Raw genomic sequence first — 70800 nt, 5'->3', positions numbered from 1 at the left:
TACAGCATCATTATCTTTGTTTTTTGTGTAGCTTGTTTCATACCCGGATAGTCCAGATATTATCTCCGGAAACTCCGGACCCGATATCCGGAGTATCCGGACATCTGTGTTACTAACCGTGTTCAAAGTGTTTTAAGCTTCAGATTAGTCTATTCACCCCCCCTCCAGGCATCTTGAGATCCTTTCAATTGGTATTAGAGTAAGGTTCTCCATTTTTGAAGCTTAACCGCTTGGAGAATCAAGATGTCAAGTGACACTTCATTCAAAAGGCTCCAGTCGATCCAATCGTTGAAGTTGAGAAGGAGAAGTCATTTGAAAAACCTGAGGACAAGAAAAAGAATAGCAACAAGAAGAAGAAGAAGATTTGGAAACAACTGATAACGAGATGTCATTTCAAAAATGGAAGGCATGGAAGAAGAAGAAGAAATTGCAAAGAAAGAAAGAGAAAATCCAGCATCAAAATTATAATCAAGTCAAGTGATGACTCGGACACCGATTACAAGAGAAGATCCTCAAGCTCTTCAAAAGTGAAGAAAAGAGCCGACTAAAACCAAGTGGTTCATGACTACATATTTCAAATCCCAAGTGATCATAATGCTTCAATTCATATGGGAAAGCCCCCCTATTTTGATGGAACGGGGTATAATCAATGGAAGACCAAAATATTTGGTTATTTGAGTGCAATTCATAAGGATCTTTGGAAGATCATTGAAGTAGGTTGTGAAATCCCAGAAGATGGAGAAGCCACAACGCCGGTGCAAGCATATGTCTTACAAAGAAATTATCAAGCATTGAACATTCTTCGTTCTTCCGTGAGTCCAGAAGAGTTTGACAAGATCGAAGATTCTCCTACCGCCAAGGATGTTTGGGACACACTCCAAATAAATCATCAAGGGTCAAGAAAAGTCCGAGAGTCAAGAATCAAGACTTTGAAAGATAAACTAAGTCTATTCTCCATGAAGAAAGATGAAACCGTCAAGGAGATGTATAACCGCATGAAAAAGATCACCAATCAAATCAAGTCTCTTGGTGGATATAAATGGGGTGATCGAGAGAAAGTGGATAAGCTCTTGACTGTCTACATAGCTAGGGATGTCACATTATCTAGTTTGATAAGAGCGGAGAGGGGTTTCAAACATTTCACCGCCGAGAATGTTCGTGGAAGAATAGAAGCTCACCATGATCAATTAAAAAGGGTCAAGATCAATCAAGATTTGGCCAACCTTCAAGGGCAAGCAGCAAAGAACAATGGGTTTACTCTTCAAGCAAAGTTAAAGGGTAAAGAAAAGGCTACCCAATCTTCAAAGAATGATGACTCCAGTGATAGTGAAGATGATGAGCTTGATGATGAGCAAATGGCCTTTTTCATCAAGAACTTTAGAAGAGTTATAAAGAAGAGCAACTTCCGAAACTTTGGCAAGAACAAGCATGAATCAAGAAGAAGATCAAGCAAGCCATGTTTTCGTTGCAAGAAAATTGGGCATTTTATTGCGGATTGTCCGGAAGAAAAGAAGAAGAACAAGGACACGAAGAAGAACTCATTCAAGAGGGATAAGCCAAGTTACAAAAAGCATGCCAGTGAAGCTCATTTTGGTCAAGAATGGGATTCAAATGAAGAAAGCAACTCCGACAATGAAGATGTTGCAACCATGGCATTCAAGACCTTATCCTCACATGAACCAAGCTTGTTTGAAGATCTCACCGATGATGAAGATCAAGGTCCAATCATGTGCTTGATGGCAAAGAACTCAAAGGTAACATCCCCAAACTTATCAGATGATGAAATAGATGAGGAAGATAAAATTGCTAGTCTCATTAAACAATATGGTAAGTGTGCGGCAACAAGGATAATGAAACTAATAATGAAACTAGATGACCTAGATGAGACTCTTGAATCACAAGAAGAATTGTTTAGGCTTGAGAGAGAAAAATCCGAAGCTCTTGAAAAGCACCTTACCAATGAAAGGAAGGAAAATAAGAGACTTGAGGAGTCTTTAAAAGCCAAGGATAGCATACTTCTTGAGGTAGAAGAGTCATTTACTAGTGAAAAGAGGAAAGTGAATGACTTAACTAAAGAACTCTTCTTAGTTAAAGACACTCATGCTAACTTGAAGAGAGACAATGAGAAACTTCAAGAAAGCTTAACAAGCTTGCAAGCTATTCACACGGCACTTGAAGTTAAAGTTAATACTCTCTTGGAAAGCTCCTCCAACACTTGTAAGTCATCAAAGTCATCTAGTCCTTCAACTAGTAATGGTTGTGCACGATGCTTTAATGTTGATATTCAAACTTGTGCTACTAACCATGCCGAAATGCAAGCCATGAAGAAAGAGATTAGTAGACTCACTCAATTAGTGCAAGAAAAAGCACCATCTCACAAGCAAGTACTAAAGATAAATCCCTCACCAAGGGTAGGTGAGTTTGAGAAGCATACCAAGGGATTTGGATCGAAGTACTTAAGCAAATATGGATTTAAGAAAGGTAAGAGACTAGAAAAGAATGAAGATGGTGCATCTCAAACCATCTCTTATGTCAAGAATAACAAGAAGGCCGCCTTAGGGGCAAAAAGAGGTCTAGTGAACTTGACTACTCCCATGCACAAGAGAATTAGTGAAAAACTAGGGACAAGTCATATCAAGTTTATCAAGAGAGGCACAACATGTGATGAAGGTGACAAAATTATTGCATCCTCATTAAAGCAAGACAAGTTCCAAGCACTTAAGACACAAAAATCATTATCTCAAATATCCTTTTATGCGGATTATGTTTTAACTAGGAACCATCGTGGTAAAGTGGTTGCTATATTTGTGGGGTCACCGCTCATGGAACACTAAGGTGAAAAGCCATGTGTGGGTACCCAAGATGATTTTAACTAACACTCAAGGACCCAAATATTGTTGGGTACCTAAAAGGAAGGAATAATCTTGTTTTGTAGGAATACTTCTCCGGTGGATCAACATGGGTGATTGATAGCGGATGTACAAATCATATGACCGGAGAAGGAAGTATGTTTGAAACCTTGAAGGAATCCGATGGTGATCATTACATTACTTTTGCCGGAAATCAAAAAGGAAAAGTGCTTGGCACCGGTAACATTGATCGAAACTCAAAATTTTCTCTTTTAAGGGTTCTCTTAGTTGAATCACTTGGGTATAACTTGTTGTCCATATCACAACTTTGTGCGTCCGGTTTCAATTGTTTATTTACTAACAAAGGTGTGACCGTCATTAGGAGAAGCGATGTCTCCGTTGCATTCAAGGGTGTACTCAAGGGAAAGCTTTATCTAGCGAATTTTTCACAAGAAAAGGATCAACTTGATACATGCTTGGTGGCAAAGTCTAGCTTGGGTTGGTTGTGGCATCGCCGACTATCCCATATTGGGATGAGAAATCTCAACAAGCTCCTAAAGGGGATCACATTCTAGGACTAACCAATATTTCTTTTGAGAAAGATCGTATTTAAAGTGCTTGTCAAGCAGAAAAATAAGTTGGTGTTCCTCATCCATCAAAGAGCATCATCACCACCGTCAAGCCATTTGAACTACTACACATGGATCTCTTTGGCCCAGTGGCCTTCATAAGCATTGGTGGTAACAAATATGGCCTTGTCATTGTTAATGATTATCCTCGCTTCACGTGGTTATTCTTTTTGCATGACAAAAGTGTAGTGCAAGATACATTCAAGAAATTTGCAAAAAGGGCTCAAAATAAATTCGAGACCAAGATCAAGAAAGTGAGAAGTGACAATGGCACCGAATTCAAGAACACCAACATTGAATAATTCCTAGAAGAAGAGGGCATTGGTCATGAGTTCTCCATTCCATATACTCCACAATAAAACGGAATAGTTGAAAGGAAAAATAGAACTCTCATTGAAGCCGCAAGGACAATGCTTGATGAATACAAGGTCTCGGATCAATTTTGAGCGAAAGCAATCAACACGGTGTGCCATGCCATCAACCGTCTTTATCTACACAAGATCTTAAACAAGACGGCCTACGAGCTTCTACTTGGTAAAAAGCCTAACATGTCTTACTTTACAGTTTTTGGAAGTAAGTGTTTCATTCTTAACAAGAAGACCAAGAACTCTAAATTTGCACCTAAAGTTGATGAAGGTTTTCTTCTTGGTTATGCCTCAAATGCTTATGGCTATCGTGTCTTCAACAAAATCCGGTTTTGTTAAAGTTGCGTGTGACGTGACATTTGATGAATCTAATGGCTCTCAAGGGGAGCAAGTTGATGATGTTGTAGGCATGGAAGAATCACCAAGCAAGGCGATTAAGAAGCTAGCCACTGGTGAAATTAAGGTACAAGAACAAGAGGATCAAGATGATGATGATGTGTTGATGTTCAAAGGGTCATCTACATCCTCATCCGCCGCGCAAACCGGATACTCCGGTAATATGTCCGGAGACTCCGGATCTCCTTTCTGGAGTATCCGGATAGAGGACTGGACTATCCGGGTAACTGAAGATGAACCTTCAACTCCACATCAAGATCAATCTCAGGCTGAACAAGAAGTTGAGCCAATACAACATGAAACTCAAGTTCCTCATCCAAGAATCCATCAAATTATCCAAAAGGATCATTCCGTATATAACATCCTTAGAAGCATAAGCAAAGGGGTAACTACTCGTTCTCGTTTGGCAACCTTTTGTGAACATTACTTGTTTGTTTCTTCCTTGGAACCACTTAGGGTAGAAGAAGCTCTGGATGATCCGGATTGGGTGATGGCTATGCAAGAAGAATTGAACAACTTCACACGGAATGAAGTCTGGTCCTTAGTAGAAAGATCCAAGCAAAATGTTATTGGAACAAAGTGGGTTTTTCGGAACAAACAAGATGAACATGGCATGGTGACAAGAAACAAAGCAAGATTGGTTGCTCAAAGCTTCACACAAATCGAAGGTTTGGATTTTGGTGAGACTTATGCACCCGTAGCTAGGCTTGAGTCAATTCGTATATTGCTTGCCTTTGCAACTCACCATGATTTCAAGCTATACCAAATGGATGTGAAGAGTGCTTTTCTTAATGGACCAATCTCCGAATTGGTATATGTTGAGCAACCACCAGGTTTTGAAGATTCTAAGTTTTCTAATCACATCTACAAGCTCCATAAGGTGCTCTATGGGCTTAAGCAAGCTTCTAGAGCATGGTATGAATGACTAAAGAATTTTCTCTTAAGGAAAGGCTTTGAGATAGGCAAAGCCGATCCTACTCTCTTCACTCGTAAAATTGATAAAGATATTTTTGTATGCCAAATATATGTCGACGACATTATATTTGGTTCTACTAATCAATCTTGGTGCGAGGATTTTAGTAGGATCATGACGAAGAGATTTGAGATGTCCATGATGGGAGATTTGACTTTCTTTGTTGGCTTTCAAATCAAGCAACTCAAAGAAGTAACTTTTATTTGTCAAACCAAGTATACTAAAGATATGTTGAAGAAGTTTGACATGGAGAATGCCAAGCCTATCAAGACACCAATGCCGACTAATGGACATCTCGATCTAAATGAAGATGGCAAGGCTGTAGATCAAAAGGTATATTGCTCCATGATTGGATCCCTTCTTTACCTTTCTGTATCTAGGCCCGATATCATGCTTAGTGTGTGCATGTGTGCAAGATTTCAAGCTAATCCTAAGAAATGTCATCTTATGGCTGTTAAGAGAATTCTAAGATATTTGGTTTACACTCCGTACCTTGGCTTGTGGTATCCCAAGGGCTCCGCTTTCAAACTACTTGGCTACTCCGATTTGGACTATGCCAGTTGCAAAGTAGATAGGAAGAGTACATCGGGGACTTGTCAATTCTTTGGCCGGTCCCTTGTGTCTTGGAGTTCTAAGAAACAAAATTCTGTTGCCTTATCCACTGCCGAAGCCAAGTATGTTGCTGCAGGTGCTTGTTGTGCGCAACTACTTTGGATGAAATCCACCTTGAGCGATTTTGGTTGTAAGTTTAGTAAGATTCCACTCTTGTGTGACAACGAGAGTGCAATCAAGCTAGCTAACAACCCAGTAAAGCACTCAAGAACCAAACACATTGATATAAGGCACCATTTCTTGAGAGACCATGAGACCAAAGGAGATATCGTTTTGAGTCATGTAAGCACCGATAAACAGCTAGCCGATATCTTTACTAAACCACTTGATGAGCAAAGGTTTTGTACCTTGAGGAGTGAGCTAAATATTTTGGATTCTCGTAACTTAGTTTGAGATCATGCACATGTTTGATTGCTATAGAGAAATCTCTTTTGAAAAACCTACTAGAATTGCTAGGAGTGTGATTTTCAAAATAATTTGAATCTTTTCTTACTTACTGGAGACTATTGTTCCCATTTGTTGATTGTTGGATAGTCTCAAGTTAAGTGAGCTTCTCACATCACTAGATTTCTCACATCAAAATTCAATCCTATCCTTCATTGAAATTCTTCTCTGATTAAGGGGGAGCCGGATATTCCGGACATTCGTCCGGATACTCCGGACATCCGGATATTTCGGACATATGTCCGGATACTCCGGATGGTAAAACCATCCCATATATACCGTGAGGGGGTCGGGTAAAACGTTTCATCCTTTCTTTTTCACCGCCACCGCCACCGCCTCCTCCTTCCTCTCCTCTGCCTCCCTCACGCCCAAGGGGCGATTTCCTCCTTCCAAGCCCATAAGAATTGCAAATCGTTTGAGGAGGAGCACTCTCCCGTCCGAAATCTCCGGAGAACGCATTGGATTTGAAGTTTCCCATGTTTTCAACTCCATTAAGGTATTCAAACTTCAAATCACCCGATCTCTCAATGTAGTTGATAAAATTGGATATCCTTTAGGGAATTAACTTCACTCATGTCCAGCAGCTTGTACCCCAAATTTCACTCAAATCCCATGGTCGAATCTTTAGATTTCTTTAAAGTAGGGTTTGAAATTCGATGCCTGGAGACTCCGGATACTCCGGACAGTGTGGCCGGAGTATCTGGACATATACCCGGACTCTTCGGATTCTCAGAATTCCAGCCAGCACATTTCTTCTCTATTATTTTTATATTGCTCCTAATCACTCAATCCTATATCTAGGCTATGGGAAGAGACCGTGCACATGCTTCTACTGGGCAGAGATGGCAAAAAGGTTGCCACGATCCTCAACATCAAGTGGAAGAGGACTCTCCCCTCCGAGTCCTCCTCCAAGGGAACTGCGACCACGTCATCGTCCTGGCAAAGAGCCCGCAGGCAGCAGCTCACAAGCCCGACCATCCCGTCAAGCCCCATACATGATGGCAAGCATGCCAAATCCTCCGGCCAGGGCTAACCCTTCCAGACGAGGCATCGCAGCGGACATTTCCCGCGGACTCCTCCCCGCCTAGAGGTTTCTTTCTCTGCTGATCAGACTCGGTATCCCGTCTGTCCCAAGCTTACCCGACCTCAGATTTTGCTCGAGTTTACTATTTCCTTGGGGAGAAATTATTTCAAGCAAGCCGTGGCCCTTACAAGTGCTCGAACCGAAGACGTATATAGATATGAGAAGGCTGAAAACCTGGAAAGAAGATTTTGGTGTCAGTTGCATCAAGATTTCTATTCCTCTGTGGTTTTGCGCAAGGGCAAGGCACCAATTGTCCCCTGCAAATTTGTGGATTGGGCTTACTTTGAGAGACTCGATGACCCATTCTTCAATGAAGCAATTGCAAAATGCCGAGAATTTGGTATTTATGATATCATGGGTTTTCAGTATGACTGGAATGAAGAGATTCTTGCTCAATTTCATTCTTCTCTCTACTATGATGCAAGCAAGGTTGCCTTCTTTTGGACCACAGAAGGAGTTAAGTATGGGGTAGATTACATGATCTTCTCTAGGATTCTTGGATTTGGCTCACAGGATGAGAAGAGGAATCCAATTCATTTTGAGCATCAATTGAAGCCAAGTCAATTACCGGCTCTTTTCTACAATCCTATCCTGGCCGAAGCCGGTAATCCAAGCACCCTCCAACCCTTCTACTACACGATGAATCAATTCTTTCGTGCCACCATTGATGCTAAGGATGGTGATGCTACTGCACTTAGATATTTTGCTTGCAATCTCCTTGCTCGTACTATGCCCGGAGGACAACCATTTTGCATCATGGACTTATTTGGAATGAGTTGCGGAGAACCATGAATGATCCCAAGAAGTTTCTGCCCTCCGCTCCTTATATTATGTATATGATTGAGAGGGTCACCAAGATCACCTTTCCTAAGGACTGCAACCATGAGCCTCTTCGCATTCGTCCGCGCTCCGGCGATGCACCACGGGCACCTCCTCTTCATGCCGGCGCCACAAGAAACCCGAGGTTTGACCCAGCCCCATCTTATTCGGGTCCATCATCTTCTCGCCGTGGTCACCATGACTCATTCATCAAGAGGGCACTGAAGAGCATTTTTTGCATGTGCAAAACAGCCACTCAAGAAATCAATGAAAACCGCCGTGACATTATTGAGATCAAGGGTCACTTGGGGCTTCCGGCGGATCCCTACCATGAGTTGCTCGAGTTTGATGACCCATTTGCCGAGTGGGATGCTGCGGATGAGGCCGCCATTGCTGCTGCTCATGCTCCACTTCCTCGCCCACGTCGACGCACCCGTGCTCCTACTCGCTCTCGTCGGTCTCCTCCTCGTGGTCAAGAGATTTTTGATGAAGAGGAAGAGACCGAGGAAGAAGAACCCCCCAACTACCACGAGATCCCCGACTCGGATGAGGATGAGGATACCTCCGATGAGGATGCCCAAGATGATGATGAGTAGAAGACTTCCTCGCTCTTTTTCATTCCCTTTTTGGCACTTGATGACAAAGGGGGAGTGAAAATGATCATTTATGTACTCATTTGGGCTTTGTATCAAACTTAATGTTGTCTTATCGTTTCGCTTAAACAATCTTCATGTAAGGACTATGTGGTGTGAGAAAACTTGTAATGTGTGCTACTCTGTGTTGATTGTCAGTTTGAAGTTTGTTTTTAAGGCTGAAGTGACAGTGTGACTCTTATTTAGATTGTGATGCAATGTTATTTTTCTGGGTTCTGTGCTGATGGTCCGGATACTCCGGAAATTCTTCCGGATACTCCGAACACGTGGTCCGGAGTCTCCGGACATATACCCGGAGTCTCCAGGTTTTGTTGTCAAGTTTTTCTTGATTGAATAACATGACATTTGCATTACACACTATCTCAGCACACACTTGCTCACTCCACTATAGAGTGTATAAAGAGCTTTCATATCTTTTTCTAATATGGCAACCTTGACTTTAGAGAAGTCAATTTCAAATTCAAATTCATGGCATACATAAAGGGGGAGCTCTTTACATGCTTAAGATTACATCTTTATGGTTATCAAATGAGATACATGTGGGTTGTCATCAATCACCAAAAAGGAGGAGATTGAAAGATATTTAGGCCACTTAGTGGGTTTTGGTGATAGATGACAAAGAACATGTATATTTAATCATGTTATTAAGTATGTGTGCAGGTACTAAGGGTGACTGAGCAAAGCATATAATGAAGCATGAACCCTCAAAAAGGATATGAAAAGCGGTATTCTCAAGAGTACTAAAAGACTAGATTTTATTTTTGAAATTGAGTATAGGAACTCCGTTCTATCAAGAGAAACTTTGATCGACAAGCGTGGACGTGGTAGTTGTGCTCAAGAGAACCTTCAAAAACTATGAGAAACAATCCTATCACTTAAAAAGGGACTTCCTGTGAAATTCACTGTCTAACCCGGAGTGTCCGGGTTCCAGTCCGGAATATCCGGACAGAGTGTCCGGAGTATCCGGACGTGTACCCGGAGTCTCCGAGTTACTGTTACTTGTCCGCAAAACTCTCTGGTCCGGAGTGTCCAGACCCAAGTGTCCGGAGTATCCGGACATATACCCAGAGTATCCGGGTACCCTTCTCCCAACGGCTAGTTTCTGTGAGAGGGGGTATAAATACCCCCATACCCCTTCATTTACTTCTCTCTTGCTCATTTTCGACCAGAACTGCCTACTAGCAAAAGAGAGCCCTCTCACTTCCCATTTGCTCAATTCTTGAGTGATTTTCTTAGGGGATTGAAGTGAGATTGTTGCAAGAGCTAAGATTTGTGCAAGTAAGTCTCGATTCCATCTCTTGAGCACATCATCCAAGTCTAGCCGGTGGATTCTAGTTTGTTACTCTTGGAGCTTCAAGCTCCTAGATGGCTAGGCGTCGCTTGTGATTGCGTGATTGAGTTGTGAGCATCACAGCAAGTTTATAATCATCATTCCTCTCCGAGGAATTCATAGTAAGTGACCTTGGATTTGAGCGTTGGTCTCACCCTTGGGAGAGGAGCATAGGGGTTCTTGAGCACCGTCTCTTGAATCCTTCCTCAACGGAGACGTAGCTCTTTTGGGAGTGAACTTCGGGAAACAAATTCTGTCTCATTCTCGCAATTCTAGCTTGTCTTTGTGGTTGTTTGCTTGTGAGACTAACTTTCTAGGGTTTGAGGACGATCTACTATTACACAAGTCTCTAGTGTAAGACAACTGGTGAGAAACACTCAAAAGGTACCACTAGTCTCTCTAAATTTACTAGATCTAATTTACAGCATCATTATCTTTGTTTTTTGTGTAGCTTGTTTCATACCCGGATAGTCCGGATATTATCTCCGGAAACTCCGAACCTGATATCCGGAGTATCCGGACATCTGTGTTACTAACCGTATTCAAAGTGTTTTAAGCTTCAGATTAGTCTATTCACCCCCCCTCTAGGCTTCTTGAGGTCCTTTCAAAATCAAATGCAGAAGGTGGCACTAGCACCGAGGGCAAGCACCAATGTCCAATTTGTCATGATTATGGCCATCACTGGTACACTTGCAAAGAAGGAGATTCTGTTGATATTGCAGCCATGCTTGCTGAAAGGCTTGTTCAGCAACTTATGAATGTTTTACAACTCTATACCATACGTACTAACACAATCTGTTACAATGTAGGGGACCCCCAAAGAAGAGGAAGAAGACAACCAGCATCAACTGAAAGAAGTCTTGTGCCAGTCTGTGACCCTATGCCAAACTAGGATGGTTTTCCTAGCATTGCCCAGTACAACATCTACTGGGAACCAAATGAACAGCACAAGCACATCATCAGCAAATGCCAAGAAGAAAAAGAGCAGCACAAGCACATCACCAGTAGCTGCAAAGAAGGGAAAGAGCACAAGCACACATCTACAGCTTCTGACTCTGTCAGGTTAGCTACCTATTGATGCTCATCATCAATAACTACATAAACAACATGTGTTCTAACTAGTTCTAGTTCTGGTTCTAACATGTCTGCAGTAAAAGATCTGCTACTGGTTCTAACCAGTTGGATCATGTCACTCTCAGCACTATAGTTCCCAGCTGGAGAATTACAGCAAGATCAGTCCATTTCTGGTGAAAAGAGTTCCAAGCTACCTATCAGAAAGAAAAAGCAAGCAAAGGTGGTGGTGGAAGCACAAGGCTTTGGGTCTCTAGCAATGAATACAAGAATCAAGGTCCCCAGCTCTCCAGATAGCCCTGCAATGGGAACAAGGAGCAAGAGGAAGCTGCAGGTCACTTAAAACGCAATGTTTGATGGGTGACATAAACATTTTGTAAAGATCCTTTTGGTACTTGTTAGATCATTCTGGATGATGAAAATTGATAAATTGTCTCCTGGATGTAGTCTAGTTCATCTTTGGATGTGGTCGAGTTTATGATGCTTGTGGACGTGGTCTAACTTATCTGGATGACCAAAACTATGATCTGGTTATTTGGAATGTTAGTATCGGGTTGTGCTATGATCTATGGACAAGAACACAACTCTCTCACAACTTTTCATTCTGGATTGCATTCAGACATTCATCCATCCATTCATACAGCCATAAGCATTTCAAAGTAGAGCATACAAGAGGGTGATGCAAACTACTGCATCTTGCTAATGCATCATGCATCGACTACTTTCACTTCTTCAGGATTGCATACAAGACAAGCATGATGCAAACAAAAACTAGCTTCTCGATCCATTTTAGTTGCTCGAAGATCTTTTCTTCAACCATCCTTCTACCATGGCCTTCCACTTGCTTAGCAACAGCTCTTGGCGCGTCTGCTTCAGGTTGAGGAACCAGAGAAAGAACATGATGAACAGGAGGTCCTGCCTGGGCAGATGTCTGTCCCATCATGTCCTCCCACATAAAGAACTAGCATCCCCAGCCTAAATCACAAATAGAAGACAAGAAAACCAAGCATTTCAAAATAACAACAAACTCATCAATCAAAAAATTGCAAAGAAAAAGGGATGAATCTCACCGAAAAATACGGACACTTGTAGAAACCGCGGCCGAAATTCTTTTTCCAGTTTGCTAACACTCCGCAGTTCGGGCAAAACACCCTCCTGGTCATCCCTCCATTGCTCGAGACTTGGAACATGACTCTCTAGAGAAGCAGATGCAACAACACAAGAAGAAGAAGAACAAGGAAGAAGAAGGGAATGCATGAAGAAGAGGACTAGTGCTCACTATATAGCACTACGTCCTGGCGCCAAGCAGTGAAATTGGCGGCAACTTTGCCGCCAAAAGGAGCAGCGCCGAGTGGCGTTGGAGGTAACATGAAAATTTTCATGCGAACAGATGAACAGATGGATAAAACCGACATTTCTCCTACCTATTTGCTGCCGTTAAATCAAATATAGACGGGGAGGGTACCGGAGTCCAGAAAGTTGGATTAGTGGCTGGGTGGGAGCGAGGATTTTTTCAGCGGAGCGCTAGTCGGCATGGAGATAGGAGCAATGAGATGGGAGCAATGAGCAACACGGAGCGGATGTTCTTCTTCGAGCTCGACTGCCGGAACGCCAAGGCCGCGTACGAGCACAACCCGCTCGACGCCGACGTACGATGCATCTCGCACTCTCCTCTCCCGTTGCCTTTTCCGCCGCCTGGCTCAAACTCCGCGCAATCTGATCTGATTTGACCTGGTGGTGTGTTTCATGCGCGAGCGCAGAACCTGACGCGGTGGGGAGGCGCGCTGCTGGAGCTGTCGCAGGAGCGGACCGGCCCGAGAGCCTCAAGAGCCTTGAAGGTATTGCTTCGTTGGATTTGGACGATTCCTCTTATTATAGATTGGGCTATTCGGATGAGCCCTTTGTTGTGAATTTTGTTTTGTGTTTTCTGTTAGCAGTCCGTCTGATGAGCTTAGGATCTCAACGTGTGCTTTAAGAATCCATAATGTTCAATCCCTGCGGCATTTGTTAGGCCATTGAGCTGTATGCTGCGGCATTTTTTTTCTGCTTCATTAGTTCACATTATGAATGGGTATCGGGTGCTCTATGCTTTGGGTATTTGCTGGAAAGTTTCTAACAGTATATAGAAAGCATTTACTCAATAAAACTTGGTGTTGGGCATATTGAATCTTTACTGCTGATGAATACTCTGTAAGCAGTTGTGAACAAAACACTTCAAGTGATTATTGCTTATGTATCCATCAGGTAACTGGCTGCTTGCTTCCAGTTTTCTTTTCGTTACTTGTCAGTGGCATTGTTCGTATTTGTTATGGTTGCTTGCTTCAAGTTTTCTTTTGATTGCTTGCCTGTTCATATTTTGTCATGCAAGGTACTTTGTGAAGGCAACCGAGTGTTTCCAGAAGGCTGTTGACGTGGTATGTGTCTGCTGCTAGTTTGTTGGCTTCATTTATACACATTTCCACCATTCCTTATGTAACCTTCTGTATGTAGGCCAACCGTCACATGAAGTCAGATTGACATGGAAAGCATCTGGAAGAATGTTCATGAAACGACTATTTTAATGTTTCACCATCCAAAGTTACAAAACTTATGTTTCTGCTGTTGCCTCTTGTGCTCTTCGGTTGAGCTGGAAACTGATAGGCGCTCCTGTTTTTAGGAACCTGCAAATGATCTGTTCAGGAAGTCTTTGGACTTGTCATCTAAGGTGTGTTGTTCTGCTCTCCTTTTTGTTCTGCAGGACATATATGTTGTTAAGCTATAATGCATCCGTACAACTGTAACCAGAGCGTAAACTAAGCTCATAATCGTACTGGATTTGAGTTTTGTGTCAGAAATCAGGCTTCTTTTCCTCGTGACTTATTACATTTAATTGTTGTGCTTGTCAAAAATTGTCCTGCTTCTGCATCATTTCCTGTTAGAGCGGGCCCAACAATATAAATCAATATGTATTAGATACTTTGGCTGTCATGTCAAGTGTCAAGTAGATATAGGATTCTCAAAATATATTCCCAAAAGGCCCAGTAAGTCCTATTAGATAATGCATTGTGCTGGGGTGTCAACTCACGAGTTTAGATATTTAAACTTGTGGACAGCAGCCATTGTTGTCATCTGCTATGTTTAACATGGTCAGTTCGTTTGGTACATGAATACAAAGAGTTGGCAGAGTGTTTTGAGTAAAATGGCAGAGTGTTTTCTTTTAACATGGTGGAATCTTAAGTTTTAGCAATAAAATGGCTTGTGTCTTGCACATAAGTTTGTGTCCTGCATGGAAGGTAGAAAGAATAAACAATTCAGTTTTTGCTTTGTTCTATCCTATATGATTATTAGGCATTGATTATTTTTTCCATATTGAACTTAAGGAGACAACAAGCTTTTCGTACTTCAATTTGACATAATTGTGTGCACTTTACTGATTACATAGTTAATTCATTTTTCAGGAAGTGCTAGGTGCTGCTGCTGGATCCATGTAATTCCTTTTGGTTTTTGAGTCCCTGGAAGTGAGTCTGCACACAAGTGCAAGACAATCTGTACATCCGGCTTTTGGATCCATGCATTGCTATTAGTTTTTGAGTTTCTGAAAATGATTGTGAGCACAAACCTGATAGGTCTGCAACATAATCTAGCATAGACTCCTGTTAGAACCATGAATTTCTTCTGGTATTTGACTTGGTAGAAGCGATAATGTACACTGACTATGGTGTGGTGAATGAATATTTGAAGCTCAATATGACATGATGGCTACTGGATTAGTTTTAAATTTGGGTTCAATTTGTACCTTTTGTTACCTGACCAAAATTTTGTTTTAGAATACATGTGAAAGTATTTGTGATTTATATAATAGATAAAACCTGTGTATTGTGATGTATATAAGATATATTTCCTATCTTTTTTTTAATTCATCATAGGAGACGTGAGTTGCCAACCGTGTCTCCAATGACCCTCTCATTGGAGATGCGGATTGGCAAAACGCATCTCCAATGATAGGCGAGTTTTAATCGACCCGCGTCTCCAATGAGAGGTCATTGGGGACGTGGGTTGATAAAAACGCATTTCCTATGACTCCAGTCATTGGAGACGCAGAAAATCCGCGTCTCCTATGACTTCATGTCAGAGATGTAAATTTGGAGACGCAAAAAAATACTCGTCTCCTATGTGAGTTAACCAGCGTCTCCTATGAGGCTTTCTTACATAGTGCATGTTTCTAATGGCTGATTGGTTTGAACAAACAAAGGTTCCGATTTCTATTGACGGTTTCTAATGGCTAGTTTGTGTGGAGGTGAGTATTTATACTTCTCCACTTCTTTAGCCAGCTGCTATTGTTGAGGTTGTTGTAGTGCTTCCTGTTCATGCAGTGATGACCATTAGAGAAGAAAACTCTCCCCAACCAATCTTCTTTGTGAGGTTGTTTGATCATTGTAGTATCTCGGAGTTGGGTGTGAGAGAATTCATGATTGTGAGCATTTGAGAGCACACAAACCCTTAAGTATTGTTGAGCTTAGTCAAGTTTCAAGATTTGTTACTCTTGGAGGTGAACCTTCCTAGACGGTTAGATATCGTCCGGTGAGCTACCGAGCATGGAGTGAGCTTCGGGACAGTTTGTGCAAGTCGTGCTTGACCTCCACAAGGGAAAAAGCTAACTAGTGGATCGAGGAAAATGGTTGAAAGAGATCTGACTCAAATGATGGAGTTGGAAAAAAAAACTCACCTAAGAGGTCCTCAAACGACTGATTCATAAGTATGAATCTAAACTCTGAAAAAACAAATTCTCATGTTTTCTTGTTGGTTTGCTCATTTTATTATGCTCATTGATAGTCTTGTGAAGTTCCCGATCTACTTGAGTGTTGTGTTTCTCGGTGCATGAACTTGGTACATTTGCTGGAATACATTTCTCCAGATGTTACATTTCAAGTTTGATTTGAACACGAACTTATTTGTAGGGTTAAAACCGGATTTTCTAGTTTTGGCTAAGTTGATTTTAATCCGCTGTATTTAAGTGAAAATTTCAGGTTATTCCAATTCACCCCGTTTAGGCGATATTCAAGATTTTTTTATGGTGATGTAATGTGCTAGTAGTAGTATTTTCATAGGTCAAGTTATGATGGAGTTTTGGCTAATGAAGATCTGTTAGAAACACTTGATACTCTCTCTATTTTTAAATACATAACGTTTAGATGCCATATACTACCTCTGTCCTAAAGTACAGTTCGTTTTGACTTTTTTAGATATATAGTTTTTGCTACGTATCTAGATATAATTTGCATCTAGATGCATAACAAAATATTTGTATATAGAAAAGTCAAAATAAATTGTAAGTTGAGACGAAGGTAGTATTTAGAAAGAAAAATATTTTATTAAAATTAGTAGCTAGACCAGACTAATGTCACATGTGGTAGTAGGCAAGTGGTCTTATGATAAATACTCGGTAAAGCTAGTGAGCTAGAAAGTAACTTTCTTGTTTTCAGTATAAAATTGGGCTAAAGCATTTTGGTCCAAAACAAATTAAAGATGGAGTCTTTCCATTTGCTCTAAAAAGAAATATGGAAAAAAACTTCACTTTCTCATTTGTGACGTTTGAGTAACCTCCAATCGACAATTGTAGCTATCACTAATCTAAATGGGCGCAATGAGAGGGAATGAACTTCCCCGTACCATTTGGTTAGAAGCCCCTCCGCTCTTTAAAAAAGAAATACCTTATTCACCAGTTGTCTTACTTCTTTATTTGCTTCCTCCTATCTTGTTCCCAATCAATCTCCGCCACTACCAACCCTGCAGCCGTCCGCTTGGCATCCCGCGCTGAGAGCGGCGCCATCAGCTCCCACGACACCCATGGTGGCCCGCAATGCATCGTCACCCGCCCTACCGCCCCGCCCTACTAGATCTGTTTTTAATTATTTCGATGAGTTTCCTATCGTCTCGCCCTCCGGTCCACGCCCAACAATCGCCTTTAGTTACACAACCTCTTGTCACTCTAGTCATGATGTCTACTTCCCAATCTAAAAATCTAACCCTAATCTCAAATCTTAACTGATGGTTGTGAGAGTATTGCTAGAGCGCCGCCGCCGCCGTCGGTAGATCTGGAGGTTAGATCAATTATGCCGTTAGTGGATATAAGGTTAGTTTTTGTTCGCGATTTGTTTCCAAATCTGGAGCCTGTACCTGTCCATGTTGCATCTTCCTATTGCTAGTTTTAATTCAAAATATGTTGGTATTTTACCTCCAAACTGGGGCCAAAATTGAAAAACTGTGAAACTGAAGGACTCGAGTGTTGTGGTACTATACTATTCTTTTCCCACTTCTATGGCTGCCATAGTGCCATGGGGTTAGTTGTGCACGTGCTCGGCATCCTCGGCAACCTCGCCGCAGGCAACAGTCACAATAAGCCAGCCGCTAGCCTCATTCGTTGCCCCGGAGCTTTTTCTTGTCGAGAGGTGTGAATATCCTCATTTATCTCCCCTAGTACCAGATTGGCGTGGGGTTGGAGATCCATCCGGACTCCATGGATTCCTTCTTTGCTGGTAAGTAAAACAATCGTGCCTTGGATGGACGGCCTGAGGATGGAGAGAGTGGTTTTGTTTTCAAATTCACATAATTTCTTGCTCTCCTTCCCTTAGTTCATACAGTTTTTGAATTCTGTGCGGCGTGCTCCACGCCAAATCCAGTCTGACATACTAATCCAAACCATCTATCAGTAGTGCAGTTAGGTTCTTCTTCAGCACACAAGGAGTTGCAACCCTGGTCGGAGTTTGTTTTATTTGTCTTTTTATAGTTCATATATGGAAAGTTTTCTAACACACTCAAATGTCTCACCTTTGTATTGCTTCAGTTATGTACAGTACTATGCAGTACTGTAATCATCACATATCCCCTCCTTTTATTGTTTTCTTCGTATACAATGTTGCTAGGAGCAAATGTCTAATTTGTTGAATGAATAGCAATCCAGCTGAATTAGATAAAAAGCAGTTTTCAACTCTTAAGATTTGATTTTCTTTCGTTCAGAAAGAAAAACAGTGAAATCTCAAATATCAACTAGTTTACATTGCAGGCAATATATCCTTTGTGGTTCTGTAATATTATCTACATATTTTGATTTGCTTTGTTAGAAAGTGATACTTAATTTACCTTATCTGGTTACATACAAGGTTTAAATTATAATTATTGATGACGATTTAAAAATGCTAGTCATGTAAAGTTAAGTTTGAAAATCCATGATAACATAAGCATATTGCTTCATTTTCTGGTACCATGCATATCCAAAAAAGTCTGTAGTCATGAAGAATTAAGGTTTGATTATGTGTGATTCAGTATTGCAGTAACACCCCTTCGATTTTATTTAGATTTACCATAGAGTTGAAATATTATTATATTAAATAAAGAAGAGAAAAAAGACCAACCATGGTATTAGATGTTAGTTAACACTTAACAGTAATAATGACCAAAGTGATCAATATCAACTGGTGTGGGGACCTCTTAATATAACTTTCATATCTAGGGAGTTCATTGCAATTTTTTTACATGGCAATGCAGAATGGCAGCAAGCAAGCAAAAGAAACGACAGATGAATTCTACAACCTCAGAGCAATGCAGACCGGTGAAGAAATCAAAATCTGACTCATCTAATTGTCTAGTAAGTTTGAAGCCTCATATTGGTCTTCAATGGGACCAATATCTGAGGAGAGTTGTGCCAAAACAGGAACAAGTTGGAATTTTGTGGTCAGACTTGGCCCCTTTCGTAAAAAGCAAGAAACGTCGATCAGGCCTTGCCGATGTTATAAATGTTCCTTCAGACACTTTTTCTCTTGAGAACCTGATAGGTATACTATCCTGCGAGGTATGCCTAGCTTTTCTTTTGCCCACAATATTATTTACCTTGATTTATTTTATGGTGATTCCATTTGTTTTGTATATGGCTGCCCTTGACTTGCTTGAGAGTTATTATTTTGTTGGTGTTAGCCTCCTCTATCGCGCTATATCTCTTGCTGTACATCAACAGAGGTTGTCCTTGAGTGTAGGTATGGTCTACATGTCTGACAGAAGCTGAGAGAATGTTTCTCACACAATGTCTTCCAGGCGAGACTCACGAAGAAGAAAATGTACATTTGTTGCTTACAGGAAAAAATCATCACTTTGGAAATCCTTTTCTCAGCTGGCAAGTTCGTCTACATTCAGTTTCCACTTTTTATTTGCATTTCTAGGGTTCTTGATGCATACAGTTATGCCTTCTGTTTGCTCTGTTGTTCATGTACTTTCTGAATGTATCTGCTGTGAGCTAATTTGCTTTATTTCCCCGTCCAGTGTATGGTAAGAAGGTATCTAGTAGGGTTTTGAAATAGGCACATGAACATTATTTCCTCCCACAAGTCCTGCTTGTCTTGGTACAACATGATGCCAGTTAGATCTACCATTGAGTTTGTGATAACTAAAATTTTTTGTGATGGACATAGGATTTGGTCGAACATTAGAGGCATTTTCAAGGGGAGTTGGTGAGGGAATGGCAGGTGCAGTGGCTGGGGCCAGCTCACAGAGGCTGAAGAGCTGTTGAAGGGTTCCTTTGTAATTCTTGCTTTTCTTATTATTGATGGACCACCCCTCTTTATACAAAAGGGGAAAAATTGACCCATATGCCTAATAGATTGAATCCAATCCTAACAATATGAAACATGGAACTTTCTAATCAACAGGGGACATGAAGCTGCTGCCACAATACCAGTGCGCTTACTGTGAGCGTGCTACAGCATGTCTAAACTCTGAACAGTACAACCGGCCTCTCCAGGTTGCTTGTCCGGCCTGCTAGCCCAGAACCTTAACAGATGCTCATACTATTTAGACATTGAATAACCACTTCCTTTAAAGTAAGACAATTAGCAACTTTAGAACCTGCACCAAGGCCACTGATACTTTTGCTGTGACCTACTATGGGAAATGCACATTGACCTACATCATTTATAGCTTATCCAGTGCCAGCCACCAGGGTTCAAATCCCGGTGTGCATATATTTAGATGTTTGTGGAGTTTAATGGTTGTATGCATCCCTAATTGATGCAGAAGCCAGACGTTATACTTCCTTCATCTTAAAAGCCAGTCCCTAAGTTTAGGGTTCTCATTATCCTATGTTGCGGTTAGTCCCTATTAGATATCATTAATGCACTCAATCTGCTTATGCTTAAATAATGTTGCACTATACCATAACAGAATAATGTTCCCCCTAACTTTGTTCAGTCAACTTTCCATCAGTTTTGCTACAATATTATTTTTACCTCTTGATATGATTGTAACTTTGTTAGAAGTGGACCGTTGATTAAACTATTGAACTATAGGTCATCTTCTCTTTGCTATGGTGACGTTCATCCAGATGCTGTACTTAACAAGGAGAACCGCATGAAAAAGGATGAGAAGGCATATAATATTAGTTTGCTTAATTACTGTTCCAAGTATGCCAAAACCCAAGCAAGTATATTATAAGTTTACTATTTTGGTGATCCCTTGATATTAATCGCAAAGTGATTGTGCAGAATGGCGGATACCTTGAAGAAATGGAGGAAGAGATGGCTAAGTTTTGGTAGTATGGAGAATCTGTTCAGGTTGGGCTTGCTTAAATCATTCATCTTTTTGGTGACGCAATGATTTATTTACTGGATCTGCTCTGGTTTTCTTTCATATGTGGTTCACATGTTTGCTAGATAAATTGCTCCATGTTGTCAAATTCTTCCACAGTTCAAATATGAAACTTACAAATAGATAAGCCATTGTTTCTTATGCTTTTTCAGAGATAACCCTCCTAATCAGAATCAAGGAGTTATGCAGCTGAAAACTACTAAGATTGGAATACCCCTGATAAAGGTTGCACAAAGTGTCGATGTTTCGAAGTTTATGTCTTACATCAAAGTAAGATAGCTATCTCTATCTCATAATAAGGGTAATCCTGATTACCTTTGATCAGCTTGGCCATGGGAGCTTCTTTAGAAAAAATAACGAGATCTCAGTCATCCAGACATGCACTTCTATAACGTGCATTTCTTCCTGCAATTTAGTACATTCTGCCAACTAAGAAGTAGACTGCTAAAATTAGGTCCTCTGTTTGTGTATTTGCTCTCCATGCCCACACAGTTTTAAAGTACTTTTGCCTTCTATTTTTGAAATGTGGTATTGCTGGACTGAAAGAAGAGAGATATTTGTACTTTGCCCATGTGTTCAACTTTGTACAATGCTTGTACTCAGTTATGGGTGTTTCTGCTAACAGCTAAGCTAGTCGATGTGGGCACTCGATTGTTTCACATGTAGTTCTTTTTCTAGAACCTATTCTTTTTTTCCATCTTGTAACTTTCTTAATTAGCTATTACCTTCTTTTGTAATTGTTTATGTCTGAAGGGGTGTGTTAATTTGCAATACGATGTAGAAATGAGTCATAATTTCCTAAATTAGTCTGCATCATTGGATGTGCGTGAAAACTGATTATCAGCACTGACTGGACTGTTCATGGCGGTTTTTGATGCCTGGTTATTACTTTTGGTGTCATTCTTAAGATGCACCTTCCACCACCAATATTGATCAAATAATATTAATATAAATAATAAATTACAAATATATAATTGAAAAGAGTATTTTTCAAGATGATCTACTTCGTTTTACAATTCTGAATAGCAACATTTATTTCAGAGTTTAGATCATCACTGTATGGTGCATTTTACTGAATGCTGTGGTTGGCACCTTTGCTTTTGTAATATTTTCAGGTTAGTAGAGTACAGCTCAAGCATATCAAGAGACTCAAGCAAACTGGGGATGGCATTCAGATCAATCATGTTTCACGTGTAATTGGTGGCCTTAATAAATACAATGTAAAACCATATGGAGCTCTGATAGAGGATGAACAGAGGAGACTGCGTGAACATTGGCCAGTAATGCTTCAATTTAGTAGGTAAATCTTATGTGGATCATTATTCTTATGAGGAAGTATTTACATAACAGGTTGAACATGTCATGCCATGATTTACCTGCTGCTTTTGAGGTTCTTAAGGACAGGAAGGCGCTGATGGATAAATCAAGAAAACTATTATGCGTTGAGCTTGAAGAGAAGAATGTATATGTCTCAAGATAGGTTCGTTCTGACTTGTCCTTCAATTCTTATTCTTAAATCCTATATTTTGTGCCTGAAAGAGCTGCTTTACTTGAACGTATAAAGAAAAATGGTGGATGATATCTCTTCACGCTTACTTCTGTTATGTATCAAACCATTCTACAATGTATCATATCATTCACCTGTGCAGCAGAATTCCTCTTTAATTTTCATGCTCTAGATGAGAATTCCATGACTAAAAAAGACACGGAATTTGTAATAGAGGCATCTAATATGGAAGATCTAGGTAGCATTTCATTATGAATGGTGAATTTCTCTACATGCTATCTTTTTGTATAAGGTAATTGCATGGTCATTTTCTTAAAAAATATACTTTGTTTTAATCTTTTTAATGAAAACAAATTAGTTTAACAAGACAGTCTTAATTTATTTCTAATACATAATGCTCAGTAGATGATTATGGTTTATTTATGTTTGTTTATGATGAGAAGGCAGACCAGTTAACAGAGACAATCAAAGAGGTAGGACACTCTGGTGCTAGCGAAAATGATGGTAGCCTGATTTTGCAAAATGATCAAAGTATGTTGCAAGGTGGGGGTGATCAGAGCACATCTCTTCAAGATCGGGATGATGAGCAGACTAAGGATATGAATGCATCTATTTACCATGTTCATAGTCTGAATGTGGATGATCATGATCTCATGGTAGCCAGGGGCACAGACATAACATGCGAAACTGAGCAAAACTCTGATGTGCAAGACCATGATCGTAATGGTGTCAGCTCTGTAGGTAAAGGAGTTTCCTGCTGTGCCAACAATGCTAATGAGAAGAATGAAGATCTCCCGGACATTGAATTGCCTAAAAATGCCCTGGGTGCTAAAGATGAAGATATAAAAGAAATCACCTATGAAGATACAACTCGTAACAATTATAATGCAGAGAGTCAACAGATCGGTTACATCGATTATACAAGCACACATATTCTCTTGACTGCGAAAATATGCAACTCGATGATCTTGATGGAGTTTCTTACAAAGGTCCATCAGTTCATGCTCATGAGCAAGATCGCGACCTGGAAAGCATCAGCCATGCTATTGTGAACCGCAGTTGTTGCCACAGCTCAAATATTTCTGCAGAAGTGAGTCATCCGAAGATGAACACTGTAATTGGGGACCAAGAAAAGACCGAGAACATTATGATGATGCCATCAAACAGTTCAACACTACTTCCTAAGCCCTCTGGCGAACAAATGTATGCAGAAGATGTTCTGGGTGTAAATGACCAAGTATCAAATGGTGAGGAAGACAGACGGCAATTGGCAGGCCCTCTTCAGCCCTATTATCATCCTTTAGAGGGTACAGTGTATATAATGGCTCAGATGACTTACAGATTAGGCAGCAGCATGTCACTTCAGGACAACAGAGTTCTTCAATTTACTCGGAGAATGGTGTTTTAAGGCAGCAGCAGGTTCAACTCACCACGTCTGTGTTCCCAGTGGGTAATCCAGCATCAGTTAGCGAGCCCTTCTCAAATCCGCAGAGCAATGGTCAACCCCAGACAGCAATGAACATTGGAGCAGTTTCCAACCCCATTCAACATGCAAAAAGCATCAAAAAGTGAATTGATGAGAGTGACGATGGCCTGTATGCACATCTTCACGAGGATAACTATGCTGATGTGAGTTTTCCAATCAAAGGGAACCCTCCTATTTCTGAGCAACATTCTTATCCTGCTTTTGCTTCAATGGATCATATAATAGGCATAACCGGATCCCCAAGGGGTGTCAGCTGCATAGTAGTAATTTATCTGGATTGGAGTCAAGTAACCGCTTAACCCAGGCCTTGCCAACTGGAAGCAGCACAAATGGAACTCTGCTCAATGCCGTATCCCAGTACAAGCAGCCATCAGCACACATGGAACATGAAGCGAGGAATCAAGTTAGTCTACCACAAAATCTTCTTCCTAGGACTCAAGGCACAAGCTCTTCAGTTCCAGATATGTATGGCAACACCCAGAATATGGCCAGCAGTGGAAGCAGTCATGTAGCACCTGTAGCTTCTCTGGATAACATGCAATGGCCAAGCTTCATACAGCAGAATCCTGGAATGGCGCCTGACTTTACAAACAGGCCGCCTGGAGAGCCAGAGACCAGATAGCTCGCTCTTTTTGAAACTGGATGTATCATGTAGTAGGTTGATCGTCTTTGGTGCTGGCAGGGAAATTGTGGCAGGCTGGAACCAACTGTTTTCTGGCATCAACTGACATCGTAGCGGTTTTGAACCGTTTCATCAATTGTGTGATTTCAGGATTTTGCTTTATTAGTAATATGCACTGCTCTAGTTCCCATCTGTAGGCTGCCTCTAGGGTCCTCAGCAAACTAAATCTGATGCTTAGTCGTGTTGTTCTTGGCGGTGCTCAGTGCGGATCTTGTTGGAAAGTTTCCTAAAACTGCATTTCATTTCCCCACTTACAGTAGCCTGTGGGTGTGTTAAACTGCTTGGTTAATCTGAGAGCTAAGACAGGCAAGGTGACCTTGGTTGGCAAATTTGAGTGATCCTTGGCTCCTTGCCTGGAATGTGTGCTGGTTTTATTAGACAAATCTGTTATACTTGTAAAGTATATGGTGGGCCTCAGGTTGTTGCCATAGTTAGGATAACCAAAGATAGAAACCGTGTAATCTGTGATCATGGCAACAACCTGGAAGGAGCTATCGCCGTGAGGGAGAGTGTTGAAGTATAAGTGAATTGCCCACCTCTTCCTATCAGTTTAAGCTTTTGGGTTGAATTGGTTGGTGCATGGAACTCAACATGGTAATCGGAGCCTACACTTAGATCCAATCCAATCAAACCCCCATGTCAACATCCTATTCCACCGTCACCATCAATCCCCTGGCCGGCCAAGGGGTCTCCGAGAAGCTGACGAAGACCAACTTCACGCTATGGCGCATGCAAGTTCTCGCAACCGTGAGGGGCGCGCGCCTGGAGGGTTTCCTCACAGGTGCAGCAAAGGCCCCCACAACCATGATCAAGGAGACGAAGGATGGCAACAAAGTGGAGGTCTCCAATCCCGCCTATGAAGAGTGGGTTGCTATGGATCAACAGGTCCTAGGGTATTTAATTTTAAATATGTTAAGTTCTATTCAGCATCAGCTAACCTCCTCGATGACTCGAGCGCGCGCCGTCAACACCAGAATTGCGCTCGCCACGATGAAGAAGGGCAACCTCTCCATGGCCGAATATGTCAGCAAGATGCGGTCTCTCGCTGATGAGATCACATCTACTGGGAAGACCATCAACGACGACGAACTGGTCTCCTACATCCTCGTCGGGCTCGATTACGACTACAACCCGATCGTCACGTCCCTCACCGCCAGGATCGAACCCCTCAGCGTGGGAGAGGCGTACTCCCAACTGCTCGCATTCGAGCAGCGAATGGATCTGCTACAACCCGACAGGCGTTCCTCCATCAATTCGGCCAGCAGGGGGCGCGGCACATCGCGAGGACGCGGTGGTGGAGGGCGCTCGCGCGGCGGGTCTTTTGGTCGTGGCCACGGGCGCTCCAGCGTGCCACCTCGTCAACAACATGGCGCCCCTAACGGCGCCAACAGCAACACACGTGGGCTGGACAGCAGGCCCAGGTGTCAGGTTTGAAAAAAGAAAGGCCACGAGGCTGATATTTGTTGGTACAGATTTGATGAAGAGTTTGTACCAGATGAAAAATATGCAGGTGTAACTACATCCTATGGAGTAGACACCAACTGGTACATGGACTCCGGCGCCACAGACAACATTACTAGCAACCTGGAGAAACTGCCAGTTCATGATAGGTACGAGGGCCATGATAAGATCCACATGGTGAGTGGGGCAGGTATGGAAATTAATCACATTGGTCATTCTATTGTTACAACCCTTAGTCGCGATCTTCATCTAAAAAATGTCCTCTATGTTCCTAAAGCCAACAAAAATCTTGTCTCTGTTCATCGCCTCACCTCTGACAATTCAGTTTTTATAGAATTTCACCCTGATTTCTTTTTTATTAAGGATCAGGCAACGAAGAAACTTCTGCTTAGAGGACGGTGTGATCATGGGCTCTATCCTCTTCCTGCTGGGCGCCAAATAAAGCAAGCCTATAGTGCTGCAAAAGTTTCCTTTGATAGATGGCATCATCATTTAGGTCATCTGGCCACTCCGATCGTGGAGAAAGTCATTAGACAATTTAATCTTCCTGTTTCGTTGGATTCAAATAAACATCCAGTGTGTGATGCATGTCAGAAGGCTAAAAGTCATCAGTTGCCTTTTCCTAATTCTAGTACTATTTCACAGCATCCTTTAGAACTTGTTTATTCTGATGAGTGGGGCCTAGCGCCAAATTCTGTTGGTGGACACAAATACTATGTGAGTTTCATTGATGATTATAGTAAGTTCACCTGGATATATCTCCTTAAGTTTAAATCTAAAGTCTTTTCAAAGTTTCGAGATTTTCAATCCCTTGTTGAGCGCCTCTTTAACCGAAAAATCATCACTATGCAAACAGATTGGGGGGGGGGGGGGGTGAGTATCGGAAACTCCATCCTTTCTTTGCTCAAGTCGGCATCACACACCATATTTCCTGCCCTCACACGCATCAGCAGAATGGCGCAGCTAAGTGTAAGCATCGCCACATCATCGAGGTTGGGCTCGCTCTCCTTGCACATGCCTTTATGCCACTAAAATTCTAGGGGGACGCTTTCATCTCAGCCACATATTTAATTAACCACATCCCCAATAAGGTGCTCTCTTATGACACGCCTCTGCATCACTTGTTTCAAAAACAGCCAGATTATTCACTTTTTCGTACTTTTGGATGTGCGTGCTGGCCCAACCTAGGACCATATAATAATCACAAACTTCAGTTTCGATCAAAACAGTGCACCTTCCTTGGATATAGTCCTTTTCACAAGAGTTTCAAGTGTCTTGACCCGGATTCTGGTAGAGTATATATCTCTCGTGACGTCAAATTTGATGAGTCCCTTATTCCTTTTCAGAATCTTGGCCCTAACGCTGGCCGTCGTTTTCAGGAAGACATTAATCTCCCGCCATCCTTTTTGCTTAATCCTCTCACAACTAATACAGGGGCTAGTAACTTGACTGATCATGTGACTGGTTTTCCAAATAATCCTGCTAGCAATATCTGTGCAGTCGATGAAGAAATGCAGGAAGACATGCCAACACATGAAGGTGCACATGGCGCAGCATCCTCGGGCGCCCTCCTCGAGGCCGATCCTCCCGCACCTGCAACGGATGTGGCAGGCGCATCCACGGCGTCACGTGGGTCTAGCGGATCCGCGGCCTCCTCCGTCCCACCCAACAGCGCTGCTCGCGCAGCCCCTCTGCGCCCGAAGATCGGATCCGCTTCGGATCATGTGCCGCAGGAGCCTGGAGCTTCTGTGGCTCCCTCGGCAGGGGGAGAAGTTCAGCGAATCCAGCGCCCTAGGACCCGTTTGCAAAGCGGCATTCGCAAGGAGAAGGTCTATACCGATGGTATAGTCAAATATTCTCTTCTCTCCTCTACTAGTGAACATTGCAACATAGTGGAAGCTCTAGAAGATAGCAACTGGAAACAGACAATGGATACTGAATATAATGCTCTCATGAAAAATAATACTTAGCATCTAGTTCCTTCTCAGAAAGGACGGAATATTATTGACTGCAAATGGGTATATAAAATTAAGCGCAAACAAGATGGCAGCTTGGATAGGTATAAAGCTCGTCTTGTTGCAAAGGGGTTTAAGCAAAGATATGGTATTGATTATGAGGATATTTTCAGCCCTGTTGTTAAAGCTGCTACCATTCGAGTTGTTCTTTCTATTGCTGCATCCAGGGGGTGGACTCTCAGGCAACTGGATGTACATAATGCTTTCCTGCATGGACTACTTGAAGAGGAGGTGTATATGAAACAACCTCCTGGGTACGAAGATTCAACTCGACGAGACTATGTATGCAAGCTAGACAAGGCGCTATATGGATTGAAACAGGCACCAAGAGCTTTGTTCTTAAGGCTCAGTAAGAAACTTTGTGATCTTGGTTTTAAAAGTTCTAAGGCGGATACATCTCTGTTCTACTACATTAAAGGAGATATCATTATGTTTATGCTGATTTATGTTGATGACATAATTGTGGTAAGTTCAAAACCAGAAGCAGTAACAGTTCTTCTTCAGGATCTTCATAGTGAATTTCCTCTAAAGGACTTGGGCGACTTACACTATTTTCTTGATATTGAAGTAAGTGAAACCTCGAATGGAATTATTCTTACACAAGAAAAATATGTGAATGATTTGTTGAGAAGAGTAAATATGGCTGATTGCAAACCTGTAAGTATACCCTTATCCACTAGTGAGAAGCTTTCGATCTATGAAGGAGTTCCGCTAGGTCCTGAAGATATGACGAGATACAGAAGTATAGTGGGCGCCTTGCAATATCTTACATTGACAAGACCAGATATTGCCTTCTCTGTAAATAAGGTTTGTCAGTTTCTTCATGCACCAACAACCGTTCACTGGGCGGTAGTAAAAAGGATATTAAGGTATCTAAAATCTTGTGTTAAACTTGGTCTAAGAATTAATAGATCATGGTCCTTTTTAGTAAGTGCATATTCAGATGCTGATTGGGCTGGTTGTCCTGATGATAGAAGATCAACTGGTGGATTTGCAGTTTTTATCGGAAATAATCTTGTGTCATGGCATGCCAAGAAGCAAGCTACATTATCAAGGTCAAGCACTAAATCTGAATATAAAGCCTTGGCAAATGCAGCTGCTAAGGTTATGTGGATCCAGATGTTACTAAAGGAATTGAAGGTGGCAAGTCCACCTGTTGCACGATTGTGGTGTGATAACATGGGCGCCAAGTATCTTGCATCCAATCCTGTGTTTCATGCCAAAACGAAGCATATTGATGTTGACTTTCATTTTATCAAAGAAAGGGTAAATAACAAGCTCCTGCAGATTGACTTCGTTCCTTCAGAGGATTAAGTGGCAGATGGATTTACTAAGGCACTAAGTGTACGCGAGCTGGAAAATTTCAAGTACCATCTCAACTTAGGGAAGTTGTGGTTGAGGGGGAGTATTAGACAAATCTGTTATACTTGTAAAGTATATGGTGGGCCTCAGGTTGTTGCCATAGTTAGGATAACCAAAAATAGGAACCGTGTAATCTGTGATCACGGCAACAACCTGGAAGGAGCCGTCGCCGTTACTTGCGCTAGGACGCGATGATTCGCGATCCTTCCTAGAATGCATGGTTCCCTCTCTATAAGCCATATCAGGGGCTATTCCTAGCCTATATTAACATGCAGGCGGCACGAGACAAAGTGCACGCTTCAAGCTCTCTGATAATCTTTTATGATATCAGAGCCAGAGGTCTCGAGTTCGAATCCTGGTGGGTGTGATTAAATAAAATAATTGCAGCCGACTCTTAATTTCCACATTTGAGGTCTAGCGGAGCCTGCACGTGAGGGGGAGTGTTGAAGTACAAGTGAATTGCCTATCTCTTCCCATCAGTTTAATCTTTTGGATTGAATTGGTTGATGCATGGAACTCAACAGGTTTAAATGCCGTTTTTCTTAGTTTATCTTTTGTGCACTTTCTGCTGGCATGCTGTGATTCATAATTGCACGTTACCCATGGGGTTGTTTTTTCGGGCATCAACAAAAACCAGTTCCAAACATGTTCCTCTTTTTTTTCAAGCGTTTTTTAAATAATAAACATGTTTTCCTTTTGGTCGAGGCGCCCCAATCTTGTCTGATTGAGGAGTTCAAATCACTATGGTGCTTTTGCAGTACTGCATAGTAGGATGTATTGGCGGAACAAGAGCTGACGTCATCCCGTATTTCCGTGGCATGCTCCTTGCACAATGGGTTGGCTTGGGAGTGGGGACACAAGGAAAGGGACCAAAGTCTTCAGAAATGCATATCCAGTTTCAGCAGCAAAGGAACGAACCTAGGCAGGCTGCAGGCATTTACGAGGAAAAATCGACCTTTTCAATTCTTATACGTGGGCAGCGGCCTTCTTTGCGTTCTGTGTCGGCAGTCGGCCGGTGCCTGATTTGCGTATAGAGACTCCCGAAGTCCCCAGCAGCACTCCGGAGTCCGGACCGGAGACGCAATGGTGGCGGCGCTCCTCGGGGACCGGACCTGACGGCGGCGGCAGCGTCGGAGGTCGCCGCTCCGTGAGGCGGCGCGTGCGCGTCCTGGGCCGCTCCGGCCGGGAGGCGGCGGCGTTTGGCAGCGCGGCGAGGGGACTTTCTCGACGGCTCGGCTTCCTCCCGCCGCCCTCGACGCGCGCAGGTTAGGGGCAATTTTATAATAGCCAGGCGGTGGAGCCACGTACGACGTATTGCACGTGCGCGCGTCTTTGCCTGTCGCCGCCCGTAAGCGTACACCGCAGAATAGCATCGAATCGGCAGTTGGCGTACCTACCTATCGCTCCGTTTAAAGGCACCGCCGGAGCGATGGATATCGCAGGCACAAGCATTACACGTCGACAAAAGCTATAAAACTATATAAATATGTACAGTTGATGATATATCTGTGCATATATAAATAGAAAATTGTGTAAACAATACAAACGTATAAACGACGGAAAAAAAGGCTTAAAAACGAATAAGAAAAGGGCTGTTGATCCTTCGATCGAACGAGCGTGCTAGACATTAGCACCCGGCAATCTTTTGCTCAACTCTCTAGTTCCAGAGAGGAGAAGAGAGGTGTTTTTTACATTCTTTTAACGCCCGTCTGCGGTTGTCGATGCCGGTCAAGATGAAGAAAGCCAACAACAAGAGATGGATGGATAATCAGAGAACGGATAATCACCCCTTTCTCTGTATTTTATGTTAGTTTACCTAGTAAAATTGGTACATGGTCCATTTAGTTTGTCCATGTATAGTTAATTAAGAAGATAATATGCAATTTCAGCACATGTAGCATGTTTAGTTATTGTAGATTTATTGTTTTTTGTCTTTTCCTTTGTTTTTGCTTGTCTTTTCTTCTCATGTTTTTTTTATGTTGCGCAGTTTGAATTCATTTAATTTTTCATATATTAGATGTTTCTATATGTTATTCTTCAGTCAAGGTTGAGCAAAATTCGGTCCATCTAAAATTTGATCCAAAATTTTATTTTCACAATTTGTTCCATTAATCCACGAGCGCTATAACTTTCTTTTTTTTATTCTGCATGGGTATTCTATATAGACTTTTTGTTGCTGCATGTAGTGGGTTTCGAAAAAGAAAGAAATTTTGTGAACAAAAATTCCGATTTCAAGAGAAAATAAGGTAACGAGGGAAGGAAAAGTTTGGCGCCACTTGCGGGCGCGACTAAATAACGGTCATATACTTGTGTACTTGGCAGCATGTGGTGCACCATACCTTCAGCTCCACTCCATTCTTGTCGGATCCAAAACCGCCCAAACCAAGATACGACGGGCGATCATGTCCTCCTTCGACTCCGTCGCGGCCGTCGTAGGCGATGACGACGGGCTACCGCCAGCCCCCTTCGACCCTGCCGTCATCCAGGACGGCGGCGAGCAGCAGCCGGGGCTCGGCATGCGCCGCGGCCACCGCTTCGCCGCGTCCTACTCGTCGTTCGGCACTGCCGTCTCCGAGGACGACCTGGGCGGCATCGCGGGCGATGGCTGCGGGTACGGCGGCTTCGGCTTCGGCATGCACCCGGATTCCAGCGGCGGCGGCCATGGCGCGTACGGGTACGCCGAGGACGCGGGGAACGGCGTGGAGCATGTCATGGGCGCCCAGGACGTGATGGACGGCGCCGCGCACGGCCGCGTGGGAGGGGGCATCGGTGGCGGCGGCGGCCTCCTCGACGATGACCTGTTCGGTGCGGCTGCCGACGACGGGCCCGTCCTGCCGCCGCCGGAGGCCATGAGGGAGGAGGGCATCCTCCGCCGGGAGTGGCGCCGGTGAGTGATCCGTTCTGCCGTAGCGCGACGATCTGGGTGATTTCTGAATCCGAGATTGTCGCAAACTGCAAATGGATGGCGTGATTTCATTTGCAGCCAGAACACGTTGATGCTGGAGGAGAAGGAGCGGAAGGAGAGGGAGCGGCGCAACGAGATCATCGCGGAAGCAGATGAGTTCAAGAAGTCCTTCCTCGACAAGCGCAGGATGAACTGCGACACGAAGCGAACGCAGAACAGAGACAGGGAGAAGGTACATGAACCGCCATGAACGATCAAAATGAAATGAACGCAAAAAATTTTTAAGAATTTTTTGCGACTTTTGTTAGTTGGTTTGCACGGGTTTACACGGACAGTCTGGTTTGCACCTGTATAAATCCTGATGCATGTGTTGAACCAACCAAACAACAGCTGTCCCTGGCGAACCAGGACAGGTTCCGCAAGGAGGCGGACCGGCAGAACTGCTGGAAGGCGATCGCGGAGCTGGTGCCGCACGAGATCCCGGGGCTGGAGAAGAGGGGCAAGAAGAAGGAGCAGGAGCGCAAGCCCGGCATCGTGGTGGTGCAGGGACCGAAGCCCGGCAAGGCCACCGACCTCTCCCGCATGCGCCAGGTGCTCATAAAACTCAAGCAGAACCCACCGGCGCACATGGTGCCGCCGCCGGCCAAGACGGAGGAGGGGAAGAAGACGGATGGCGAGAAGGACGCCAAGAAAGACGGCAAAGATGCCAGCAAAGACGGTAAGAAGGATGGTAAGCAGGCAGCTGGAGACGCCGAGAAGAAGACGGACGTCGGCGAGAAGGCGGCCGTGAGCGCCAATGCTCCCCCGGCGGCAACTGGAGCGCCGGCAAGCAAGGAACCAGAGCAACCGGTGAAGAAGTGATTGCCATGTGCCGAAGAAGATAATGCTATCTATAGCTAGTCGCTCGTATCGTGTTAATAACAACTCCGGCCTGGAAATAATGTTCTTGAGCCGTGGACATTTGTTTTGTGCAGCTTTCTGAGCTAGAAGTAGCTATCGGGTTTCCACTAGTTTCAGTTTAGTCCTTAAGGATTATTAGAGACTGGTATTGCTGTAGATTCAGATAATCTTTTTCCTCTCTGATCCCTGAAAAGGGTGGATTCGTCAGATTTTTTTAATTGTATTCTGTAATAAGATGGCACTGGTGACTAGATTAACTTACACATATAGATGATATCTTCAGGTGTTATGCTTTCAGTTTTTTTTTTCTTCTACTGGTTTGTTTTTCTGTACAAGTCTACATAGTTCACCTCAGCCTGAATAAAAACTCGTATGCTGTGCTTTGGGTTCCTGCCATTACCGGCAAGATCGTGAGATTCGGAACCGCGCTCTCTCTTAGGCTGCAGCTCTTGACCCAAGAGGCCTGCTGGTACTTCTTCAAGGTGCGGACCTTTGGAAGGGTGGAAGTGGCCATGGAGCACCCGAAGGTCGCATCGAGAGCCATGGAAATAGCCAGGGAGATGAGTGGGTGCTTCATGGGTGCAACCATCTTCGGTGGGATGGTTGAGATCGAGCTTTGACATTGGCACCCGGAGCATGGCCCTTGCAACCTACAGAGAGTTCAAGCAGAGGAACCGTTTTATTTCTGCTCCAAACCCGGTTGATCCTTGTGCGCTGTCCAGACCAATACTTCTCCTAATGGTGAACAAATTGTCTCCTGGATACTTCGTGGTTGTCATGAACTCTCAGACTGCCTCTGCCAATGGTGGTAGCGCAGCTCCGAAGGTTTCGGTGCAAGATGTCATGCTTCGATGTGATCTTGTTTCCTAGGTGAAAAGGATTGTTACTCTTGTTTAAGTAAGGGGCAGAACATACGATCCTTAATCCTTTTATACTGCACTAATGCTACATCTCAGGCACCATAAAGTCGCAAATAGTAACAGGCTCATCGTCATCATGCTCCACGTCGTGCTCCATCCGCACCGGCGGACCTTGCGGCTCAGCCTTGGTGATGGATGTTCCAACTCACGCCGGAGTTGGTCCGGTCGCCGGAGTCGTGGAAGACAAGGTACGAGTGACAGAACGCACGCGAGAATACACACACGCGCAGTCAACTGGATGATTTTTGGTGCGGCTCTAGAACCTCCGCTTTTCAGTTTACCACTGCTATATGTAGAGTCAATACACACAGGCCATGCCGGCCGCGCCGCGGACACCGCGCGCACCATGCTCCGACATGAGCGGCGCCGTTCACTGCTCAGGACGTGCTCCTGTCCCGTCGCGAGCTGTGCTATTCCCAGTACAGGATGCGCCCAAAAGAAACGGAAGAGTAAAAAAAAACAGTAAGACTCTATGCTAACTAGAACATGCCAGACTTATTTGCCAACAATCTCCCCCTAAGGTCTGGCGTCGTTTATTACACCTTGATGACGCCAATCAACTCGCGAAGCTCCTGGAACTTGGACTTCCCGAGAGACTTCGTCATGATGTCCGCGAGCTGCCCTTGAGTGCTCACGAACACCAGGCGCACCGCCCCGCCATCCACGCATTCACAAATGTAGTGGAATTTTGTATCAATGTGCTTAGAACGATCGTGAAGTACCGGATTCTTGCTGAGGGCGATCGCGGACTGGTTGTCCATCTTCAGTTCGGGTGGAGGCACGCTGGTGCCCACCACGTCCTGCAGCAGCCGCTGGAGCCAGACACCCTGGCAAGCTGCTGCTGCCCCGGCGATATACTCTGCTTCGCACGAAGACAGTGCCACCACGCGCTGCTTCTGCGACTGCCACGCTACCGGGTTGCCGTCGAGGAAGTAGAGGATGCCGCTCGTACTCTTCCTGTCATCGACATCCCCGGCCATGTCACTATCACTGTAGCCGGTGAGGTTTAGCTTGGCGTTGCTGGTGTACACCAAGCCTTAGTCGATCGTGCCGGCCACATACCGGAGCAAGTGCTTCATCGCCGCCATGTGTTCCTGCCTTGGGTCCTCCATGAACCTGCTCAGATAGCCCACGGCGAACGCCATGTCCGGCCTTGTGTTCATCAGGTACCGCAGACTCCCGATCAAGCTGCGATACTCAGTCGCGTCGACCGCCGGTGAAGTGCTGTGCTTTGATAGCTTCAATCTGGGCTCCATCGGCGTCGCGCACGGGTTGCAGGCTCCCATTCCCGCCTTGTCCAGAATCTTCTTGGCGTAGGCGGCCTGCAGGAGCTCGATGCCGCGCCGCCCCTGCCTGACCTCGATCCCCAAGTAGTAGGAAAGCACTCCGAGGTCGCTCATGCGGAACAGCGACTTCATCTCCTCCTTAAACTCGTTGATCACCTTGGTGGAGCCGCCCGTGATGATGAGGTCGTCGACGTAGATCCCCACCACCAGCCGCTTCTCGCCGTCGCCGCGTGTGTATAATCCGTGCTCGCACTCGCTCCGAGCAAAACCGAGCGCGAGCAGGGTGCCGTCGAGCTTCGAATTCCACGCATGCGGCGCTTGTTTGAGGCCGTAGAGAGCCTTGTGCAGCTTCAGCACCTTACTCTCATGTCCGGCAGCTACGAAACCGGGCGGCTGCTGCACATAAATCTCCTCTGCTAGATTGCCGTTGAGAAACGCTGATTTCACATCCATGTGGTGTACTGACCATGACTTGTGAGCAGCCACGGCCAGAAGCACACGCACAGATTCCATCCTGGCCACCGGTGCGAACACTTCTTCGTAGTCGATCCCTTGGCGCTGGACATAGCCCTTCGCGACGAGCCAAGCTTTGTGCTTGGTGACGTTCCCGTGCTCGTCCTTCTTGATCTTGAAGACCCATTTTAGGCCGATGGCGCGCTGTCCCGCCGGTAGGTCCACCAATGACCAGGTCTGGTTGTGCTCAATGGATGTTATCTCCTCAATCATCGCGTCACGCCACTCCGCGATGTGCTTGGCTTCCTTAGCTGTTGCTGGCTCGTCGCCGATCGCCACCATGAGCTCCTCTGCCACTTCCCGCTCTGCAGGTCTTGGAGGCGAAGATGCCCCGAGGATGTTGTCGAGAGTGCGGAAACGGAGAGGAGCGTCATCATCGTGGTCGCCGTCCAGATCGAGCTCCCCAGTTGGAGGAGAGTTGAACTCAATCGCTGGTGCAAGCGCAGGGACCAGCGTAGGCGGCATCGTGGGCGCGGGCGGTGTCACAGGGCGTGGTGTCGAGGTTGGGGACGTCGTGGCAGGGCCTCCCTGCTCCACCGGCACCATGATGATGTGCTCCACCCGGAATGGCTCGACATCATTGTCGGGTCCAGCTCCCCTCTCGGCGCCCCACTCCCAGCTCCGCTCCTCCTCGAACACAGCATCACGCGACACGTGAACGCGACGCGACGCCGGGTTGTAGAAGCGGTACGCCTTGGTTCCTGCTTCGTATCCGACGAACACCATGGGCGTGCTTCTGTCGTCGAGCTTGGCGAGGCGCTGGCTGCCGTTCTTCACATGTGCAACACAGCCAAACGTACGAAGGAAATGGACTGAGGGCTTGACGCCGTGCCATACCTCAAATGGAGTTTTGCCAGCGACGCTCTGTGTTGGAGCTCTGTTCAGGAGGAACACGGCAGTGTTTACTGCCTCCCCCCAAAACCAGCCCAGCAATGACTTGGCCTTCATCATACTTCTGGCCATCCCCATCACCGTTTGATTCCTTCTCTCGACCATGCCATTTTGCTGTGGCGCGTACGGCGTGGTGAGATGCCTCTGGATCCCCTGCTCGGCACAGTACTCCGTGAACGTGTGCGCCGTGAATTCCCCACCACGGTCAGTGCGCAGTGTGCGCATCCTCCACCCGGCTTCCGCCTCTGAACACGCCTTGAAGCGCTTGATGGCTCCCGCCGCTTGATCCTTGCTGCTCAGGAGCATGAGCCACATATAGTGGCTCAGGTCGTCGACGAGGAGGAAGAACAACTTGTTCCCGCTTGGTGTTGCCTGCGTGACCGGCCAGCAGATGTCCCCATGCACCAGCTCGAGTTTGTTCTCCGCGCGATATTTGGCCTTGGACGGGAATGGCAGACGCTGCTGCTTCCCAGCCAAGCAGCTGTCGCACACTTGGTCGACGTGGTTTATCAGGGGCAGCCCACGCACCATGCCATCGCGTGCGAGCTTCTCGAGTGCGCGGAAGTTGAGGTGGCGAAACCTCGCATGCCAGCGCCAGGACGCGTCGCCTCCCTGCGCCACGAGACAGACTGGCCTCGCGATGTCGAGCTTGAGAATGTAGAGGCGATTTGCAGAGCGCACCACCTTGGCGAGCAGGCGACGTTGCATGTTCCAGATCCGGAGGACTCCATCTTCACAGCTCCATTTGTACTTCTCCTCGTCCAGCTGCCCCAAGCGGATGATGTTGGCGGTGAGGCACGGGATGCGGTACACCCCCTCCAGCGCCTGATGTTCCTCGCCCTTGCACTTGAACAGGACGGTGCCGCGCCCCTCGATGCCGACGACGGAGCCATCCCCGAACTTGACCGTGCCGCGGATGCCGGTGTCGAGCTCGGAGAAGGCAGATCGTGTGCCCGTCATGTGGTTGGTGGCCCCTGTGTCGAGGATCCATCTGGTCGACTCTCCCTGGTGCTCGTCGCCCAACTGGACGAAGAGCCTGCTCTCGTCGAGGTGGATCGGAGCAGTCGCCCCCCGCGGTGCTGTGGAGATCTGCGGGGAGAGGGAGGAAATGGCGTTGACCTCTGCAATGGACACCATCAACATGGATTCCTCCTCTTCTTCGCATTGGGCCAGGTGGGCCTCATCACGCAGCCAGGATCGGCACTCCTTGGTCCAGTGGCCCTTCTTCCCGCAGTACCGGCACTTGTCGCCCTTCTTGGGCTGGCCACCAAGGCCATCTCCCGGCCCAGCGGCCTGGCGAGTGCCGCTGTTGCCACACCCGCGACCGCGTGACGCGCTGGTCCTTCTGCTCCTGGCGCCGCCGCCAGAGCCGCCAGAGCCTCCGGACTCGCCGGAGCCGCTCAAGCGCCCCTTCTCCCCAATTCTGAGCTTCGCCGTCCACTCCTCTTGGGTCAGCAGGAGCCGGCCCTAGCTATCCAGGACAGGGGCCGCCTTGCGACGACGCTGCTCGACGGCCCGTAGTCTCCCAGTGACCTCCTCAACCGAGATGTCGTTCAGATTGAGGAGGGTCTCGATCGCAACGACGATCTGCTCCAGGTGCTCGGGGGCGGTGTCGAGCATCTTGCGAACGATGTCAGCATCGGAGATGTTGTCGCCGAGGACGCGAAGGCTGTTGGCAAGGCCGGTGATGCGCATGGAGAAATCCTCTGCGGATTCCCCCTCCTTCCAGCCCAGCGCAGCAAACTCTCGCCGGAGTTGCTGGGCCTTGCTCTCGCGCACACGCTCGACGCCGACCCGGATCATCCTCACCGCCTCCCACGCAGCTTGCGCCGTGCGCTTGCCACGGAGCGTGGGCAACATCTCCGTCGGGACAGAGCGGAGAATGGCCGCCAAAGCGAGACGGTCGTCGCGGTACTCCACCTCCTCATCCTCGTATGGTTCGATTGCGTACCAAATCCCAGCCGCCTCCATGTTCACCCGCATGAGCATCTCCCACTCCTCATAGTTGGTGCGGGTGAGCATCGGGTACTGGACGGTGGCGTTGGCCTCCTTGACCGTGCGCCTGAAGATGATCTGCGGTGCAGTTCGGCCTCGACGCGGCGTGGGGGAGAGCGATGGGCGGCGGCGGCGTGGCGGCATGTTCGAGCGCCTGCCGTGCGACAGAGACCCTCCCACCATCGCGCCTTCCCTTGCCCGGCTCTGATACCAACTGTTCCAACTCACGCCGGAGTTGGTCCGGTCGCCGGAGTCGTGGAAGACAAGGTACGAGTGACAGAACGCACGCGAGAACACACACACGCAGTCAACTGGATGATTTTTGGTGCGGCTCTAGAACCTCCGCTTTTCAGTTTACCACTGCTATATGTAGAGTCAGTACACACAAGCCATGCCGGCCGCGCCGCGGACACCGCGCACACCATGCTCCGACATGAGCGGCGCCGTTCACTGCTCAGGACATGCTCCTGTCCCGTCGCGAGCTGTGCTATTCCCAGTACAGGATGCGCCCAAAAGAAACGGAAGAGTAAAAAAAATAGTAAGACTCTATGCTAACTAGAACATGCCACACTTATTTGCTAACAATGGAGACCTCCGCGGGCAGCAGCTCCGACTGCGAGCATGCTGGCGAAAGTATGAACAGTAGCTCAGCTTGCTTTTCCCCCATCGATGGTGTGAAGGTCGTGTCATCAGGAACGGGATCATGCTGCATGCTAGACAGAGCCGCCGGAACGGAGCCGGCCGTCAGATCCGGCACAGGGTGCAGCAACGGTGACGGTTGGCCGGTGCGGCGCTGAGCTGACGACGGAGCTGCGGCGACCGGTACAAGCCGAGCTGCCGCGTTCTCCTGCGGCGTGGCGGAGCTGGTCACCGGGTCCGGCGCAATGTGTGGTGCCGACGACGACCGTGGTGGGTCGTCGCAGGTGTGCGCGGCGATGTAGGTGATCTTGAGCTTGGATGGGTCGGCGTGGGATCGCTGTACGTGCTTCCGCGCCGGGCAGCCGGATTTGCGACGACATCTGAAGTAACTCCTGCGAGAGCCATGCCACACAGTTCAGATATTGGAGGCTGCAATTTGTAATTGGTATCGAGTGCACCTAATATCAGGTGTATATCAGGTGTTTGTATGTTTTTGAATTGACATTGGAAATTTTCTCCAATACCAAGCGGTATTTAACATGTTGCAGCACTCTTTCCCACGATTCCAAGCCTTACCCCTCCGTATTCGGTTGCATTCACAGCAACCCGCCTTCGTCCCCGCGTCCGTCACCATCGCTCCCCGCGCCTCTCCTGCTTCGCCGCTCCGCTCCTCGGGTCCTCCACCGCCGCGCCGCTCCCTCGGGCCTGTATGCCACCGCGCTGTGCCGCTCCCCCAGGCCCTCCGCCGCCGCGCCAGGCCGTGCCCCTCCGCTTTCGCATCGGGCCGCCACACCCCCCGCCACGATGCTGCCGCGCCCACACCCATCCTGCTCCGCCGCGCCCCGAAGCCGCTATGTCGCGCTCTCCCCTCTGCTCCCTCGCGCTGCGCCATCGCTTTGCTCCGAACGAGCAGTGGAGAGGAGATGAAGATGGATCTATTCCCAAATTTACGGTATGGACATCCAAACACGAATTGGTACTTGCCTATAGTTGAATTCCATCTAGCAATTTCAATCTACATCTAAACAATCATTTTGGTATTAAACTTATTTTAATGCCTAGGCTGATTTGGTATAGGATTCAATTCAATGCCAAGGTCATATTGACATCCAAATGGATCTTAGTGCTAAAAAAGCATAATATCCCGGCCTCTGTATCCATGAAATGTTCTATTATTCCCCCTGAATTTTCCCTGGTTCATTTTCCAAACATGTCATTGACATGATGATGTAGTAATCAGCAATGACGTATGAATTGGATGATGCAAAAGGTCGGAATATATAAATATGACCTCATTCATGGACTCATCACTCATATATGAATTTCTGCAGAAAACCTTTCTGATCCGTTTTGGCCCCCCAAAGCTTTACTCTGTCTGGAATAGTTCATTCGGATTCGGCGGATGAGAAATAGTGAGGTATACCTTGGAAATCTAGCGCCAAGAATGTCTTTCTGCCCGTACTTCCTCCATGTGTAGGAATCTTGAACTCCATTTTGTAGTACAATCATTCGGCACGCTCCATCCGTCCTGGAGATCATGACGACGACGAGGTCAAAACTCAAGAACACCAGAACTGGTGATCCAATTTAGAAAATAGGACTGGGATGAACCACACGGTGTCAAGGAACAAAACAGCTCTCTTGTGACTTGCTGGATAATGCTGGAATTAATAGGCTTGGTCCATTGGAAAATTTTAGAATTCCTATAATCTCAAAGGTAAGAGGAAATGGTACAAAATTTAGTCCAACGTGGAGGAGTGGGACGACCGATATAAATATGGAGGTTGTCTCCACTCCTCAAGCTATATGATGGGGGAGGGAAGAGAAACACCACACGCGCGCGCACCAGGCTCGGGCACGGGCCGAGCGATGGGCGCGGGCGTGCGGCACCTGCGTGAATGGTACGCTGAAATCCGGCACCTGTGTGAATGATATCTAGTATGTTAGATCTACGCATACTAGTTCCTATGTTCATCATAATTTATTTCATACGTGTGGCAGAACCAACCTGAATTACACCGGCTCAAGTACGCAGGTTCTCTCTCAAGGGCTCCAACGTACTTCAAATAGTGTAATCCCTTGGCCTGTCGGGTAACATCCCGATAAACCACCGAATGCAGGATCAACAAGGTACCTCGCACAAAGGCGAGTCTAGAGATACAAATGCCATCATATTTTACATCACAGGCAGTTATATTACATGAGTGTTTAAAAGTAACATCAGTTCCCAACTGATGGAAATCATTACAAAACAGTTCAGATATCATGCTAGCCCTGGCATGATATCACTCGGAGGGATCTGTGTTAGCCGGGGACGGGTCCCATTCCACGGACCAACCTTCGGGCAGAGGATAGGGCTGTCAGGGGATTACCTGAACAAAAAGTCACAAGGCAAGACTGAGTATTCTAATACTCAACAAGGCTTACCCGTTTCATGGTATAATTTAGCTATATAACTAGACTTATGAAGGCTTTAATAGTTATTGGTAGGGCTGTGTAGGCCGCCGCCATCCACCTCCTGCTCCTTCCCCATCCACGCGTCATCCTCTCCTCGGGCCCGGCTCTGTCTTCTACACCGCTGTCCTGCTCCAAGCGCGCCACGGCTCCACCGAGCGCCCGCCGGTCGCCACCTCGCCGCCGCCGCAATTCCCACACGAGCTCACCTTATCCTTCCCTCTCTTCTGCTCAGCAGCATCAGCAACTCACACTCGCTCCGTTTGCACCGCTAATTTCCTTGCCAAACCCACTCCGAGCTCCCTTCGCCTCCGCCGCCCAACTCCTTCCTCCGGTGAACTCTGGGTCACCGTGGGCAGCCACATCCAGGCCGCCATTGCCCTCACCGACCCCTTCAGAAGCTCTCCCGGTACTTGCTTGTACTTCCCAGCCCCCAGCCGCCTCCCAACGCCGGCCAAGGAACCCTCCCGACCAGCGCCGCCCGCCGACGCCTCCTGCCCACCGTGGGCCGGTCACCTCGATCACCCCCGCATCACCAAGACCCTACGGCTGGATTCCCTGTGACCTAGTGAAGCTCCCCGGCCTACTCCACGCCACCTCCGACCACTGGACGGCCGCTCCCACCACTCACCTCCACCGCCGGCCGCCTGCTCTGCCGTGCCGCCGCTACCAGCCACCCCGCACCAATTCCAAGCATCCCCAGGTGCGCAAAGGGTCACTGGTGCTTCCCCACCCCTCCAATCCCGCCGCCGGTGATCGCCGTCACCGGTACACGCCGGTCAAACTCCGCTATCCCTGTTTTGAACCGGAAAGGATCTCGGGTTAGAAGGATCAAAAGCCCAGGGGGCTATTTGCAAGCTATAAGACTCAGGGGAATAGTGATGCTAAGAACCTCTGTGTAAACATGTTTGATATTTCATGTGAGAAGTGCTGCTGACTTGTAAAATCAATAGAAAAGTGTAGAAAAATCCAAAAATTGTAAAATTAGTTTTTTTGGAAACTAGATTTCAAACCCTACAACTTTTATTTATGAAGTTTGATATGAAACTAAATACTTGCACACCTATTTTAAATCTAAAGTTAAAAGGTATTTGGTATACAACTTCTACATTTTGATTTTGTTTCTCATGGTTTTTGGCATATAAATTCTATGAGCTATGTGTAACCTTGTGTTAAAATATCAAACTTAGCTTTCATTTAATAACTTAACTTCTTTTGAATTTAGGCAATTCGAATTTGAGAAACTTTAAAAGTTAGCTAAGCATGTCCTTTAAACCTACTTAGTTAAGATCCTTGTATCAAGTTCCAATGTGTTAATACTTAATGCATAATTAAGTTTCCAAAACTTTATGATCCTGTAAACTTAAAGTTTTGAATTTAAATTTGGATTTCAAATTCAAATTTAAATGTTCTAGTTCCTGTTTGCAGTAAATTCAATGATACTCTCATGATTCCTTTATAAATGGTGATTCAAACCTAAACCCTTTTTATTTCATGAGCCCTTGTGTGTTGACATGGTGAAATGCAATTTTTGTAATATAGGACCTTAAATTTAATCTCATCTTACTTAATTAATTGCATCTCATATAGGGCCAACGACACTTGACGACGGAGATTACGAGTTGGTCTTAGGACAAGACCAAGGGTTTTCTGAAGACCCAACACAAGCCGTCGAGGAACTAATTGAAGCCCCGAACCAAAGTTCGGAAGTCTCTGACACTCCTGCCCCCAACCCCACTCAAGAAGGCAAGCCCCGGTGCATATCCCAGTATTTCAATCTATTACAATTCCATTCTTATATTATATATCTTGCATTACGTCTAGGAGTTGAAATGAAACCCTAGTTGCATAAGATCTTAGGAATCCAATGTATTGTACCTAAGTCCTTATCGCTTAGATGCTCTGCTAAATAGGGCCGGTAAAAGTCGGGTGATTTCCTGTCACTCGCACGATATAGGAGTTGTTTGTTTACAATTCTGCAACCACTATAAGGATGATGGACAGGGTCATGTGTTGTATCATGACCTGAAGGTTTACCCTGTCTGTTTTGTCAAAAGTGGTTAAGATCGAAATGTGTGGTAGTGGTGGCTAAGCGTTTGAAAGTACTAGCCACATACCGCGAAATATGGTAAGTGGTAAGCCTAGTACCCGAATGGCCCGGCAAATGGACGCGTTTCCACCACTCGACTTTTATTTTATGTTTACACGCACCGACGTGTGGGAGTACGTTCTGCAAGGCAGACAGGAATACGGGTTCTGTAGTCGCGCTACAGACGTATGTCCTGCACAATTGGTGTGCGTACGGTCCTGCAGTCGCTTGTGGTGGCCCTGATCCATAACCCGGAATATGAGGGAAACGGTTGCTTCGGAACGCCCTGTTGGTATTCCAAGCGTGTGTGTTAGGTTTACCTTGCAAGGTTGAATCTCGATTCAGGAATCGTCCGCCTCTCACGATAAATGAGACTGCTTATCCCTTCTGCCACATCGAGTAAAAAGTGTAATTTTTGATGGAATAATCTTGATGGATGATAATCTCTATCTTGCTTGTTTAGTGTAGGTGCTAACCTAGAATGGATAATCAACTAGAATGTGAAAGCTAAAATGTGAAAGTAGTTCATACTTTTTGTTGCTTTTCAGCTGAAAATAAACCCAGAACCCTTGAAATGCCTTCATGAGTCTAGTTATGGGCTAAAGTATACCCAAGCTCGGGTAAGCCTTGCTGAGTATTAGAGTACTCAGCCTTGCTAGTATCTGTTTCAGGTTTAACCTTCGAGGATCCCACGGACAACCCTGTGTGGCCCACGTCCGTTCCTTTTGGCTGGTCCGTGGAGTGGGACCTGTTCCCGGCTGGCAGTGACCCTCCGGAGTGACACCAGACCTTGGGCTAAGCATGGTGTCCACCTTCGCGACGTATGTAGTCGCGTAATCTTTTCTTTCCGCTGTAAGTTTGGACAAGCTGTTCCGCTTGTCAGTTTGAACACGGTTGTATAAGTTTACTTATGCTTAAACCTGGTTTGTAATAATGTTTGATTATCTGTAAATTAAAAGTTGATGAGCTGTTCTGTGATTGTAAACTCGTCTTCGTGCGAGGTAAACCTGCTTCGATCCTGTTGAACCGTGGTTGTATCGGGCAGAGACCCGACAGACCAATGGATTGTTCCGTTTGAAGTGCGTTAAGATAATAGCAGTTGTAAGGTAATCATTAGCGCACTTGAGCCGGAATAATTCAGGCAGTTCTGCCACAGCTGGTATCAAAGCTGTAGGTTTACTCTTACATCTGGAAAAGCTCTTAAAAAAATGTTTCCGGGATAAAATTTGCCAACAAATGAGTTTACAAAGTACGTTGGATCCGTTAAGGTTGATGCCTAAAACGTAAAGCCCTAGGGACTTATATGGGAAGTATCAGGTGGCTATTAGTATCTATATATGTATAGATAGTCCTGACTTGCAGCACTACTTTCTGTCAAAATTTAAATTCCTGTACAATTCAACTTTACATTCTGTTACGACACCTACGATCATGAGGTAAGAAGGTAAGGATCCTCAGCTAACTGGGGAGTTAGCCTTCCCGTCGGTGATGCGAACCGAACGCTGTTTCTCAAGCAGTGGCTTACTTGAGATGCTGCCAATATACCAACTTAGGTTGATTATATTGGGAGTATATGGTTCGGCGCAGGGTATGGCGATCGCTGTTCATACCCCCGCATTTTGCGGTACCCCCCGTGAATACGTTGTTTTGATAACGTATGCTAACGTTGTCTGTATGGCGGTAATTGCACAGATGCTTTTTCTATAGTGAACAGTACTGTTTGGGGACGCTTTCATGTCGTGCTGCCATGAAAGGTTCATGATATATATATATATATATATATATATATATATATGTGTTCTTCTGCAGGTACACTAACCACGATTACGAGGTTAGGACGAGTAGGATTTATCGATTAGTTATATATAGTGAGAGACGTATGAATATGCCACCGGAATTAATTACGTAAGTCCGAACATATTCGGCAGTTGTTTTTGTTGTGAGGACGTATAGTACGTGCATGCATAATCTGTTATCAAACAAAAGAGTGTACTGTATGTTTGATGTTGCCAAGGATGAATGATGTGTTGTTTGTCTTTGGAATGGGTTAATGGAGTTCTGATGATAGTTTTAAGTTGGGTATCTTATAGTATCTTAGGCTTCCATCTGATTTTCAGTCCCTGCTGTTATCAGAATTGATTATCCCGTTCTATTTATCTTGTACTTTCTTAACAAGGTAAAAAGTCTCACTATTTGCATTCTTGTTGCAGATGGCAGCCCCTTCTAATGTCTTCTGGGATTCGGAAGGGCATCTTCATACCAATGCCCTTCATTGGGAAGGTTTCCCTCGTTTACTTTGGGAATCCTTACAGTCCTTCCACTATACGGAACCTCCCCAATACGATGCTATTGAGCATTTGGAAGAAGGAGTTCACAGAGCCCACGTCAGGATGACCATTCCTCCGCATCCTTCTCGCTCACAATGGCAGCCCATTGAAGTCAGCATGATGGGCTATCGAATTGTGGATACTATCGAAGCGGCAGCACTAGAAGCTATTTATGCCTTCCGTAATCAACATCCCGGGGAAGTCGTAGGACAACCCATTGGTTTGTTTGCTACAACAGATCATAGTGAGTCAGAATGGAATCTCAGGGTAATTCCTGAGAGTCACAGATTGGAAGGTTCATCGGAAGAAGCACTTCGAGGGATGATGCGCTTCATGAATGTGCAGTATCATTATCAATCGTTGCTACGTCGTGAGATGGGCCAATTGGTAAATGCTGCGCGAAGTCTCCATGGGGAAGCTACTAGACATATCACCCAAGTGGATCAACTTCGAACTTTGGTGATTGAGAAAGATGGAATCATTGCTACCCAAAACGAGACTATTCATCACAGGGAAGATCAAATCAATGAAAGTGATGCGACGATCACCCAAAGCAACACAATCATTGAATTTCTTCAAGAGCAGATTCATGATCTTATCCTCGAAGTGGATGATGCCAATGCACACATAAATGAGCTCCAACAGCAGCCCGTACCTCCTGCAGTACCAGCACCTGAAGAAGAAGAGGAAGATCCCGAGGAAATAGAGGGAGTCTCCGAGATTGACTTTGAGCACGGAGACCCTGTCATCACTCCCCATCATTCCTCTTCTGGTAGTCAGTCATCAGTAGGAAACTTTGATGACTTTTAGTTGTGGTTGAGTGAGTGATAGTCTAGTTGTAACTAGTGTAAAAAGATGTGACATAGGCAGTATGTAGTTTATCTAGATATAGAGTCACTTGTTGTAAATGTGGCATGTGCTTTCAGGCAAAGGTTTGTAGTGGTTTGAGTGTATTGATATAAGATGTAAGGTTTACCAATGTTTTTATAGCAATCTAAATCTGGTGTTTGGTTACCTTGCTCAATATCCTGGCATCTATTCTGGATGGATTGAATGGAGCATATGCATTACATTTCCATTTGGTAATTGCATATTATCTGAAATTGGAGTAAGACTATGGTTGATAATGGATATCTCCTTTATTTCAGATGGTTGGAGCTACTCGAGGAACCCCGGAAGGATTCCGGGCAGGTCAGCCTGGTGGTTCCCAGCAACCACCACCGCCACCTCCAAATCTAGCCGAGGTTATGGCCCGGCAAACCGAGCTTCTTAACCAACTTGTACAAGCTCAAATGGGCCATTTCCGTCAGCAACCCCGAGGCCGAGAGGAACCCTTGTCAGCCAGTTACCAGGACTTCCTCAGCACTCAACCACCATTGTTCCATAAGGCAGATGAGCCTTTGGACGCAGACGCTTGGCTTCGAATCATCGAGTCCAAGTTCGCCTTACTAGCAGCTCCATGTTCATTGGAAAATAAGGTGCTCTTTGCAGCCCAGCAGCTCCGAGGCATTGCTCGTCTATGGTGGGATCAGTTTCATGCTATGCAACCTGCCGAACATGTAGTCACCTGGGACGAGTTTCGGACTGTGTTTCGAGCACATCACATACCAGAAGGACTCATTGAGCGAAAGCTCAATGAATTCTTGAGTTTGACCCAAGGTACCCGCACTGTTACGCAGTATGCACAAGTTTTCAATCACTTGTGCCAGTATGCGGGATCTCATGCGGACACTGATGCCCGCAAACGTGATCACTTTCGCCGAGGCCTAAACACTAAACTTACAGAATGGCTGAATTTGGTAAAGGCCGACAATTTTAATGAGTTGGTCAACATGGCCATTACTCAGGAAGATTGCATTTCAGCCCACAGAATAGAAAAGAAACGGAAAGCACCTACAGGGCCTGCAACTCCACAATTGTCAAGATATCGGTTGGTTCCGAGTAACGCCCCTCGAGCCCCACCTCGAGGCAATTTGACTGGCAGATGGGAAGCCCGACCTCCCCAACAGGCACAATTCAACCGACCACTGCCGCCACAAAATCAACAGCCACCACAACAAGGTCCGCGGCCGAGCTTCCCGCCAGCCACTCCAGGAAACAGCAACTATCGTTGTTTCAATTGCGGAAGCCCGTCTCACTTCATCAAGGACTGCCCTCAACCTAGGAAATCTTTCCAAGGGCAGGCATCTAATCCGATTAACAAGGGTAAGGGCAAGAGACAAGTGGTTCAGGTCCGACAAGGGAGGGTGAACCTCACCACACTCTCCGAACTTCCCGAGGGGACACCGATAATGACGGGTACATTTTCTATCAACTATCATCCCGTTACTGTTCTTTTGGATACCGGTGCCACCCATAGCTTTATCAGTACAAAGTTTGGAACTAAAATAGGCTTGGATATCTATCCTGTTAATGGAGTATATATGATAATAACTCCGGGTGGTAACATCACCTCAAACCGCATTTGTAGATGCGTGCCAATTCAAATGGGTAATAATCTGATAAGGGCAGATTTATTGTTACTAGACCTAAAAGGAATGGATGTTCTTTTAGGAATGAATTGGATGACCCAGTATCATGTATCTTTAGATATTTCTTCTCGAATCGTGGAAATGGATTCACCAGAAAATGGGCCTACCATTCTTTATCTTCCACAACCAAAATCCTTCAACTCTTGCACCTATGCTGCATTTGGCATCAAGGATATTCCAATAGTCTATGAATATCCATATGTTTTTCCGGATGATTTACCTGGAATGCCCCCGGATAGAGATATCGAGTTCATCATAGAATTCCAACCTGGTACAGCCCCTATCTCTAAGAAATCCTATCGTATGCCTCCCAATGAGTTGGCAGAATTGAAAATCCAACTCCAGGACCTCTTAGACAAAGGTTTTATTCGTCCAAGTGCATCACCATGGGGTTGTCCAGCCTTGTTTGTAAAAAAGAAAGACAATAATCTAAGACTGTGTGTAGATTACCGTCCTCTCAATGCGGTAACTATCAAAAATAAGTATCCCCTACCCCGCATTGACATCCTTTTCGATCAACTAGCCGGAGCTAAGGTATTCTCTAAGATTGATCTTCGTTCCGGCTATCATCAAATTAAGATCCGGCCCAGTGATGTTCCAAAAATAGCTTTCTCCACTCGATATGGTCTATACGAGTATCTAGTCATGTCGTTTGGTCTCACTAATGCTCCAGCCTATTTCATGTACCTCATGAATTCTGTCTTCATGAAAGAACTCGACAAGTTTGTTGTGGTCTTCATTGACGACATCCTGATTTACTCTAAAACTCAAGAAGATCATGTCAAACATCTTCATGTTATCCTTCAGCGATTAAGAGACCATCGTCTGTACGCCAAGTTCTCCAAGTGCGAATTTTGGTTGGATACAGTAAAATTCCTGGGCCATACTATTTCTGGTGATGGAATATCCGTCGATCCCAGTAAAGTACAAGAAGTGATGGATTGGAAACCCCCAACCTCAGTCCATCAGATCCGTAGTTTTCTGGGTCTAGCAGGCTATTACCGACGATTTATTCCGAATTTCTCCAGAATAGCCAAACCTATGACCGAACTACTGAAGAAAGGTGTTAAATTCTCTTGGAATCAAAAATGCGATGATGCATTCCATATTCTCAGGGATCATCTCACTACTGCTCCAGTCTTGGCTCAACCTGATGTGTCAAAACCCTTTGATATCTATTGTGATGCATCAGGAACTGGACTTGGTTGTGTCCTTATGCAAAACCACCGAGTGATTGCATATGCATCTCGGGCACTCAGAGTTCATGAACAGAACTATCCTACACATGATCTCGAACTAGCAGCTGTCATCCATGCCTTGAAAATTTGGAGACATCATCTAATGGGTGCAAAGTGTCATATCTATACTGACCACAAAAGCCTCAAATATATCTTTACCCAAGCAGATTTGAATATGAGGCAAAGACGCTGGTTAGAACTGATCAAGGATTATGATCTAGAGGTACACTATCATCCAGGCAAGGCCAATGTCGTTGCAGATGCCCTCAGTCGCAAGACACATTGTTCTTGCCTATCTGTTGAAGCTTTCAACGAAACTCTTTGCTGGGAAATGAGGAAGCTTGATCTAGAAATCGTTCTCCAAGGTGACTTAAACCATCTCTTGGTTGAAGCCACGCTTAGGGATGATATTATTCTAGCTCAGCAGCGTAGTGAGGGAGTTGGAATCACTAAGCAGAAGATAACACAAGGCGAGAAAAAGTATAAATGTTTCCAAGTGGATCCCGAACGAGTTTTGTGGTTCAACAAACGATTTGTTGTACCCAAGGACCACAAACTCCGTAAACAGATAATGGACGAAGCCCACCTGTCCAAATTTTCTATACATCCGGGCAGTACAAAGATGTACCAAGATTTGAAACAAAACTTTTGATGGACTCGTATGAGACGAGAAATTGCCAAGTATGTCTTAGAATGTGATATCTGCCAAAGGTCAAAGCTAGTCATCTGAAGACTGCTGGTACCCTCCAACCTCTAACCATTCCCTCTTGGAAATGGGAAGATATTAGTATGGATTTCATTGTTGGTCTGCCTAATACTTCTCTGAGACATGATTCTATTTGGGTAATCGTGGATCGATTAACCAAATCTGCACATTTCCTTCCTGTGCACACTACCTGTAATGCCAAGAAGTATGCCGAGATTTACTTGGATCAAATTGTTCGTCTTCATGGCATACCTAAAACGATCATTTCTAATCGTGGAGCACAATTCGTCGCTAGGTTCTGGGAGCAACTCCAAAATGCTCTTGGAACTAAGTTAATTCGAAGCTCGCCTTATCATCCTCAGACAGATGGACAAACTGAAAGGGTAAATCAAATTTTGGAAGATATGCTTCGAGCCTGTGTCCTTCAGTACGACAAGAATTGGAACAAATGCTTATCATTGGCAGAATTCTCTTACAATAATAGCTATCAAACCAGTCTCAAGATGGCCCCATTTGAAGCATTGTACGGTCGCCGTTGCAGAACTCCTTTGAGTTGGTCACAAACCGGCGAGCGTAGAATCTTTGGACCAGATCTTGTCAACGAGGCGGAAGAGAAAGTAAGGATTATACAGACAAATCTGAAGGCAGCCCAATCTCGACAGAAAAGCTACGCTGATATACGAAGGAAACCTTTACAGTTTCAAATTGGAGACTTCGTGTATCTTCGAGTATCTCCTACCCGAGGTATTCAAAGGTTCGGTGTAAAAGGGAAACTTGCTCCTCGATACATCGGACCCTTTAAAATCCTTGAAATCTGTGGACCCGTAGCTTATCGTCTCCAACTTCCTCCTCAACTAGCGGCCATCCATAACATCTTTCATGTATCTCAACTTCGGAAGTGTGCCAAAGTTCCCACTGAGATTATCGCTCCTCAGACCATTGAAATCGAAGCCGACCTAACTTATACAGAGCATCCCATCAGAGTGCTAGATACCAAAGAAAGGAGTACTAGAAGGGAAACCATTAGAATGTACAAGATTCAGTGGAACCATCACACCGAAGAAGAAGCAACATGGGAAACTGAATCTTATCTTCAGCATAATTTCCCCGATGTCTTCCAAGCCAATCTCCGAAACTAATCATTCCACTTCTTTTGTCCTAGAATCTTGGGACAAGATTCTTTTTAGGGGGGAAGGCTGTGACATTCAGGTAATTAGAAAACAGGGACACTAGATTTTGATGCTATACATGTATGCTTATTTGTATGCTTGCTATAGAATATGTAAGTAGCACAAGAGACTAGGGGTATATTTGTAATTTCTATAAAATATAGGCTCTTAAGTGTTATTTGGGTTAAATAGAAGGTAGCTTTAGAATCTAGGAGAAAAATCATGCTTAGTGTTTAATTTTCATCTTTGTAGAAAGAAAAGTAAAAAAGGGAGGTTAAATCTTAAGAACAATGGGTTTGTGGTGGAAAGGTAAGGATTTATGTGTAATTAGCACAAAAACTATAGGGCTTTTGTGTAGAATACATGCTTTATAAAAGTAACTTGTGTGATTACTTGAGGGCTAATATGTAAAAGTGCTAGTCATCATGACATTCCTTAAACATTGCAAATACACCAAAAGTTTGATCAAAATTTCCCTTGGTAAAGACAAGGGTAATTCAAATTCTACTTTGTTCAAATTTAACATGTTATACTGTAAACTTTGGGTTTTTGAAGTTGATCCCTAAAGCTAAATTGTAGAGCTTGAAAAACTCTACAACTTTCTTTTTGGACACTTCCTCATTAGATCTCTAGATTAGTGGGAAATCTTTCTTTTCTGTCGGTCCCTGTAATTCTTCTGTTTTGCAAACAACTCCTCGGACCCCCTCCCCTCTCTTCTTCCTCCCCGAGCACCTGCTCTTCTGCTCTGGTTTTTCCTCTGCCTCCCCTGTCGCCGGCGCAGTACGCCGCCCCTGGCCACCGCTGTGTAGGCCGCCGCCATCCACCTCCTGCTCCTTCCCCATCCACGCGTCATCCTCTCCTCGGGCCCGGCTCTGTCTTCTACACCGCTATCCTGCTCCAAGCGCGCCACGGCTCCCCCGAGCGCCCGCCGGCCGCCACCTCGCCGCCGCCGCAATTCCCACATGAGCTCGCCTTATCCTTCCCTCTCTTCTGCTCAGCAGCATCAGCAACTCACACTCGCTCCGTTTGCACCGCTAATTTCCTTGCCAAACCCACTCCGAGCTCCCTTCGCCTCCGCCGCCCAACTCCTTCCTCCGGTGAACTCTGGGTCACCGTGGGCAGCCACATCCAGGCCGCCATTGCACTCACCGACCCCTTCAGAAGCTCTCCCGGTACTTGCTTGTACTTCCCAACCCCCAGCCGCCTCCCAACGCCGGCCAAGGAACCCTCCCGACCAGCACCGCCCGCCGCTGCCTCCTGCCCACCGTGGGCCGGTCACCTCGATCACCCCCGCATCACCAAGACCCTACGGCTGGATTCCCTGTGACCTAGTGAAGCTCCCCGGCCTACTCCACGCCACCTCCGACCACTGGACGGCCGCTCCCACCACTCACCTCCACCGCCGGCCGCCTGCTCTGCCGTACCGCCGCTACCAGCCACCCCGCACCAATTCCAAGCATCCCCAGGTGCGCAAAGGGTCACTGGTGCTTCCCCACCCCTCCAATCCTGCCGCCGGTGATCGCCGTCACCGGTACACGCCGGTCAAACTCCGCTATCCCTGTTTTGAACCGGAAAGGATCTCGGGTTAGAAGGAGCAAAAGCCCAGGGGGCTATTTGCAAGCTATAAGACTCAGGGGAATAGTGATGCTAAGGACCTCTCTGTAAACATGTTTGATATTTCATGTGAGAAGTGCTGCTGAATTGTAAAATCAATAGAAAAGTGTAGAAAAATCCAAAAATTGTAAAATTACTTTTTTTGGAAACTAGATTTCAAACCCTACAACTTTTATTTATGAAGTTTGATATGAAACTAAATACTTGCACACCTATTTTAAATCTAAAGTTAAAAGGTATTTGGTATACAACTTCTACATTTTGATTTTGTTTCTCATGGTTTTTGGCATATAAATTCTATGAGCTATGTGTAACCTTGTGTTAAAATATCAAACTTAGCTTTCATTTAATAACTTAACTTCTTTTGAATTTAGGCAATTCGAATTTGAGAAACTTTAAAAGTTAGCTAAGCATGTCCTTTAAACCTACTTAGTTAAGATCCTTGTATCAAGTTCCAATGTGTTAATACTTAATGCATAATTAAGTTTCCAAAACTTTATGATCCTGTAAACTTAAAGTTTTGAATTTAAATTTGGATTTCAAATTCAAATTTAAATGTTCTAGTTCCTGTTTGCAGTAAATTCAATGATACTCTCATGATTCCTTTATAAATGGTGATTCAAACCTAAACCCTTTTTATTTCATGAGCCCTTGTGTGTTGACATGGTGAAATGCAATTTTTGTAATATAGGACCTTAAATTTAATCTCATCTTACTTAATTAATTGCATCTCATATAGGGCCAACGACACTTGACGACGGAGATTACGAGTTGGTCTTAGGACAAGACCAAGGGTTTTCTGAAGACCCAACACAAGCTGTCGAGGAACTAATTGAAGCCCCGAACCAAAGTTCGGAAGTCTCTGACACTCCTGCCCCCAACCCCACTCAAGAAGGCAAGCCCCGGTGCATATCCCAGTATTTCAATATATTACAATTCCATTCTTATATTATATATCTTGCATTACGTCTAGGAGTTGAAATGAAACCCTAGTTGCATAAGATCTTAGGAATCCAATGTATTGTACCTAAGTCCTTATCGCTTAGATGCTCTGCTAAATAGGGCCGGTAAAAGTCGGGTGATTTCCTGTCACTCGCACGATATAGGAGTTGCTTGTTTACAATTCTGCAACCACTATAAGGATGATGGACAGGGTCATGTGTTGTATCATGACCTGAAGGTTTACCCTGTCTGTTTTGTCAAAAGTGGTTAAGGTCGAAATGTGTGGTAGTGGTGGCTAAGCGTTTGAAAGTACTAGCCACATACCGCGAAATATGGTAAGCGGTAAGCCTAGTACCCGAATGGCCCGGCAAATGGACGCGTTTCCACCACTCGACTTTTATTTTATGTTTACACGCACCGACGTGTGGGAGTACGTTCTGCAAGGCAGACAGGAATACGGGTTCTGTAGTCGCGCTACAGACGTATGTCCTGCACAATTGGTGTGCGTACGGTCCTGCAGTCGCTTGTGGTGGCCCTGATCCATAACCCGGAATATGAGGGAAACGGTTGCTTCGGAACACCCTGTTGGTATTCCAAGCGTGTGTGTTAGGTTTACCTTGCAAGGTTGAATCTCGATTCAGGAATCGTCTGCCTCTCACGATGAATGAGACTACTTATCCCTTCTGCCACATCGAGTAAAAAGTGTAATTGTTGATGGAATAATCTTGATGGATGATAATCTCTATCTTGCTTGTTTAGTGTAGGTGCTAACCTAGAATGGATAATCAACTAGAATGTGAAAGTAGTTCATACTCTTTGTTGCTTTTCAGCTGAAAATAAACCCAGAACCCTTGAAATGCCTTCATGAGTCTAGTTATGGGCTAAAGTATACCCAACCTCGGGTAAGCCTTGCTGAGTATTAGAGTACTCAGTCTTGCTAGTATCTGTTTCAGGTTTAACCTTCGAGGATCCCACGGATAACCCTGTGTGGCCCACGTCCGTTCCTTTTGGCTGGTCCGTGGAGTGGGACCTGTCCCTGGCTGGCAGTGACCCTCCGGAGTGACACCAGACCTTGGGCTAAGCATGGTGTCCACCTTCGCGACGTGTGTAGTCGCGTAATCTTTTCTTTCCGCTGTTAGTTTGGACAAGCTGTTCCGCTTGTCAGTTTGAACACGGTTGTATAAGTTTACTTACGCTTAAACCTGGTTTGTAATAATGTTTGATTATCTTTAAATTAAAAGTTGATGAGCTGTTCTATGATTGTAAACTCGCCTTCGTGCGAGGTAAACCTGCTTCGATCCTGTTAAACCGTGGTTGTATCGGGCAGAGACCCGACAGACCAATGGATTGTTCCGTTTGAAGTGTGTTAAGATAATAGCAGTTGTAAGGTAATCATTAGCGCACTTGAGCCGGAATAATTCAGGCGGTTCTGCCACACATCATCTTTGGTAACCATAAAATTGCTCTTGTTACTCTATGTGGTAAAGCGATCAAGCAGTCTCAATCTCCGCGAGAAACGGACGATTCCTAAATCGAATTTCAGCCTTACAAGGGTAAACCTAACTCACACGCTTGGAACATCCTAAGATCGTTCCGAAGCAACCGTTTGCCTTTCATTCTGACTCGTGGATCAGGTCCACCACAAGCAACTGCAGGACCGTACGCACATCCAATGTGCAGGACGTACGTCTGTAGCGCGATTACATAACCGTACTCCTGGTTGCCCTGCAACACGTATTCCCACACGTCGAATCAAGTAACCGGAAAAACCAAATACGAGTGGTGGGAGGTATGTCCACTCCTCGGGCCGATTGGTTACTAGGCTTACCGCTTACCATATTTCGCGGCATGTGGCTAGTACTTTCAAACGCTTAACCACCGCTACCACACACTGCGACCTCAGCCAAATTCATCAACACAGACGGGGTATCATCTCATCCATGATATTTTACATAAATCCCGTCCGTCATCCTTATAGTGAATATAGGAATGTAAACAGAGCAATTCCTATATCGCGCGAGTGACAGAAAATCACTCGACTTCTACCGGTCCTATTAGCATTGCAGCTATTCGGACTCAAGTTCTGATGTCCAATACATTGGTTACTAGGATCATGCAACTAGGGTTTTCAAACAATTCCTAATAACTTAATGCGTAGATATATATAAATATTTATAGATTGCAGTGTAAATAAAGTAGTGGGATATGTCCGGGGCTTGCCTTCTTGCACGGGGTTGGGGGCAGTAGGGTCAAAGTTTTCCGAACTTTGGTTCGGAGCTTCAGTTAAATTTCCGACGGCGTTTCCGGGATCTTCAGAAATCTTCACTTCCTGATTCGGGATCAGCTCGTAGTCTCCGTCGGCGAGAGTAGTCGAGTCCATATGATATGCAAAGATGTAGTTTAAGGGATGTATATTCTTTTATTTTATTCCACGATAAGGTTGCAATCCAACTAAAATATAATTTTCTTCATACACTTACTATTTATTTCTCTACCGGGCAGTCATTTATCAGGTATTAATTATTTTATCTAGTTACATTAAGCAACAGGGTTGGCTACTCTAATTATTTAGTTAATGGCATGGGGAAACATGTTGAGTTGGTTTTAAATACTAAAATAACTATATTAAATAGCTTTATTTATTTGCTACGCTAATTATTTATATTAACTCTAGGTTATTATTAAACTATGGACTTATTATAGCATGTTCAATGTATCCTAGTTGTTTGACACTTGATCCTATGTGGAGAATTTAAGTACAGGCTACACTACGTAAGAATAATACCTTAAAAATATTTTCATTATTTTTTTTAACATTTAAATCCACAGATATTAAATACATAAGGTTAAATAGGTATTGTTTACATTTAAACTCACACATTAAGAATTTATTATACAAACAGTAGGTTAATTATTCTTCCTAAGTAATATATATCAAAACAAGATTAATGCAATTGGTTTCACATTTTTATCATTTTTCTGCCATTTATTATGTATTTTCTTAGCCTACAACTACTTAAAATTAGTATTTAATTTAGAGTACAAACCAATCAGAAACTGAAAGTTAATCTATAAAGAAAGTTATAGATCTTAAAATGAGGATTCTAACAAATTTTAGTTTGCATTTTTGTGATTTTTCCTTGATTTGATATGAAATTTCAAAATTGACAACATAATTAACACTAGGAGGTCCCTAAGGCACTATTCACACAAGTCTTAAGCCTTGCAGATAACCCCCTGAACTTTTGTATCTTTTAACCCGTGGTCCCTGGCCGTGGTCAGAGGGGAAGACAAAGATTTGACCGGTCTGTCCCGGCGACGGCGATCGCCGGCGGTGAGGGTGGAGGGGTGGGAAAGCACTACCACGTCGGTGCGCACGTGGGGGTGGCCGGAATCGGGTCGGGGTGAGCTGAAGCGGTGGCGCAACGAGGACAGTGCGACCGGCGGTGGAGTTGAACGGCGGGGGTGGTGCTCCGGTGGTCGGGGGTGGCGAGGAAGTAGTCGAGGAGTTTCAGGGCGATGTGGAGAAGCTAGAGGTGAGCTCAATTAGGGTCGGAGAGGGCCGGAGAGGGGTGCTCCATGGCGAGCAGGAGGCGGCGGGCGGCGCTAGTCGGTAATGGTGCTCCGGTCGGAGTTCGTCGGCGTTTAGAGGCTGGTGAGCACAAGCAAGCACCGAGAAAGCTTTCTAGACGATTGATAGGGGCGATGGGCGCTCGGTGGCGGCTGTCCACGGCGAGGCCGAGCGGCGGCGGGTGGAGATCGCTGGCACGCGTCGGGAAGCCGATGTGGCGCCTAAAGGGACTAATTGAGAGGCTGCAAAGCTTCACGGGGTCAAGAGGAAATGAGCTAAGGGGTCGTCGTGGTGCGAGGACAGCGGAGGTGAACTGCCCACGGTGAGCAGGAATCACCGGAGTGGAAGCAGGGGAGGGGGCGGCAGTGGAGCTCGGGTCTAGCGTTGGGGAAACGACAAAAGCGCAAGAGGAACGGTTTGCTGGGGTGCTTGTGGTGCTAATGCGCGCGGGAGTTAAGGCCCTGGGGTTTTGCACTGAGCTGCCCACGGCGGCGACGAGGTGGCGGCCGGCGGAGGCTCGGGAGGCCGTGGTGCGCTCAAAACAGGGCAGCGGAGAGAGGAGATAGGACCGGAACCAGGGGAGAGTGACGCGTGGAGGGAGGGGAAGCAGGAGGTGGAGCGGTGGCGGCGGCAGAGCGGCGGCGGCCGGGGGAGCTGCACCGGCGGCAGTGCGAAGCAGAGCAGAGCACGTGCTCGGGGAAGAAGAAGAGAGGGGAGGGGGTCCGGGGGACTTGTTTGTAATTTTCAAGGATTTCAGGGACCTCTCAGTAAAGAAAGATTTCCCACTGATCTAGAGGTTTAATGAGAAAATGCCCAAAATAAAAGTTGTAGAGTTTTTCAAACTCTACAATATTGCTTTAAGGTTCAAGTTCAAAAGGCCAAAGTTTATAGCTTTACATATTAAATTTTTGAGTAAAGGTAGAATTTGAATTCTTTTGTCCTTGCCAAAGTGGATTTGATGAAATTTTGGATATGTTTACAAGTTTTCATGGGATGTCATGATGACTTGTATTCTTACATATTAGCCCTTAAGTAAACATGAAAGTTACTTTTACACTTCAACTATTTTACATAAAAGGCTCTATGATTTTTTTTGTTTTAATCACACTTAGGTCCCTATTTTTACTTAAAGGCTTATTTTCCTTAGAATTTAACCTATTTTTTTACACTTTCTTTCCTATGATAATATAAATTTGACACCTAGTATTATATTTATCCTAGGTTTTAATGCTATCTCTCATTCTTACCCAATTAACACTAAAGGACCTATATTTTACAGAATTACAAATATACCCCTATTTCTTTACACTACACACATACACAATAGCAAGCATATACTTCTCACATTAAAACCTAGTGTCTATATCTCTAATTACCTGAATGTCACAATATGAAATTTAATACTGTGTTTATCTATATTCTCAACAATCCAAAAGCCTTATAATAGGCAATCTATTGATTTTACAATGGCTGGTTATGCTGATGCACTGAGGCCGGAAAAAAATATTTTCTGATGTGCATTTTAAAAGATTGTAAGTCAAAGTCTGTCTCTGGCTGACTGTAATGCATGCGTAGGAAGCGAGGCTTGGCATACCAACAAATGAATATTCTCTAGAGGGGAGGAAGAATTTCACGGATGCCGACAATCTCTTCATGGGCTGTGTTATAAGTGTCCTCGCTAATTGTCTGGTTGATGTGTACATGCATATAATAGATGTGAAAGAGTTGTAGGATGCATTGGTTGCAAAGTATGTTGCGACTGATCGGTTATAAGTGTTCGGGGAATGGGCGGGGCGAGGCGAAGGGCACGGGCGCGCGGCACCTGCGTGAATGGTCCGCCGAAATCCGGCCCCTCGCCTTGCGGGGCGCGGCTTTCTTTTGCAGTTTAATTTTTTGATGACTTGGCCTCTAAGTCAGCAAGATATGAAAGTCTAAACTCTAAACCGTTAGATCCCGATCGCCATGCAGGGTCAGTTTGGCTTCCCTATATATAACCCATCGGCCTCCACCAGAAAACACCAAAACCTAGGGTTTTTGCCTCTTCTCGCTGCTGTGCCGCCACCGTAGCCTTCTCCATCCCGAGCGCTGGCTTGCACCGGTGAATGGGAAGCAGGTCTCCGGAACTCTTCGCCTTTGGGATCCTGCACTCGGAGAGGGCGAATAAGATTTTTGGAAAGCGCTTCACGTGACTACTTAAGGTCTTCACCACAGCGCGTCTTCCACCCAACTCCGTCGCCTCACGGGCCAACCGCCTTCGTCGTCTCCAGCAGCGGCGGTTCGTCGTCGTCAACTCTCCAGTCAAGACTCAGTACGTATTCTGTGATATGATATATTTCTTAAGCATGTACCTTGAGATTCTGGTTATATTATTTATGCTGTCTAGTATGTTGTCTAGTATGTTATATTTATGCATGCTAGTTTCTATATTCATCATGATTTATTTCATACGAAATTTAATACTGCGTTTGCCTATATTGTCAACAGATAAATTTTATACTATAAAAAATTAATAATCTTGTGTGTGTTTAGGAGCGTCTACGTATGTACGGTGTTTTGAAAAAAAATTAGCTAAAAGATGATGCTGGCTCCGGAGCAAGTTAAAGATGTTGTAAGGCAGGTACCTGACCCGTTGACCACCCGTTGGCGCTGATCTCCTGCCGCCGCCGGCGCTGCCGCCGGCACCAGTAGAACTCTGCCATGGCGATCGCTGAGTGTCCAACGCGCCGAGCCGCAGACACGCGAGCTCTTGAGACAGCGAATCGGTGATGTCTGACAGGAGGGCGTCCACGGCGGATCCTGCTCCGGCGCGAGCGCCTAGTCCAGCAGCCGGCAGTAGCTTGGCCAGCACGACCTTGAGCTGGTTGGTTGACTTCTGAGCTCCGACGATGAACTGCTCCACCGTTGCGCCACCCGGGCCGGCAGCCATGTCTCGAACTGAAACTGAAAACTCGCTCGCTCAATCTGTGTTACTCGAAGATGAGTAGATGACTAGTGTAGTGTGTAAGATATTTTCTGTCTTCTTGACTCCTGAGGGTAGGTGACCAGGATTATGAAATCACTACACTTTGTTCTCTTTTAATACTAAAAAGTTGCACCTTATTGAGCTGGGGTCAGTCAAGATAGCAACCAGTGATCCAATCACCGGAGGGCACATCTTATCTCTAAGAGACTAAGACGAACCGGGTTCCATCCGTGGGAATATTTGAAACCATTTTTATATATAATCGTACAATTAGATATTCCCTCCGTTCCAAAATGTAGTTCGTTTTAGCTTTTCTAGATTAATAAGATTTACTATACATCTGGATACAATAGCAATATTGGTCATAATCATATACTTTGTACCACTTGGTATCTCACATGCTACAATTACCTCATTTCAGTATATATCTTATATTGGAGTATATTGCGAATGTAAGGAAATACAACATACATGTGTCATTCACTACGTATAAAAAGGTCAATACAAATGGTTAAAGGCCATTTATAGGATGTTTTCCTTCCATCTGGGTGAGAGGGTTAGTTAGTGAAACCAACCGGAGATCAGCGAAATCCGACACTAAAGTAGAGTCAATGTGATGATATCTCACATCCTCTACTTGCTTCATAACCCTAATCTGTGCCTTCTGCCGCGCTGGACTTATAAGTCATTGCCTCAAGTCTTGGAAACAATGAAAAAGTGCGAGATATTTTGAGACATAAGAATGAGTCGAACTCTCCTTCACAAGATGAACAGACCGGTCTAGTGTTGTCTTGAGATTGTAAGCTCAACCTGCTAAGAGTCCGTATGAATCCATTAAGATGATTTTCTCCTATTTTTCTTCATCGCCTTTTCTTTCCATGCAAGGTTTTTTTTTTTCTTTTCGGACATGGCATATGAGCTCAATAATGATGATGGTGAGTCATGGAATCTAATTTCTACAATTGAAGCTCCAGATGTTGCTGTCATTACAACCATGTCAATAAAAAACATGTCAAAGGCTAGCTAACCTTTGACCTCAAATTATTTACACTAATCACTCAACTGTAAAATATTTTCTTATAATAAGAAAGATGATAAAACCCATTTAGTAAGATGGAGTTTATTGTTGCAAGAATGACCTTGAAATTAGAGATAATTAGAGATAAAAGGAGATGAAACTTTAGTTGCCGATCATTTTTCCAGAATAAGCAAAGTTGAAGATCACCGAGTTTGAGATGGACATTCATGTGGTACTTGACTTAGCTTAGATAGTTGGATGGTGATGTTATAATAACCATAACAAAATAAGACCATGGTCACTTAGATAAGTTATAAAAAAATTATATTTAGATATATTGTTGATCAAAGATAGAATTGACTGACGTAGAACAAATATAAAACTATTTTATTCTGAGACGGGAATAATTTTTATAATGGAGAAAAACTATTTTTACTTTCCTAAATGTGCCCGTGAACACAATTTTATCATAACCCAAATGTCAGCCAGCATGAACTCTACATGAAAACACTGACGAATTCGAATCCAACCACGTCCTTTTACGGGTACTGTATCTGGAATGCGTTGCCTATTGGGACAAACACGACATGCCATCCCATGCTGTGGTTAGGCATCCAGAATTGTCTTCCAGCATGTGCAGGACGTGCACATGAATTGATAGATAAGACAGCTTAATAACATATCATTTGGCTAAGCACGCAAGTAATTTTCAACTGTATGTCACTGTTTTCCAGCTAAGTGCACATGATGATCTGCATAATTGAAAACAGAGTGATCACAATGCTCAAGGTGATGAGAAACTAGCAAACTTAAGCTATAATAAACAGCAGGGGTAGCAAACACTATTTACTCAACGCTTGACAGGGCACAGCCAAGAAACAATGGAGACAAAAAAAATACAAACACACCAATATTTTTTATACAGAGGAAAAATGGTGGGTTAAATTATTCAATACATCACACATTACTAAACTATATGCTTCTTTAGCTACACATCACTGTCCTCCAACCTTGATCTTCTTCTGTTCACCCAATTACTCGCAAATCACAGTATAAAATACAGTTGCCGAGAAGAATACCTTATAAATACAACATATGCAGGCAACAGTGTCCAAAATGGCGGTTTTTGGTCTTGAATTCAACCACTAGGTGTCACGATCGCTATATCTTCCATACTCTTCTGGAACATTATCTCAGTAGGTTTCAAGCACACACGAATGTATTCATGCCCAAGTTGTGCTCGCTCATTGTCCCCAAACCCAAATACAATGCCTTTATTTGTCACAGCAACAGTGTGATAAAGTCCAGTACTTATTTGGGAGACATAGTGATCCCGCAGGCTCTCAAGAACGCGGGGCTTCATTACTTTGTCAGATGATCCTCGGTCAGGAAACCCTAAACTCCCAAAGCCCATCCATCCGAACGCATAAACTGAGCCCTCATCTGTGAGAACAAAGGTCTTTCTCTTCCTTGCACATACCTAATTCAAGAAAATGTGAACAATTTTACACATGAAACTGGTAGGCATGGTCCTACACTGCTATGAGCAGCATTTTAATTAGAACAAACAATTTGCATCATATATCACTGTAAAGAAGAATTGTTTTCAACTGTGTAAATAAAAACTTTGCAGCGCCATTCTTCTCTAGCTACCGACAGGGCGTATGACCCTATGTGATGCAAGCATGTTAAATTAAACAGACCTGCACAGCAACTTGGTTCTTCAGACTGCTGATCAATTCTGGGCTAGTTTTATCATTCTCATCACCATGGCCCAATGCTCCACAGTATCCTCTGCCCCATGTATAAACCTGCAAAGTTCAAATTTTTTTAACTTCGGTCTGGGGAGCAATTAAAACTTAGAATATATAACCAAATCGGCACCATACAATATATACTCACGTGTCCCAGAGCATCAAGAGCCACAGCATGCTCATCTCCAGCAGAAACACGAACTACATGAATGTTCCTCCTCTTAAATGATTGGATGGCGCGTGGACGAAGTTCATCATGCTGATCACCATGTCCAAGGCAGAAATTAGTGCAAGACCCAAAGGAATGAACTGTTCCATCATCTGTTACAGCAAATGTGTAGCTTGCACCAGCTGCTATCTGCACCACTTGAGTGGGGCCTTCAAATAATTCAATAATCTTTGGAGTGGCCCTGTCAATGGTGTCACCATGGCCAAGTTGGCCGTGTGTGTTACTTCCACATGTATATACTTGGCCATCCCTTGTAAGAATCACAGTAAAACTTAGACCAGTAGCGACCTGTGAAATGTTAACAAGATAGCATCAGAATGGGAAAATTGAAATGCAGAAACAAAGTGAAAGATCTTAACCACTTGGAGAAAAGCTAGTAGATTAGTGAACCCATGGTAAAATTTAAGAACAAACAATTGCTTCTACAAGATAGGGCAAGTGCAGAAATTAAGAGCCTTAGAAATCTTATCATAAGAACAAATATGAACTAGATACGTATAAAAGATGACTGATATGTGTTCAGTAGAAGTGCTGATTTGATAGGTAATAAAAATGAACTAGTAAAGCGGATGAAAAGATGAGAATCTCTTGCTCAAAAAACAAGTAAGATAACTAGGTGGTTTGCCCTGATGGCCTGAGCTGTCAGAGAGACTTCACCAAAGATATGTGCCTATGCACATGGTTACGCGAGGAAGGGGTCATTAACATTGGTCAAATCAATTTTATACTAATGGCATATATAAAAACATCACGACGTGGAGAATTTATTGATCAAATATTCAACATGTGAGTCATACTGATTAGCATGCGCTCTCAACAAGAAATAGAATAAGGGAGAAACATGTGCAAATATCAACCCCCTAGAAACCATTGTTCAGCATGCTGCATTGCTGCTAGCTTCCTAGTCATTGCAAGTCTCAGCACTTAGCAACTTTTCAAACAAAAATTACATGAGAATGGCAGGAGACAGTATAATTTTATCAAAACTTAGCAGACCAGACATGGAAATAAGTACAGAAGCATCACTATCAAGTAAAAAAAATGTACATTATGTCATGCAATGAAAGTGTATCTGCCAAGTCAGATAATCAGAGGTGCACTTGGAAACAGAACACAAAAGGATGAGAGAAGATTCGTGGTCCCACCTGCTTGCAAGAAACCCCTTTAAGTGCTTCTACTTGCGTTGGTCGAAATATCGTCCTCCCCACTTCACCATGACCACAGCATAATGATGAATTATCACCACAGGTGAAAACCTATTTAGGTGAAACTCTTCAGGACAGAAAGGCCACAAAAAATAGTAATACCACAATATGCATAATTAGCTTCCATTAAGGAGAGCATCAATTACCTCACCAGACTCCGTAACAAAAGCAGCATGGTTGTGCGAGGCAGAGATGTTGATAACACGGGAAAGTGATGGAAAGGAAACCCGACTGAATGCTGCACACTGTGTAGTATCTGGGCCATGACCTAGCACACCACACAAGCTGGACCCACAAGAATAGACAGAAGAGTCATGGACCAAAAGTGTGTGATATCTTCCTGTGGCTACTTGCATCTGGAAACATACAGCAGGTTCACATGTATAAGAAAAAAATTTGAATATATCAAAAAACTTGTAGCTATTTCAATGCCATCTACCATCAGGTAAACCTATATCCAAGCAACAAGATAACAACATTTTTTTTCTCGTCTGGTATTCTGGTTTCTTTGTGGCAAACATATATAAAGAAAATCATAAACATGAGCCTGACAATTAGCAATGTCCTCGACATACTACTAAACTTCAATGTCATCCTACATCAGGGAAACCATTGTCCAAGGAACAAGACAACTACATTTTCCTCATTTCGACTTGGTATTTGTTTCTTTCTGACAAATATATAAAGTGAATCATAAACAACATGAACATGATGATTAGCAATGTCCTGGACATAATGCTAAACTTATAACGATACTGAAGAAGCCAGAAGAATCAAAATGTTTAGGAGAAAAAGAACATCCAACACAACTGTGGACTTTCCAGGACAACAATCTAATCGACCAGGAATTGTGCGCCATCTATATTTACTACGAGAGGTTACAGCTGCATCAAGATATAGGAATTGAAGGTATAACCTATATATTTAAGTAGTTATGAGAGCAGCAATACAATTTACCAAGATTTCTCCATAATAATTAATCACTTCCAGAAGGCTTCATAGTGTAAGTGTGTTCCATGTTCATGTTAGTATTATTTCTAACGAGTGAATGCATAACAGCTTATAAATTCAGGATGTTACCATGATTGTCAATCAGAGATAAGTTGTTAACTACCCTCCAGCTCCAAAACTAGAAAAAGTATCTCTAGCAGCTTAGCAAAAGCATGTAAGTCTGTCATCTAAAGTGATAATAAATATCCAGTTTAAGCCAAATTAGCTATTTTTAAGGTTTAGAGCACAAACCATGCAAGATTAAACATGTCTTACTAACTATTCCAAAGTGGGTAACATGCGAGATAAGCATTTCTACACAGCAGTGCAGTCTCATGGCCATACAAGCGCTACCAAGATTGAATTTTTTTTTTAGTCCACGTAAGTGAAGGAAGAAAGGAAGGACGCTCACGCTGCCCGACGAGGTCGCGACGGCGCCTGACGACTGCTCGACGGACTGCAGGAACCTGAGCACCTTCTTCCAGCTGCCCCCGCACCTCTCCAGCAGCTCCCCCCTCGCCGCGGGGCCCATAACCGCGAACGCCGCCCGCGCGGAGCATAGCTTGGACGCGGCGTACTCCGCGAGCGGCCTGAGCGCGCGACAGGTGGCCTCGAGCCTGGCGAGGTCGGCGGCCGCGAGCCTGCCGGAGGTCAGGACCTCCCCGACGAGGTGGCCCGGGAGCTCCTCGATGGAGAACGCGCGCGGCGCCTTCTCCCCCGCCATGGATCCACCGCCGCCGGGGCCCTGGTGAGGTGATGAAGCCTTGGTCCTCTTGGTCCCGGATCGATCGGAATCATCCAAGGATCCGGCCGCGCGGGTCGAAATGGTGCCGGAATCAGCAGGAAGCGGCAGCGGCGGCGGCGGCTGGGGAGCGAATCAGATCGACCTGCGGAGGGTATCACCGGAGACTCCGGTGCCCAGCTCGAGCAGCTCGGAGCACCCCCGGCGGCGGAAGCAGCAAGCCCCGGTCGGAAAAATCGAATCGAATCGAATCGCACGGAGGGGGCCGGGCCGAATTGGGCACGGAACAGCTCCCCCGCACCGAATTCCAGCACCAATCCCGACCTCGGCAGCAGCAACCGGAAGCGAATCGAGGGCGGTCGTGGTTGGGGGATCAGGGGATGGGATTTGAAGCGTGGGAGCGTGGAATCTTTCCTAATCGGGGGATTCCTTGCCCCCCAACTCTTCGAAAATCGTCGCGCGCGCGCGTGCGCTTGCACGCGATCTCACGCGCACGGACGAACGGGGGCTCCAAAAGCTACGCCGCGGGGGGAGCCGAAAGGGGGAAGACGAAGACGAGAGGAGGAAAGCGAGGGGAGCAGCCGCGCCAGCACGCAGGGAATTCTTCTGCGCACGCGAAGGGATGGAGAGGAGGGAAAGAGAGGGACGCGAGGCGAGTGATGGGGCAGGCGCCGCCGCGAGTGTGCCGTGGATCCATCCACCAGCGAGCGCCTCCGCTCTCCACCCACCAGGCGCGTGGAGCGGGAGCAGCTGCGCGCGGGCCCGGGAGGCGTCGGGCCACCTGTCGGCGACGGGGCTGGCTGGTGGCTGAGCCTGACGTGGCGGGGTCGGGGAGCGGCGGGGCCCGGGTGTCGGTGGATATGCCTGTGTCTCCGTGGAGACGGGTGGGGTGCCCGGGGCAGAGGAGGCCGGAGGCGCTGGGGGACGGAGGAGAAGGACGTGGCGGTAGCGACGGCTCGGACGTGGCGGCCACTATCGCCTCAGGCGGAGGATGTGTCGCGGGCGGCGCGAGAGGCCACAAGTGGGACGGGGATGGGTGGTCTCTCCGCGCTCCGGGCGGTGCGCGGCGCTGGCCGGCCGGCCGGCCGCCGTCGATTCGGCTTTCCGGGAGGAACGCGGGAGGACCACGAGCCGCGCTGGACCCCGCTGGGAGCGAGCTGATGTCGCAGCGCCGCTGGGGTTGCTGCGCATCCCGTACGCCCATGTGCGGGCTCGATGCGTGTGGGATGGGACGACGTTGAAGCGGGCCCACCGCGCAGAGGGGCGGGGCCAAAAGTCAATCGGCGAATCAACAGCTGCACTTGGGATCAGCCTAGTAGACAGCGTTTGGTCTTTTTTTTTAGGGCAGCAGCGTTTGGTCTTTGACACTGGCGTGTCACGGAACAACTTTTACTTTTCGTTATAATTTGGATAAAGGTGTTACGCACACGCACTTTATGATGTATCGTATCAAAATATCAGTAACTGCGATAACTCTACTACTAAAATGCTTACCTTGACGGTAAGCATTATGGCGGCTGCGTAAAAGCAGCCCTTTGAACTGCTTGAAGGCTTCGAGCGCCTGATGAGGCCGCCTGCAACAGCATCGATGAAATCTTCAGCTGAGATGGATGTTAGATGCGTGCCCATGAAACTGTACACATTGACGTACATTACAAGATAAGATTCATAACTCCCCGTACTGTAGGAGAATTACTCGAGCAGTAATATAATTGGTTAGAATAGAAAAAACTACCCAAGTAGATAAGATTCATAACTCCTCGTACCGCAGTAGAATTACTCGAGCAGTAATAGAATTGGCTGGAATAGAAAAAACTACCCAAGTAGTACTTGGGTAGGACTCTTAACTCGTATCTGACTAAGATTTCCATATAATCCTATCCCTCCAAACTATATAAGGGTGGGCAGGAACCTTCCTCGAATAGAACCATACAACTCGTGCCTCATGCAGAATCACACAAGATCACCCCAATCAACACCTAAGGTAATACAAACCACACATAGGATATAGGGTATTACGCTTTCGGTGGCCCAAACCTGTCTATACTTTGTGTTCCTTGCACCTTCAAAGTTCTAATCTCGGTGGCACCCTACCTATAAACTCACCACCTCTAGTGTATCCCTCGGTAGGCGTGGCAATAAAATACCGATAGCTGGCGCGCCAAGTAGGAGTGTTCATAGAGCATCCACCGGAGATCTCGATGGCATCTTTCTGCTTCACCAGTACTGTGCTCGATGAGCGCATAACATTGGTTTTCAGCTCCTGGATCTGCATCGCCAACAGCTTAGGTGGTTTCAACAGCCACCTAACCGACTCCAGGAAGCCGGAGACCTTTTCACCAACTTGATGCAGCGACCTCGACAATTTTGTTGACAACCTCGATGAGTTGCTGCTCCCCGATCACGTCGGGGAGATCGAGACAACATTCGTTTTCGACGCGACTTCAACTCGCACTGCACCAGCACTACTCGGATCGGATTCAAACCAATCTGAGGAGGCTACATGGTCCGAGTATCTCTCTAACTTGGAGGAGGCGTCTTCTCAAGTTCGGAGACGAGCGAGCCACCGCCTGTCGGGGGGCCCCTTATCGATAACCACTCGGACCCAGATGACAAGTACTCATTGACGAAAAGTACCAAGGACGAAAAGTACCCATTGATGAAAAGTACTCGTCGACTAATACAACACCTTCAAGCTGGAGCTTGGGAGGACTCGAGAACGAGGGAGTCACCGCCTATCAGGAGGTCCCTGTTCTCGACAACCACTCGCAATCAGATGACGACCCCGAATACTTTTCAGGTAGTCATTTGGGTTTGACCATAACATCTACACCACAAGACCGTTTCGTGTATTGGAAGGGCTTAGAGCCCTCTGAGTTACTCGAGTATGACTCTCACCTTGTGGCCTTCACGCAGGAACTACCTTTCCAAGAAGATAAAGGTATTGCATATTGCATTACTCTGGCAGAATCCACCCTTCAGCGTATCAACCCCAGGGAGGCGGAAGATTTTGACTACTCCACTCAACTTCAGCTCGCGTCACAACATCGACGTGTTGCAGTGATGACCTCGACTACTCGGCTCACGCCGCAGTTACGACTACATCAACAAATCGGCAACGCCAACAATTACCTCAACAACTCGTCTCAACTAGAAACTAGTTGGGGACGAGTCTTAAACCACTCGGCGACTAGCTCCACATAGTCAACAAGTCACCGGAATCAGCTCCAACTAGTCAGCTTCGTCGACAAATTGCCCAGGAATCAAAGCTATGCATCACTGCCTACTCTTAGCGCAACGCACATTCTCTCCATCAGCAAACTTGAAACCCCCAAGCCGTGTCCAGTCCAGTCTGAGGCAGTTCAACCCAGGACCCTCTTCGCATTGGAAGAGGATTGGGATCATCTACTACCACTCGGAGAAGGAGAAGCCACCGCGCGTCGGGGGACTACTGTTTCCGACAACCACTCGGATTCGGCTGCTCATATGACACCTATAATAAATAACACCCGAGGCTTGGTAAGGGGATCAGATTGGTCGGGCAGGTTTGAGTATCGAAAGGGCATCAAGCCCTCCAGGTTTCTCAAATCAGGTCCACCACGATCCATTACCACACCCGCGCGAACTCCCTTTTCAAGAAGGCAGACCCCTCCCTCCTTCCGACGACGAAGATGAGAGCCAGATGGTGCGGAGTGCCAAACGCTTCGCACCCAGTCGAGAAGTGTTCATGATTCACACCGGCGAGGACTGTGAAGGCGTAGAGCGGGTGCAGCTAGACAATTATGACGACTACCTCCTTGATCCACTCGACGAAGACGTGGACGTAACAATGGGTGTTGAATTCCTAGACAACATTAAAA

General features: G+C 45.4%; 5 protein-coding genes and 1 non-coding gene across 7 annotated transcripts; 4 read left to right on the top strand and 2 right to left on the bottom strand.

The window, feature by feature from the left end:
• Nucleotides 1-18750: 18750 nt before the first annotated feature.
• LOC112883544 lies at nt 18751-22317 on the top strand. Its single transcript, XM_025948851.1, has 7 exons — nt 18751-19053; nt 19235-19371; nt 20540-20653; nt 20735-20803; nt 20990-21107; nt 21953-22113; nt 22188-22317. The coding sequence occupies exons 1-7, from the start codon at nt 18751-18753 to the stop codon at nt 22315-22317; spliced, it is 1032 nt and encodes a 343-aa protein (XP_025804636.1).
• A 3266-nt stretch (nt 22318-25583) lies between these two features.
• On the top strand, nt 25584-25722 carry LOC112883683. Its single transcript, XR_003226936.1, has one exon. It is a non-coding gene; the product is annotated as a small nucleolar RNA Z247 (small nucleolar RNA).
• Nucleotides 25723-31752: 6030 nt separating this feature from the next.
• Nucleotides 31753-32241, top strand: LOC112880873 (clathrin light chain 3-like). Its single transcript, XM_025945607.1, has one exon. The coding sequence runs from the start codon at nt 31753-31755 to the stop codon at nt 32239-32241; it is 489 nt and encodes a 162-aa protein (XP_025801392.1).
• Nucleotides 32242-32338: 97 nt separating this feature from the next.
• Nucleotides 32339-33118, top strand: LOC112883373 (clathrin light chain 3-like). Its single transcript, XM_025948668.1, has 2 exons — nt 32339-32487; nt 32646-33118. The coding sequence occupies exons 1-2, from the start codon at nt 32347-32349 to the stop codon at nt 33114-33116; spliced, it is 612 nt and encodes a 203-aa protein (XP_025804453.1). The 5' UTR covers nt 32339-32346; the 3' UTR covers nt 33117-33118.
• A 6136-nt stretch (nt 33119-39254) lies between these two features.
• On the bottom strand, nt 39255-61218 carry LOC112883192 (probable WRKY transcription factor 54). 2 transcript variants are annotated; one of them, XM_025948454.1, is made up of 3 exons: nt 60662-61218; nt 40823-40927; nt 39255-39791 (listed from the first exon to the last, which is right to left on the bottom strand). In XM_025948454.1, the coding sequence occupies exons 1-3, from the start codon at nt 60964-60966 to the stop codon at nt 39332-39334; spliced, it is 870 nt and encodes a 289-aa protein (XP_025804239.1). In that variant the 5' UTR covers nt 60967-61218; the 3' UTR covers nt 39255-39331. The 2 variants fall into 2 exon arrangements, 1 of the variants encoding a protein (XP_025804239.1); XR_003226768.1 differs by lacking the exons at nt 39255-39791; nt 40823-40927 and adding an exon at nt 59350-60357 and having other exon boundaries at nt 60662-60789.
• Nucleotides 61219-62829: 1611 nt separating this feature from the next.
• On the bottom strand, nt 62830-67573 carry LOC112880632 (ultraviolet-B receptor UVR8). Its single transcript, XM_025945353.1, has 6 exons — nt 66611-67573; nt 65355-65564; nt 65149-65259; nt 63923-64291; nt 63724-63831; nt 62830-63500 (listed from the first exon to the last, which is right to left on the bottom strand). The coding sequence occupies exons 1-6, from the start codon at nt 66920-66922 to the stop codon at nt 63159-63161; spliced, it is 1452 nt and encodes a 483-aa protein (XP_025801138.1). The 5' UTR covers nt 66923-67573; the 3' UTR covers nt 62830-63158.
• Between the last annotated feature and the right edge of the window lie 3227 nt (nt 67574-70800).

This window comes from Panicum hallii, chromosome 2 (assembly GCF_002211085.1).
Source record: "Panicum hallii strain FIL2 chromosome 2, PHallii_v3.1, whole genome shotgun sequence".
Taxonomy (NCBI): Eukaryota; Viridiplantae; Streptophyta; class Magnoliopsida; order Poales; family Poaceae; genus Panicum; species Panicum hallii.
Note: the sequence above shows the minus strand (reverse complement) of the source record. Positions and strands in the feature narration are given on the sequence as shown.

Bases quoted from the DNA above. Each gene is read 5' to 3' on its own strand.
- LOC112883544 (XM_025948851.1), top strand. From the start codon at position 18,751: ATGGCAGCAAGCAAGCAAAAGAAACGACAGATGAATTCTACAACCTCA. The intron at 20,804-20,989 runs GTTGGGCTTGCT...ATGCTTTTTCAG, and splicing joins AGTATGGAGAATCTGTTCAG to AGATAACCCTCCTAATCAGA. The intron at 21,108-21,952 runs GTAAGATAGCTA...TAATATTTTCAG, and splicing joins AGTTTATGTCTTACATCAAA to GTTAGTAGAGTACAGCTCAA.
- LOC112880873 (XM_025945607.1), top strand. From the start codon at position 31,753: ATGTCCTCCTTCGACTCCGTCGCGGCCGTCGTAGGCGATGACGACGGG.
- LOC112883373 (XM_025948668.1), top strand. From the start codon at position 32,347: ATGCTGGAGGAGAAGGAGCGGAAGGAGAGGGAGCGGCGCAACGAGATC. The intron at 32,488-32,645 runs GTACATGAACCG...ACCAAACAACAG, and splicing joins AGAACAGAGACAGGGAGAAG to CTGTCCCTGGCGAACCAGGA.
- LOC112883192 (XM_025948454.1), bottom strand. From the start codon at position 60,966: ATGGCTGCCGGCCCGGGTGGCGCAACGGTGGAGCAGTTCATCGTCGGA. The intron at 40,928-60,661 runs GTACCTGCCTTA...CATGATCTCCAG, and splicing joins ACGGGTGGTCAACGGGTCAG to GACGGATGGAGCGTGCCGAA. The intron at 39,792-40,822 runs GTATACCTCACT...TGGCTCTCGCAG, and splicing joins CTTGGCGCTAGATTTCCAAG to GAGTTACTTCAGATGTCGTC.
- LOC112880632 (XM_025945353.1), bottom strand. From the start codon at position 66,922: ATGGCGGGGGAGAAGGCGCCGCGCGCGTTCTCCATCGAGGAGCTCCCG. The intron at 65,260-65,354 runs GTAATTGATGCT...TCACCTAAATAG, and splicing joins TTGTTACGGAGTCTGGTGAG to GTTTTCACCTGTGGTGATAA. The intron at 63,832-63,922 runs GTGAGTATATAT...TGAACTTTGCAG, and splicing joins CTCTTGATGCTCTGGGACAC to GTTTATACATGGGGCAGAGG.